The sequence below is a fragment of the Nicotiana tomentosiformis genome, chromosome 3 (assembly GCF_000390325.3).
Source record: "Nicotiana tomentosiformis chromosome 3, ASM39032v3, whole genome shotgun sequence".
Lineage (NCBI taxonomy): Eukaryota > Viridiplantae > Streptophyta > Magnoliopsida > Solanales > Solanaceae > Nicotiana > Nicotiana tomentosiformis.
This window is the reverse complement of record NC_090814.1, coordinates 103,007,614-103,079,702: the sequence shown is the minus strand read 5'-3', so window position 1 is coordinate 103,079,702 and position 72,089 is coordinate 103,007,614. Positions and strand designations below refer to the sequence as shown.

The following is a 72,089-nucleotide window of genomic DNA, read 5'->3' as shown; positions in this document are numbered from 1 at the left end:
TGGCACGTTCGAGGACAAATGTTTGTTTAAGAGGGGGAGGATGTAATGACCCGGCCAATCGTTTCGAGAGTTATAGCCTTGATTCCCCATTCCAGCTTCTTTATGTGTTGTTCAATGGTGTTGATTTGTATCGAGTTGGTAGGTTTGGGTCCCGAGTAGTTTTGGAGTGAAATGAACACTTAGTCTCTTAGTTAGAAAGTTAAGTTAGAAAAGTCAACCGAAAGTTGACTTATGAGTAAACGAATTCAGATGTGGATTTTTATGATTCTATTAGCTTCGTTGGGTAATTTTAGATATAGGAGTGTGTCCGAAATATAATTTGGAGGTCCGTGGTAGATTTAGGCTTGAATTGGCGAAAGTTGAAAGTTTAAAAGTTCTTAGGCTTGAATCCGAGGTTGATTTGGTGTTTTGGTATTGTTTTGGGTGCTCTGAAGGTTCGACTAAGTTCGGGTAGTGATATATGACTTGTTGGAATTATTGGTTGAGGTCACGAGGGCCTCGGGTGAGTTTCGGATAGGTTTGGGTTGTGTTGCGCTCGTTTTTCTTATGTTTCGACGCCGTTTCTTCAAGCATAAATGATATCATATTGAACAAATGAGCTCCGATTTCTTTTTTGATTGAAGCATTAGATCCGTATCGTAATTACGGACCCGTAAAAAAAAGTCAAATTTGGACATCGTATGAGGATTGTATGGTCATTTTACCAAGAATTACGTTGCCAGTTTTTCAGATTAATTACAAAGTTGCCACTGACGGCGTATTTAAAAATCTGCACTATTTGCAAATATTAAAACCTACATATCTCCTTCAGTATAAGGTCAAATTGAGTGATTCAAAAGCCTAACTTGACTATAATTTCACAAGGAATCCATTGGAGGAATAAAAAGAAAGTTTCGAGATCGTTTGCATGAGAAACGAGGTAGAATATCTGGCAGAAAATATATAAAATGAGGGTTTGTTCATTCGGTCATATTTTGAGTTGAGGATCTCGGATTTGGGCTATTTTGGGGGAGATTTTTACCATAAGGATTGGGGTAAGTGTTCTCTACTCAGTTTTGATTATATTTCATGAATCCATCTTCGTTTTTGGGATTTGATTGATGATTTCAAAGTGAAATTGAGGGAGTTAGGGTTTAAGAGTTTTGGAGAGTTTAAGATAGGGATTTGAGGGTCCAAACGGAGTCCGATTTTGATAAATTTTATATGGTTAGACTCGGGAGAGGACGAGGGTTGTGATTCTGCCATTGTTGACTGGTTCCGAGACATGGGCCGGGGGGTCGGGTTTTGGCCGGTTCGGATTTTTAGCATATTCTGTAGTTTGTAATGTGGAATTCGATTTGTTATCCTATATTTATGGTATTAATCTGATTATGGTTAGATTTAGAGCTTTTGGAGACCGATTCCAGAGACGAGGGCATCCCAGAGTAGGATTTTACGCTTTTAAGGTAAGTAACAGTTTTAACTCTGACTTTGAGGGTATAAACCCGGAGAATTTGATATCGTGTGATTGTTTGGAGGTGATACCCGTGCTAGGTGATGGACATGTGGGTGTATACCTCAAGGGATTGAGACTTGGTCCGTCCCGTAAGGCCTCATGGCCATCATCTGTGTTTACGTATTTACTTATTGTTGAACTTATCTTCCTTCATGTTAGAGATCATGCTTAGGCTTTATTCATGCTCACATTATTTATACTCAGTCATAGAAATTATTGTAAATATTTACCTCAGTCTCTATTATTTGCTAATATGCTGTGATACTTGATGTGGGTTGTGTTCCCTTATTTGTTGATGATGGTGAGGCTAGTGAGGTACATGATTGAGTAAGGCCGAGGGCCTGGTTGTGAGGATATTAATACCGTAGCGCATGAGTTATCCACGTAGCAAGTGAGTTGACCGTGCGGGTCCATGTATGGATACCATAGCGCGTGAGTTGTCCGCGTAGCACGTGAGTTGACCGTGCGGATCCAAGTATTGATATGATGGCACGCGAGTTGTCTGTGCTGAGGGTTTGGCCTTTAGGAGCCCCTCCGGAGTCTATACACACCCCCATTAAGCGTAGAGTGTTGAGCATTGAGTGCTGAGTGCGAGTGCTGAGTGATGGAGTGACATTGCTGTGAGGTTGCATTTACTTTTGTTTTTGCTGCATTTACCTGTTAATTTTCCTTGTAGTCTTACTGATTTATGAAATTACCTGTCTACTCCTGTTTGTACTTAATATTGGAAATAATAATTGGATTATTCTGCTTAGCTCGTTACTACTGCTCAGTTCCTTAGTTATTTCTATTACTATTGATTCAGTTGTACTCATACTACACCCTGCACTCTATGTGTAGATCCAGGTGAGTTAGAGCGCAGCGATCGTTGAGTTCAGGCCGGCTATCTGTGGAGATTGCAAGGTAGCTGCTAGCGTGTGCAGGACCTTGTTACTCTTTTTATCATTTCTTCTTTTGGATAGTATTGACTGTTAGACAGTTTTATTTCTTATTTCATAGATTTAGACGCTCATGACTTAGTGATACCCCGATGTTTGGGGCTCGTTTACATATTTTTCTATATTATATTTAGAGTTGATTTAGTTTATGAAAAATTTAAATGTTGAAATATTTTATTAAATTCTTATAATCGATTTAGTAGTAATATTTTGGGAAGTACGCTTGCCTTGTAACACGATAGGCTCCATCACGACCATGGTTAGATTTTCGATCGTGACACATACACATTCACACACACAAACTGAGAAGGACCCACTAGCAACTACGAAATTCTGGAATTCAATTTCAGATCTAAAACATTAAAAAAAAGGTCTCCAAACAGAAAAACGAAATGAAAAAAGGGATTGAAAATTAAATCAAATTCTACTCTTCTACCTTACATCTTGTAGGATTTTCAAGGGCTGATTTTACAATTCTGCCGTGAAGTGCTGAGCTCCATCGTTGAACTCTCAGACTTTTATTTAGTCATTTTCTGTTTTTTTTCTGCAATGTAGGTATGTTCAAAGTTTATATGTCATCTGTTGTTACTTCTATGAATGAATCTTGAGAAATAGGGACTAAGTCTAGGAAAATTAGGCTAACAAGGAATTGGGATGAACTCAAGAGATTGATAGCCCCATTTAAAAGGTTAAACATAGAGATAGTAATACTCGACTTGAGCCAATTTTACTTGTATTGTATGATCACCCATTTGGGCTTGAGAAAGCCAAATCGGGTAAAGTCACTCAAACTACCGAGAGGTATAGAGCAAGCACTTATGTGTGATGGTTATATCAGGACCCTAATCATAACAAGCTTGTCCTAGATTTTTGATACTCATTAGATACTCACCTAGGCGAAATTCACTTCCCTAGTGCCTTTCAACATTTGAATACTTTCACCAAAAATATTGTACTTAGCTTACACTGAGCATACAATAGTATAAAATTAGAATAGAATTAATCGCAACAATATTTGGAAGTGCAATTAAGAACAACACACATATCTAGATTAGTTAGACACCTAACTCCAAACCAAATTAACTCCCTGTGAAAATTGATCCCGACCTTGTTGGTGTAGGTTTGGACCCGATCACTTTTTGGCGCAGTTTTCGGGGAGTTAGATGGTGTTGGCTATCTATCTAACTATTTGTGTGTCTTGTTTTTCTTTCCTTCTATTTATCTAACTTTTGTGTATCAATCGATTTAGGTACCAAATGGCTCATAATGATACTCTCGGACATGTTCTTTCGGGGGAGGAGGTAGATGACAATGGTGAGGATGAGGTTAATCTAGAATCTCAAGTCCAAAGAAGAGGCCGCCAGGCTAATGACAACACTCCAAACCATCCCTTACCTCCTCCACGGGCAGCACACCGGGTGCTACCCAATAAAGGTTACGCAAATGCAATTGTCCCGCCCCGGATTCGGGCGGGCAATTTTCAAATTACGAATGTCATGATGACCCTATTGGAGCAAAGGGGCTTCTTTATTGGAGCTCCTCATCAGAATGCATACAAGCATCTAAAGCGTTTTGTAGACACATGCTGGGGGAGCAAGCAGACGAACGTGTCGGAGGACGCTCTGAGATTGAGACTTTTCCCATTTTCACTTAGAGGGAAAGTTTTGGACTGGCTCGAGAGGCTACCCAACCACTCCATACACACGTGGGATGAGTTGGCAGAAAATTTTATAGCCAAGTTTTTCTCACCGGGTCATATGGCAGCATTGAGGGATGAGATCTTAGTCTTTAAACAAGAACCTAATGAACCCCTACATGAAATCTGGGATCGATACCGGACAATGGTCAAGGAATGCCCAAACAATGATATGACTGAAGCAATGATTCAGCAGACATTCTATAGGGGCATCAACACGACCAACCAGTGTGTGGTGAATCAGCTAGCTGGGGGAAATTTTATGAAAATGCCTTATGTTGATGTTTGTGACATACTTGATGAGATGGCTGACACATCCTCAGCTTGGCAAAGTCGAGCAAATGTTCCTCAAGGTGACCCTAATGTCATCCATCTTCACAAGGAACTTCATGATCACGGACAAGCCATAGCCGAGTTGACAACTACTATGAATCAGTTAGCGAAGGCCCAGTTTCAGCAAGTTCAAAGGACAAAGCAAACCCTCATGACTAGATTTACAATTGTTACTTACCTCAAAACGTGAAACTTTTTACTCTGCTATGCGTTTGCCTCGCAAATCGGCCTCCGAATGCCTCGAATCTAGTCACAAATAATTCGTTTCAGTCAATAAAATTTATTGGAATTAATTCCACAAGATAATAATGATTTTTCCATAAAAATCCGAAAATTAGCTCAAAAATCGCCCGTGGGGTCCACGTCTCGGAACCCGACAAAAGTTACAAAATCCGAAAGCCCATTCAACCACGAGTCTACCCATACCAATTTACCAAAATCCGACCTTAACTCGACCCTCAAATCTACAAATTTTATTTTCAAATTTCTAAGTTCCAATATCAAGGCTAACTCAGCCCGGAAAATAGCTAAATACAACTAGAGGAAGATAAGAGGGAGAAGAGCAGGGGCTGCGATCGCCAAACAGCTACCTTGCTATCACCAAAAAAAATCTGCAACCAGAACAGTCAATAACTGTTACCGTGTCCAACTACACCTGGATCTGCACACAAGGTGTAGGGAGTAACGTGAGTACGCCAACTTAGTAAGTAACAACAATAAATAAAGACTGAGCAGTAGTGACGAGCAATAAAGCATATAACGTTCATATCAGAAAATCTCAATAAAATACCACATGCTCTTAAAAAAAATCAGGATTTGAATCAAACATCTCGTTTAAACCCAGTTCCAGTAAAAAAAAATCATTTAAAGACATTTTTCCAACAGTTTTTCAAACAAAGGCTCAATGCAAAGGTGAGCAAAAATGATGAATTTTGCACACAAGTCCTAAATGACATAACAGAGGTATTTCAATTTTCAGAATCGGATTTCGACCCCGATATCAAAAAGTCAACCCCCGGTCAAACTTCTCAAAAATAAAACTATCGGCATTTCAAGCCTAATTCCTCTACGGACTTCCAAATAATATTCCGGACACGCTCCTAAGCCCAAAATCACCATACGGAGCTATTGGAATCATCAAAATTCAAATCCGAGGTCGTTTACACATAGGTCCATATCCGGTCCACTTTTCTAACTTAAAATTTTCAATTATGAGACTAAGTGTCTCATTTCACTCCGAGTTCCTTCCGGACTCGAACCAACTAACCCGATATAACATAATATAGCTGAATAACACAAAAAGAAGTAGGAATGGGGAAAACGAGGTTATAACTCTCGAAAATCCGGCGTGGCCACAGGTTCAATATCATAATTCATCCGGCGTGGTCACATGCTCAATATCATAATCTGCCCGACGTGGTCACATGCTGAATATAATAGATTCGCCCGAAGTGGTCACATGCTATATCATAATCTGCCCGACGTGGTCACAGGCATATCAACACAATCCGCCAGACGTGGTCATATACATAACAATACAATCCGCCCCGACATAGTCACATGCATAATAATACAATCCGCCCGACGTGGTCATATGCATCTAGTCCAAATCACATTACACAGAAGCAAGTATATAAGAACACATCTATAAGATGAATAAATATCATATTTCATGCTCCTGGAATGGTATAATAACATGCTAAAGTGTAGGCGTGAGCAAAGTATGCTAACATAACTCAAATCAGCAATTTCATCACAGCAAAAGCAATTACCAAGTTTATTCAAGGAATTACCCTCTTCGTAATCTCAAACATGGCTCAAATAGTTCACAACAATATTATAAATATGAGAAATATTATAGCGTAAAGATTAACAGTCAACACAAGCCATGAGTGATATGCCAATGCAATGTCGCAAATAGAGGTTTTTCGGGGTGTTGCGTGCGAGGACGCATCCAAGGCACGGCGTCGGATGCAGCCATGGCACGACATCAGACGTGGTATGGCATGGTCATGGCACGGCACAGGACTTGGCAGGGCGTGGCCATGGCACAACGCAGGACATGGCAGGACGTGGCCATGGCCCAGCGTCGGACGTCCATGGAACAATGTCGGACCTAGCAGGACATGACCATAGCACGATACAGGACATGGCACGGCGTGGCCATGGCCCGACGTCAGACCCGGCCATGGTACGTCGCCCCTATACCCAAGTCAGACAAACTATTTGCACGTCAGTATTGCTGCGGGCCTCCACCATAGTTTCCTCTGGCTTCACCATACTCAGGCATAGTTCACCATCTTTCGGGTCCCGACAGGTATGCTCACACTTGAACCCTTCATAGAAGATCAAGGTCGGCCGGCAGTGCACCCCTCAGGGGGATCCTACCAATCAGCTTCGTTACGCCTTACAGGTTTACTCGCCTGTCGACTCATACACATGTCAGACTCGTTGGTTCATTTTTCAAGATGGGTCGAATGGGGAGCCCACTGTCCAACATCCGGAGCGCGCAGATCCCGAAGCACTTCAGATGCGTGCGCTGCCTACCACAATCAAGGAGACATCATTCCACGAGCATATCAAAATCCCGAGCTTTGGCTGCCCCCCCCCCCCAATCCACGCTGGTCCACGTCCCAAGTCGATCGGCCGACCGGCTCAACACTGTTCCACATCCGACTAGGGTGCATCATCGGCCCCCATCCGCTTCCCTCCCGACAATTTCAGGCACACTTTGACTCTCTTTTCAAAGTCATTTTTATCTTTCCCTCGCGGTACTTGTTTGCTATCAGTATCTCGCCCATATTTAGCCTTGGACGAAATTCACCACCCGATTTGCACTGCATTCCCAAACAACCCGACTCGTAGACACTACCTCGTGGTGCGATAGGGTCCAGGTATAACGGGGCTCTTACCCTCTCTGGTGCCCCCTTAAAGGGGACTTGTTCCCGGTGTGCCGCTGACGATGCTTCTCCAGACTACAATTCAGATGACGGAGCCGCCTGATTCTAGGGCTGGGCTATTCCAGGTTCGCTCGCTGTTACTAGGGGAATCCTTGTAAGTTTCTTTTCCTCTGCTTATTGATATGCTTAAACTCAGTGGGTAGTCCTGCCTGACCTGAGTCGTAGTCGGAGCACCTAAGCACTATAAGGGTCGGGGAGCCCAAACATGTGATAGGTTGGAGCCGCAACATTACAAGAGTTGAGTTTAAACCACCACTTGTCATGATGTCCGTCGCCGTGGACTCGCATTTAGGCCAACCGCATGCTCGGGGCACATGGGAGGCTAATATCCGTCCCACGACACCACCACGACCATGATTCTAGTCGCAGTGTGCGGGGGCAACGTGATGTGTGACGCCCAGGCAGACGTTCCCTCGACTTAATGGCTTCGGGCGCAACTTGCATTCAAAGACTCGATTCTTCACGGGATTTTGCAATTCACACCAAATATCGCATTTCGCTACGTTCTTTATCAATGCGAGAGCCGAGATATCCGTTGTCGTTAGTCGTTTGTGTTTCAAAAGAAGCACAAGTTCCCCGTGCGTGCCGCGAACGGGGCGCGAGAGACAGATTTTTAATTTAGTATTCCTTGGCGCTTTCTGCGCTGGGGTTCGTTAATCACCCAGCACGCACGCAGGCGAACGCGCGCGCCGGGGATAGGATGGAGCCGCACGGATGGAGGCCAAACACCCCGTCTGCGCTGCTCCCTAGGGTTTAAACATGTTCATGAGTCATTCTACTTTTCATGTTTCAATAATGATCCTTCTGCAAGTTCGCCTACTGAAACCTTATTACGACTTCTCCTTCCTCTAAATGATAAGGTTCAATGGACTTCTCGCGACGTCACGGGCAGCAAACCTCCCAGCCGCGATCCGAATATTTCACCAAATCATTCAATCAGTAGGAGCAATGGGCGGTGTGTACAAAGGGCAGGGACATAGTCAACGCGATTTGATGACTCGCGCTTACTAGGAATTCCTCGTTGAAGACCAACAATTGCAATGATCTATCCCCATCAAGATGAATTTCAAAGATTACCCGGGCCTGTCGACCAAGGCTATAAACTCGTTAAATACATCAGTGCAGCAGGCGTACAGCCCAGAACATCTTAGGGCATCACAGACCTTTTATTGCCTCAAAAGTCCACAACCTAAAAGGCTGTAATCCCTCTAAGAAGCTGGCCGTAAAGGGATACCTCCGCATAGCTAGTTAGCAAGTTGAGGTTTCGTTCATTAACGGAATTAACCAGACAAATTGCTCCACCAACTAATAATGGCCATGAACCACCACCCATAGAATCAAGAAAGAGCTCTCAATCTGTCAATCCTTACTATGTCTGAACCTGGTAAATTTCCCCGTGTTGAGTCAAATTAAGCCGCAGGCTCCACTCCTGGTGGTGTCCTTCCATAAATTATTTTAAGTTTCCGCCTTGAGACCATAATCCCCCTGAACCCAAAAACTTTGATTTCTCATAAGGTGCCGACGGAGTCCTAAAAGCAACATCCGCCGATCCCTAGTCGGCATCATTTATGGTTGAGACTAGGATGATATCTAATCGTCTTCGAACCCCAACTTTCATTCTTGATTAATGAAACAATCCTTGGAAAATGCTTTCGCAGTTGTTCGTCTTTCATAAATACAAGAATTTCACCTCTGACTATAAAATACGAATGCCCCCGACTATCCCTATTAATCATTACTCTGATCCCGAAGGCCCACGTAATAGGACCGAAATCCTATAATGTTACCCCATGCTAATGTATACAGAGTGCAGGATTGCTTTGAGCACTCTAATTTCCTCAAAGTAATAGCGCCGGAGGCACGACCCATCCAATTAAGGCCAGGAACGCATCGCTGGCAGAAGGGACAAGACGACCGGTGCATACCTAAGGCGGACCGGCCGGCCCATCCCAAAGTCTAACTACTAGCTTTATAATTGCAACAACTTAAATATACGCTTTTGGAGCTGGAATTACCGCGACTGCTGGCACTAGACTTACCCTCCAATGGATCCTCGCTAAGGGATATAGATTGCACTCATTCCAATTACCAGACTCATAGAGATCGGTATTGTTATTTATTGTCACTACCTCCCCGTGTCAGGATTGGGTAATTTGCGCGGCTGCTGCCTTCCTTGGATGTGGTAGCCATTTTTCAGGCTCCCTATCCGGAATCGAATCCTAATTCTCCGTCACCCATCACCATCATGGTAGGCCACCATCCTAACATTGAAAGTTGATAGGGCAAAAATTTGAAGGATGCGTCGCCGGCACGATGGCCGTGCGATCCGTCGAGTTATCATTTATCATCGCAGCAATGGGCAGAGCCCGAATCGACCTTTTATCTAATAAATACATCCCTTCCAGAAGTCTGGGTTTGTTACATGTATTAGCTCTAGAATTGCTATGGTTATCTGAGTAGTAGATACCATCAAACAAACTATAACTAATTTAATGAGCCATTCGCAGTTATACAATATGAATTTGTCCATACTTACACATGCATGACTTAATCTTTGAGACAAGCATATGACTACTAGCAAGATCAGCCAAGTAGCATTCCTCGTTGACATCAGCATCACATGATCATGGCCGACACAAAGGGCACGGCCAAGTCCAAGACGAGCACGATCGTCATTCATAAGGAGCATTCTTTGGGCAGATAGGAGCCAATGAAGACCCCATGCCCATTGAGTTTACCGAATCCGAGAGTTCGAGCATACTAGTCATGGATCAAGACATCGCACGATGAAGCGAGGATGACGTGGGACACGACTGCAGCTTTTTGTTCATCCCGCACGTCGAACGCCAGGGGCATTAGGTATGCAACACTAAAAACCAATGCCGAACAAGCCTAATTTGCACTTGTGCCATGACTGAGATGGCATGCGGGATAGTACGTCACTGCACAAGCAGGTATACAATCTAGCCACACAAGTCGAACACCACTCATGTGCCGCACGTACACTTGCCTCGTCGATGCATGCCGACAACATCACTATCACGCAACGCACAACCATGTGTTGTTGCCAATGCCAACATTGCAAAGCCAAGATAAGCCCCGCTAGCCACGAACAGGGGGTTGGAGTGTAGAAACGAAGAAGGCACCACAAGCTAAAGGCACGGACACAACCCACAACAACTAATGGCCTTCGGCATGTACTGAGCTTAGCCCCATGTATACGGCACCTTGCGGCGCTACTTGCATGAGGCCTCGCCGTTCCGTTGCCAAAAGCCATCAGCTTCCACGAGCGATTACGCCACCCGATGTTACCCACAACAGCCGATGGAATTCGGCATGTATTGAGCTTATCCCCATGCGCATGGCACCTTGCGGCGCTACTTGCATGACGCTTCGCCATTCCGTTGCCAAAAGCCATTAGCCTCCACGAGCGATGCCAGACACTACCCACAACAACTGATGGCCTTCGGCATGTACTGAGCTTAGCCCCATGCGCACGGCACATTCTGGCGCTACTTGCACGAGGCCTCGCCATTCCGTTTCCAAAAGACATCAGCTGCCACGAGTGGAGGCCATGCGCATGGAGACTTGATGTGGTTATGAGTACGATCGGGCATGGACGACACTCGGTCCTCCGGATTTTCAAGGGTCGTCGGGGACTCACTGGACACCACGCGACATGCGGTGTTCTTCCAACCGCTGGACCCTACCTCCGACTGAGTCGTTTCCAGGGTGGGCAGGCTATTAAACAAAAAATATAACTCTTCCCGAGGCTCCCACTAACGTCTTTGGACTTCTTAACGTGTCCGTCAACCGCCACGTCTCGGTTTAGGAATTTTAACCTAGTCGGACGTCGCCATGGAATGTCATCAGACGTGGTAGGACATGGCCATGGCACAATGCAGGACATGGCAGGACATGACAGGGCGTGACCATGGCCCGACGTCGGACGTGGTAGGACATGGAATGGCGTTGCCATGGTACAACATCGGACGTGGCCATGGCCCAGTGTCGGACATGGCAGGGCGTAGCCATGGCCCGACTCGGATGCGGCCATGGCAGGACATGGCCATGGAATGACGCAGGACATGGCAGGGCATGGTCATGACCCGACGTCGGACGTGGCCATGGCACGACATGGGACGTGTTAGGGCGTGGCCATGGCACGACGTCGGACGCGGCCATGGAAGGACATGGCCATGGCATGACGCAGGACATGGAAAGACATAGCAGGGCATCGCCATGGCCCGACGTCGGACGTGGCCATGGCACGACATCAAACATGGACATAGTACAACGTTAGACATTGTAGGATATGGCCATGGTACGACACAGGACATGGCAGGACATGGCCCGGCGTCGGATGTGACCATGGCACGACGTCGGATGTGGCAGGGAATGGCCATGGAACAACGTCGGACGAGGCCATGGCACGATGTCGGATGGGGCAGGACATGACCATTGCCATGGCACAGCACATGACATGGCAGGAAATGGTAGGGCATGGCCATGGTAGGAAATGGCAGGTCATGGAGCATGTACTGAGCTTAGCCCCATGCGCATGGCCTCGTGCCGTGGCACCTAATGGCTTTTGCCAATGGAATGGCAAGGCCTCGTGCAAGTAGCGCCGCAAGGTTCCGTGCACATGGGGCTAAGCTCAGTACATGACGAAGGCCATCGATTGTTGTGGGTTGTGTCTGGCATAGCTCATGGAGGCTTATGGCTTTTGGCAACGGAATGACGAAGTGTCGTTCAAGTAGCGCCGAAAGGTACCATGTGCATGTGCTAAGCTCAATACATGCCGAATGCCATCGATTGTTGTGGGCAACATCGGGTGGCGGCATCGCTTGTGGCAGTTGATGGCTTTTGGAAACGTAACGGCGAGACCTCGAGCAAGTAGCACCACAAGGTTTCATGTGTATGGGGCTAAGCTGAGTACATGCCGAAGGCCATCAGTTGTTGTGGGTTCTATCTGTGCCTTTAACTTGTGGCGCCTTCTTCGTTTCTACACACCAACCCCCTGTTCTTTCCTGGCGGGGCTTGTCTTGGCATTGCAATGTTGGCATTGGCAACAACACATGGTTGCGCGTCGCGTGTTGGGGCTGTTGTCCTCATACATCAGCGAGGTAAGTGTACGTGCGGCACATGAGTGGTGTTCAGCTTGTGTGGCTAGGTTGGATCCCTGCTTGTGCAGCGACATCCTAGACCGCATGCCATCTCAGTCATGGAACAAGTGCAAATTAGGCTTGCTCGGCGTCGGTTTCTGTGTTACATACCTAATGCCAGGCATTTTCAATCACAATCAATTGCCTTTCGCCCTCGCGTTCGACGTGCGGGGTGAACCAAAAGTTACAGCCGTGTCCCATGTCTTCCTCACTTCGTCGTGCGATGTATTGGTCCATGACTAGTATGCTCAGACTCTCGGATTCAGTAAATGCAATGGGCATGGGGTCTTCATTGGCTCCTAGGCTCAAACTCCACACATATGCGCACCCATAGCACATAGTTATCACAAATAATTCAGGCAACTAGTGCCTCGACCACATTTAGATACGATCGTTACCTCAAAAAAGCCAAAACAAATACTGAGCAAGCCAAACACCACTCTAGAAATGCCATCCCGCCAGTTTCAATCTCCAGACGGCTCGCACCTAGCCAAAAGCAACTCAAAAACATCAAATAATACCATATGAGACAAACCCAATCGATAAATGTCGAATCATTAATCAATTACACAGAACCCGACAAAACTTACAAATTCATTCAATTATGAGTCAAACCATACTAAATTCACTCAAATTCAATACCGAATCGATGTTCAAATCTCAAAATTTCATTTTGGAAAAGTTTAGACAAAACCCCCTAATTGCTCTTTAAAAATCATAATCCAAATGCTAAAATCAAAGATAGATTCATGAAATATTATCAAAATCGAGTTAAAAACACTTACCTCAATCCATATGGTGAAAATACCCTTTACAATCGCCCAAAATCGAGCTCCAAATCCCAAAATGTGATCAAATGAACCAACCCTTGAATAAAAATACAATCTGCCCAGCATTTTCGCATTTGCAAAATATTGGCCGCCTATGCGACTAAACTCCACTTTTGCGAAAAAATCTCTGAAATTCGACCCCTCACACCTACGAAAATATACTCGCTTCTGCGACATCACAGGTGCGAGCCACCAACCGCTTCTGCGAAGATTCTTGCTTATGCACCCCAACTCACCACTTTTGTGCTTCCGTAAATGTGACCCAGCTCCCTGCACCTATGACTTCTCGACAACGGGCCACCTTCGCTTCTACGACCATAGTTTTGCGTCTGCGCCTTCGCTTATGCGATGGAATCTCTGCATTTGCGGACTCCAACTTCTTCGCTACAAGTGTCCCTTCTGCGGCTCCGCACCTGCGCCCAAGGCTTCGCAGGTGCGGTTACACAAGGTCCCTACACAAACAAACATCAACCAACATGATCCAAAATGATCTGAACTATGTCTGAAACTCACCTGAGCCCCTCGGGACCCCATCCGAATATGCCAACAAGTCCCAAAACATAACACGGACCTACTCGAGGCCTCAAATCACACATAACAACATCAAAATGATGAATCGCACCTCGAATCGAACCTAATAAACTTTTGAATTTTTAACTTCCAAAATACGTGTCGAACCATATCAAATCAACCCGGAATGACCTCAAAGTTTGCACAAAAGTTCCAAATGACTTAACAAACTTATTCCAACTCCCAAAACTATAATTCGAATCTGGTATCATCAAAGTCAACTCTCGGTCAAACTTATGAACATTCCAAACCTTCAAAATTCCAACTTTAGCAAAAATTGTGCCGAAACCTTCTAGAAATATCCCAATGCAAATACGGGAAAACTCCCAAGTCCAAAATCACTATCCGACCATAACAAAACAATCAAAACTCCGATCCGAGGCCAAATATATAAAAGTCAAACTTGGTTAACACTTCCAACTTAAAGCTTCCTAGTTGAGAATCCTTCTTCCAAATAAATTGTGAATCACATGAAAACCAAAACTGACAATTCACACAAGTCATAATACATCATATGAAGCTACTCAAGACTTCAAACAGCTGAACGGAATACAAATTCTCAAAATGACCTGTTGGATCATTACATTCTCCCCCACTTAAACATACTTTCGTCCTCAAACGTGCTAAGAGTCGTTTCAAAGCCATCACATCACTGTGTTACCTCATCATGCATATACCCGTGGGTGATCCCAAGTCACCCCAATCACATAAGCTTGCCAACACAACCTAACTGAAGATCCTTTCTCTAACCTTAGCCCATACACCTTGGAATCAAATCTCCAACATCCGAAATCCATTACAAGACCTGATTCTCGCATTCACACACTGTATAAGTCTGAACAAGCTGTACCAAGCCATAACCATAACCCAAGATGTAATCACATGATATACCACATAACTCAGATACTCACAACAATATTTTCCGACCACAATAGCTTCCCAAAAACAAACCCGATACTAGTAACAAGCCTCATATAAACTAAAACCATGTCCCAAACCTTCGTATACTTTCAAATGGTGAATGAAACACGTAGAAACTCACAATCACTCATCAAATCAACATTCATGGAGCCCTCTAGCCCGACAAGAACCATAGTCACATTCTAAGCTGATTAGTAATATTATTCTTTCAAACATACCGTAATCAAATCCGGCAGTATTTATTCCAGGTCTGATGACCTTATCCTATCAAATACAGTTACTCTACTAACATGCCACACCAATTCCACCTCAAGGCATATACCTTGCAATCCGTTCACTAAACGAGCAACAACTTAAATGCTCCTAGTAATGGAAAGAGAATCAAATAAGAGAGCCGTCCCATAAGCTCAGCGGATACCACCACAAGCACAATGTTATGAACCCATAACACATAGTAGCAATAAAACACACAAGCCTCACACAAAAGATCATATCCCAACATGACTCTGCCACAATGCGTGACCCAATCCAAACACCGGTCCACATGAAATAGCTCGAACCAAAATACTCAAAATCCACAACCCTATGCAAATCAACAACAAACACATGAAGGGCATGAACATAACCATGGAGGAACGACTAGCACAATATACCACTAACAAGAAAGACCATAACCAAGGTGCAATTAACCATTCGACATCCCAAGTACCATCTCGCTCGAATTCTGCCACAAGACCCAAACAGAACCACATCATGTGTTCAAATAACCAACAAATCACAACTCAGCATAGTAGAGAAGAGTAACACATAGATCATCTCATAACATGAACAAGCTTAACTTTAACCGAATGACACACCCATCCAACAATAGTCATGCTGAGTTAACAAATACGACCCGATGTATAATACACATCCTCATTAGGCCTACTAGTAGCCTCTAAATCGATTCCAAAAATACTCAAATATATAAATAACCCTCTAAAAGTCCACAATAATCTAACCATAACACATACTTCCAGCTGGCCAACTTGGCCATATCTTTGCAGTCCGCAACCATGAAACAATCAACCTTTGAGACTCCCAGTCTCCAAACCACGACAATACGAAAGAATCACCAGATCTGATCTTATCTCCACCACTCAAATGACTGACACATCCTTCATATAAAATCATTCCATGAGAAATACTTCCATAATTCTTCCGTGCTACATAGATAAATCCGAACATCAATAGTCGATCAACCATGAGAGTACCGCAATACCATGGAGCATCCGTAAGTCAAAACACAAGGTGCCTTTTGAAATGCAAATAGTCTTCTTACGTGATACCAGATAGTTCCAGCATTCCTCTAAATATTTGAAACTGTCAATGTCATCTAGAACTCGTAACCTTCCTTTTGAAACTGAATCGTATACTTGCACATGCAAATCTCAATCTCACACAACGTACTGCGTCTGTCATGCCATCATTTGAAAATACGAGAACACCATTATTAACTCAGAGTCATAAGTAGAATACATAATCGATCAGTCGGAAACCTTCCATTTGATTCCATCCAGGAGAAAATCACAATACGCAACATACTCATCATGCCGGTAGAAAATATCCATCTCAAACCGTGGTAGAAATCATCGAGAACTCTACGAAACCCATATGCACATAACCAAGCCATCAGAACTAAATCCCTCTAACTCAACCAAGTCACTCAAGTCACCAAACCCAAGAGTATTACCACAAAACACTTGTAAAGCCTCATCACATTGTAGGAACCAAAAGAACCGAGCATACCATTACCATACTGATCCAACTTACTACCAAGCTGTTCTATTTCCTTCTAGTTTCTTCTGAATTTCCTTCAAGTTAACACTTTTCTTTACCAACACTATGACCCTTAACTCAACGCTCACCACGAGAGATCCTAGCATAAAACCACATCACCCTAAGGCCCATAAGGCGTTGTATTCCCATTTTAATACTCAAAATACCGTATCCGAGATACCCACTATGAAGAGACCTTATGTGAATCTAAAACTGTTTTCTTTATTTACAAATTATATACATTTCACCTTAAAAGGCTCCCTATCCATTATTAGTGTCTTCAATCAAGGGATTTAGTTATACCTTTTTCCTTTTTTCTCTCCTCTCCAAATCAAAATTATATTTAGGGATTTTGATTTGATAATTTTTTCGTGATACTGTCACTACCTAAAAATCACACCTGTCGTGATGACGTCTATCCCGATACTAGGCAAACCGACAACATCAATAGCCCACATTCTTTTAAATATTGGAAACATAAGAATTAATTTAAGGGGGAAACTCCCACCAATACTGAATATAAATTTACTCCTAAAATCCAGTGTTAGTGAGTACATGAGCATCTATACGTTACAAGTTTGGAAAACACGGTCTATAATAGTCTGAGACCAAATACAATAAACAAGGAGTTAGAGAAGGAGAGACAAGGTATGCAAAACATGACAGCTACCTCAGAATTTTCAGAAAATCAACTGTGCGAAAGAATCAACACCTGCGGTGTCCGGGATCATCTGGATCTGCACACGAAGTTTAGGGTGTAGTATGAGTCCAGCCAACTCAGTAAGTAACAATAATAAATAAAGAACTTAAAGCCGTGACGATCTTCTCAGCTAAGTCCAAATACAGTACTTTCCAACATAAAAGGGTAGGCATGCTCTCAAGTTCAACATTTAAAATTTCACACAAATTTCATATCAAATTTAACTGAAACATAAAATAATTTTTTTTTGAAATTTCCAAAATAGTGATATATGATAGCTGAAATGCATCAAATAATGAAATCAATGCATCCTCTCAGAGTAACGGTCACTTAGTCCTCTCATTCACTCCAACTTCACAGTCACTCTTTCCTCACAGTCACTCTATCCTCACAGTCACTCATTCCTCATAGTCACTTATCACTCGGCACTCGGCACTCGGCACTCGGCACTCGACACTCGCGCTCGGTACTCGCATTCAGTAGGTACATGTGCTCATCGGGGGTCCGGAGGGGCTCCTTCAGCCCAAGCGCTATAACAAGCCAATCATGGCATAAATCAATGAAACATGTTGTGGCATGCAGCGCGATCTCATAAATATCCTCACAATTAGGCCCTCGGCCAAACTCAGTCATCAACTTCTCCTGTCTCTCGGGCTCAAGATGTCATGAAAATCAGCCCAAAAATGATAATATGATGTTTTAATAAATAGCAACAGAGACTGATATATGATATGAAATGAATAAGCATGACTGAGTGTGAAATTACAATTTGAAAATATAATTCAACCACAGAAATGAACCCAGTGGGTACCAATAATAACAGCATATGTCTAAGCATGATTTTGTTTATATGAGTCTCGACTCAATTTTCTCTAACACATAGAGAATGTATTGGTATCAACACATTATTCAACTACACAGTTTCATGGAATTTGACCAAGTCACAATTTCTACGGTGCACGCCCACACGCCCGTCACCTAGCATGTGCGTCACCTCAAAAGCAATCACATAACACATAATCTGGTGCTTCATACCCTCAAGACCAAATTTAGAACTGTTACTTACCTAACCCCATGTAATTCTTTATTCCGCTATGCCCTTGCCACAAAAATTGGTCTCTGAAAGCCTCGTATCTAGACACAATTAATTCGATTAAGTCAATACCAATTATTGTAATTAATTCCATAAGAAAATACTAATTTTCCAATAAAAATCTGAAATTAACTCAAAAATTACCCGTGGGGCCCACGTCTCGGAACCCGACAAAAGTTATAAAATATGAACGCCCATCCAACCACGAGTCCAACCATATAAATTTCACCAAATTCCGACATCAACTTGACCATCAAATCTTCAATTAAAATCTGTGAAGATTTCTACCATTTTCAACCCAATCTTTGCATTTGAACTCAACAATCTTTCCATAAACCTTATTGATACGTATAAATAATACTCTTACATCCAATAATCGTACTCTTAATCACTCATCTTTTCCCAAACTCGAAATTGAATAAGATCTTGATGAACAAAACACTTGAGCATCTTTATCTCTCTAGAACACTCTCCCTTCTCTCTAAAAATGTCAGATTTTTGCTCCAAAATGAGCTTCAAGGGCTATAAATCGAAGTTGAGTCGGGTAAAAAATTAGAAAGAATTGAAGTCCCAACGCAGATTTGTGATCGCATAACACGTATGTGGTCTGCAAACTGACCACATAATTGAAGCTCCAAAATGAGGGTCACCTGGATAGGTCTACGGTGATTATGCGGCCCGTATACCTGTTCTGCAGTCGTATAATGCACCGTAGAATAGGTCTGCGGTCGCATAATACACCACAGATGTCACGACCCAATTCTATTTTAGGCCGTGATGGCGCCTGACATCCGTTGCTAGGCAAGACAACCTTAACCAATCTAGTGATTTACTATTTTAATAAAATTTTCAAGTAATTATCTTTCCTTAATTTAAAAGATTTGATGAACAACCGATTTAGAATAATTTACAACGAAAGCAGCTAAATGCAATCATAACCGTAGAAATAAAACCAAAACCATAAGTCTAGTAGTGTGTGCCAAGACCTGGTGTCACAAGTTTATGGGCTACTAGTAGAATATACAAAAAAGTACTACACAGCTGTCTGAAACAAAATAGACAGAAAAATAAGGCAAAAGGAAGACTTCGGCTGCTGCATAACTGGCTCAGAAGACAGCTCACCACAAGTCTCGTAGCAGTAATCAAGTGTGCGCGCAAGGCTGATATCCAGAAGCACCTGCCTTAGATCCTACACATCAAGCACAGAAGTGTAGCATGAGTACATAAACAACATGTACCCAGTAAGTATCTACTCTAACATCGAAGTAGTGACGAGGGGTCGACTTCGACACTTACTAGGGGCCAAAATATAATAGTATGAAGTTCTAATAAAACATGATATATAAAATGGTAATAGAACTCATGGCAGGAAAATAAATAAACAATCCTTTCATTTCAAGTAAGAGCCTAGTCATTTCTCTTGTCTAATTCTTTCATCTTTCAAGTCCATGGAACAATATCAAATATAAAAGGGATTCAACTATCTTTACACACGAATTATGCCGAGGATGTATGGCCTGATCCAAATATACATATAAATATACTGTGCACAGCCGAGGGTGGAACGACCCGAACCATAGATGCATCTATTAACCTGCCGAGGCGAACGGCCCGCTCCCATGAGAATAGTGGAAAAGTCACCCTGCTCGCGAAATATACTTGCGACGCGGTTAAATATAATTTATCAAGTTTATCATAACATCCCTCAATTCTTTTCAAAATAAAGAAATTCAACTTGAAGCCTTTGGAATCTTAAAGATACAATTAATAGTCTAAAATCAGATGACGGTGTCCACCAAGCATGGTGTAAACCTAAACTACTCGGACATAAGAAGGAATAGGAGCTACGTACGGACTCTCGTCACCCCGTATGTATGTAGCCCCCACAGATAATAACACATATTATTTAAATTCACCTACGGGGTAAATTCTCTCTTACAATATTAGAAAAGAGACTTACCTCGTCTCAAGGCCTACTTTCCGATCCAAGATTGTGCCCAAACCCTCAATTTGGCGCCAAATTACTCGCAACTAGTCAAATGTTTTTAAAAATAATTAACACGTGCTTAAAAGTTCATAACCCAACTATCAAAGTGATTTCCCAAGACTATTTGCAAAATTCCTTAAATTAACCCCCGGGCCCACGTGCCCGAATTTTGGAAATATTTGAATAAAGTTGTTACCCATAACCTCATGAACGAAAATATATGGTTTTTACTAAATTACATAATAAATTTCGTGGTTAAATCTCATTTTTAACAAAAACCTAAGTTTTTACCTAAACCCCAAGATTTTCACTAATTTACATGTTATAATCCACCTATAAACTATGTATGTAACTCACACTTGATAGGAATTACTTACCTCAATTAGTTGATGAAAATCCCCTCTCTAACTAGCTCCAAAATCGCCCCCAAGAAGTGTAAGAAATGAGCAAAAATGCTCAAACCCCGATTTAAAACACCAATGCCATCAGCGATTTCCGCACCTGCGATTTCACTTCTGCGGACAAGCTCAAGCAGGTGCAGACCAAGGCCAGGCTGCACCATATCACTTCTGCGCCCAGGTGATCGCACCTGCGGCCGTGCATCAGCGACAAACCAAGCACACCTGCGACACTGCCCTCTCCTATGATGCATGCCTTCGCACCTGCGCTTTCGCAGGTGCGGTCCTTCTTCCACTTCTGCGATGGCTGGGCGGCCAATACTGGGATGTTTCTACGATCATGGGGCTTGCACCTGCAGCTGGCAAAGCACAGGTTCGATTATGACAGTAGCTGGAAGCTTCAGCTTTGCCTCCCAATTTCCAACTTGGTCTGAGTCTCGTCCGATTGACACTAGGGCCCCCCGGGTCCCCGCCCGAGCATACCAACAAGTTTGGAATCATAAAACGTACTTGCTCAAACTCTTGGAATGCCAAAAATAACATTAAAACTAAAAATCACACCCCAAAACCAATTGAATCAAACTTATAAACTTCAAGTTCTTCAATTTTCTACCAATGCGCCGATACGTACTTAAACTACTCGGAATGACACCAAATTTTGCGTGCAAGTCTTAAATGATATTACGGAACTATTCCCGGTCTCGCAATTCCATGAGGACCTTGATATCATCAAAACCTACTCTAAACCAAATTTAAAGAACTTCTAAAACTTTCAAAGAACCAACTTTCACTATTAGGCGCCAAGACGCTCCTGGGTCATCCAAAACCTGATCCGAACATACGCCCAAGTCCAGAATCATCATACAAACCAGTTGGAACCATCAAATCCTGTTTCCGGGGTCGTTTACTCAAAATGTTGACCGAAGTCAAACTTAGCCATTTAAGGCCAACTTAAGAAACCAAGTGTTTCGATTTCAACCCGAACCCTTCTAAATCTCAAACCAACCATTCCCACAAGTCAGAAAACAGTAAAAGAACGTATGGGAAATCTTATTTAGGGGAACGAGGTTTTAGAAAACAAAACGACCGGTCAGGTCATTACATTCTCCACCTCTTAATCAAACATTCGTCCTCGAACGGGTCTAGAATCATACTTGGAGTGATAAATAAGTGTGGGTATCTTCTCTGCATGTCCTCCTCGGACTCCCAAGTCACCTCCTCGACTCCTTGGCCCCTCCACTGAACCTTTGCTGCTGAAATCCTCTTGGATCTCAACTGGCGATCCTGCCTATCAACAATGGCAATTGGCTCCTCTTCACAACCCAGACTCTCGTCTAACGGAATCGTGCTGAAGTCTAATACATGTGATATGATGGCATGATACCTCCGGAGCATAGACACGTGGAAGACCGGATGGACTCCTGATCGGCTGGGAGGTAAAGCAACCTCTCTAACTCGTTTCAACACCTCAAATGGGCCTATAATCCTTGGACTCAACATGCCCTTCTTCCCAAATCTCATGATCCCCTTCATCGGCGAGACTTTCAAGAGAACCTTCTCGCCTACCATAAATGATACATCACGCGCCTTTTGGTCCGCATAATTCTTCTGTCTAGATTGTGCTGTGCGAAGTCATTCCTGATTCAACTTTACCCTTTCCAAGGCATCCTTCACTAGATTAATACCATAAAACTTAGCCTCGCCGGTCTCAAACCACCCTATGGGAGAACGACATTGCCGACCATATAAGGCCTCAAATAGAGCCATCTCGATGCTGGACTGGTAACTGTTATTGTAAGAAAACTCGACCAAAGGTAAGAACCGATCCCACTGTCCCCCAAAGTCAGTCACATATGCTCTGAGCATGTCCTCCAGGATCTGAACTGTCCGCTCCGACTGCCTATCGGTCTGTGGATGAAATGTAGTGCTGAGATCTACACGGGTCCCCAACTCACTTTGTACCACTCTCCAGAAATATGAAGTAAACTAAGGGCCTCTATCTGATATGATGGAAACCGGCACACCATGCAACCGGACTATCTCCTAAATATAAATCTGGGCCAACCTCTCTGAAGTATACGTAGTTATAACCGGAATGAAGTGCGCCGACTTGGTCAACCTGTCGACAATGACCCAAACTGCATCAAACTTTTGCAAGGTCCTCGGCAACCAAACTACGAAGTCCATAGTAATACACTCCCACTTCCACTCACGTATAGTCAACTGGTGGAGTAGGCCTCCTAGACTCTGGTGCTCATACTTAACCTACTGGCAATTTAGGTATCTGGCTACATACTCAACTATGTCTTTATTCATCCGCCGTCACCAATAATGTTTCCTCAGGCCGCGGTACATCTTAGTAGCACCTGGATGAATGGAATATCGAGAACTATGCGCCTTCTCTTGAATCCTCTCCCTCAAGCCATCAACATTTGGAACACATAGACGACCCTGCATTCGCAGAACACCGTCCTCACCGATAGAAACCTCCTTGGCACTACCCTGCAGTACCGTCTCTCTGAGAACCGTCAAGTGCAGATCATCAAACTGTCGAGCCTCGATCTGCTCTAATAGTGAAGATTGGGCAATTACGCATGCAAGAACTCGGTTGGGCTCTGGAATATCCAACCTCATAAGTCTGTTAGCCAAAGACTGAATGTCCAAGGCTAGTGGTCTCTCCTCTGTTGAAATGAATGCAAAGATACCCATACTCTCTGCCTTCCTGTTCAAGGCATCCGCGACCACGTTCGCCTTGCCCGGATGATAAAGAATGGTGATGTAATAATCCTTTAGTAACTCAAGCCGTCTGCGCTACCTCAAATTGAGATCCCTTTGCTTGAACAAATGCTGTAAGCTACGATGATCAGTGTAAACCTCACAAGACACCCTATAAAGGTAATTCCTCCAGATCTTAAGAGCATGGACAATCATCGCGGCCAACTCCAAATCCTGCACAGGATAATTCTTCTCATGGGTCTTCAGCTGACGTGAAGCATATGTAACAACTTGCCCCTCCTGCATCAATACACAATCCAAACCAACGCGTCAAACATCACAATACACCGTATACATCCTCGATCTGGAAGGCAACACTAGAACTGGTGCTATAGTCAAGGCTGTCTTGAGCTTCTGGAAGCTCGCCTCACAATCATCGAACCAACGGAACGGAGCACCCTTCTGGGTCAATCTAGTCAAAGGTGCGACAATATATGAAAAACCCTCTATAAACCAGCGATAATAGCTTGCTAACTCCAAGAAGCTCCTAATCTCAGTAGCCGTAGTAGGACGAGGCCAACTCTGAACTGCCTTAATCTTCTTGGGATCCACCTTAATACCCTCGCCTGAAATAGATGCCCCAAGAATGCTACAGAATATAGCCAGAACTCACACTTGGAGAACTTAGCATATAGCCTATGTTCCCGCAAAATCTGAAGCGCCACTCTCAAATACTGCTTGTGCTCTTTCATGCTATGTGAGTAAATCAAAATGTCATCAAAGAAGACAATGACAAACGAATCAATGTAAGGCCTAAAACACCATGTTCACCAAATCCATAAACGCCACCGGGGTGTTAGTCAAACCGAAGGACATCACTAGAAACTCATAATGGCCATATCTAGTACGTAAAGAAGTCTTTGGAACATCCGAATCCTGAATCTTCAACTGATGATATCTCAATCTCAAGTCGATCTTAGACAACACCCTAGCACCCTGAAACTGGTCAAACAAATCATCGATACGCGGTAACAGGTGCTTGTTTTTAATGGTGACTTTGTTCAACTGGCGGTAATCAATGCACATCCACATAGTCCCATTCTTCTTCTTCAAAAACAACACTGGTGCACCCCAAGGCGATATACTGGGCCTGACGAACCCCTTTGCTAGCAACTCCTCAAGTTGTTATTTCAACTCCTTCAACTCTTTCGGAGTCATACGGTACGGTGGGATAGATATAGGCTGGGTACCTGGAGTCAAATCAATACAGAAATCAATATCACAATCCGGTGGCATGCCTGGAAGATAAGAAGGAAACACATCAGAGAACTCCCAGACTACTGGTACTAAATCAATCATCAGGGTCTCTGCGGTAGTATCCTGAACATAGGCTAGATAAGCCAAACAACCCTTCTCGACCATATGTCGATCCTTCAGAAAAGAGATAACCCGACTAGATGTACTGATAGACAAACCCTTCCACTCCAATCTAGGCAATTCTGGCATCGTTAAGGTAAGAGTCTTGGCATGGCAATCAAGGATGGAGTGATAGGGGGATAACCAATCTATGCCCAGGATAACCTCGAAGTCGGTCATATCGAGTAACTGGAGATCTGCTTCAGTCGCATAACCACAGAACGTGACCATACAGGACTGATAGATCCGATCCACAACAAAAATATCACCCACAGGAATGGACATATAAACAGGAGTGCCCAAAGGCTAATGAGGAATATCCAGAAAATGAGCAAACAAGGATGACACATATGAATAGGTGGACCCTTGATCACATAATACTGAAGCATCCCTACCGTAGACAGAAATAGTACCTGTGATCACGGCATATGAGGCCACTGCATCGGGTCTGACCGTAAAAGTATAGAATCTGGCTAGGGCGCCACCTGGCTGGCCTCCACCTCTAGGATGACCCCTACACACATGGCCTCCGCCTCTGGGCGGCCGGACGGTTGGTGCGGTTGGTGGTGCTGTAATCATAGGCTGATGTTCCTGCTGCACTTCCTTGCCCCAAAGTCTGGGACAAAATCTCTTCATCTGGCCAGGATCTTCGCACTCGTAACAACATCTCGGTACAATAGACTGCTGCCCTTAAGTTTGACCCTAGTGGCTTGAATAGCCACTGGAAGAACCCTGAACAGCTGGTGGGCGGTAGGAGCTCTCTGGCATGGCACTAAAATAGGGTCACACTGGAGCACCCCGAGGAGGCGGTGGTGCTGGATGTGTAGGACTGCTTAGCTGGCCTCTGCCAAACTGACCTCTGCCCATGGATGGAACACCACTGAATTCTCCCAAATGACGGAACCAGTTGTCCCGCGGCACCTATTCTCGATCCCGCTGACGATTACCCTCGACCCTCCGAGCTATGTCCAAAACCAGCTAGTAAGAGTTCCCCATCTCGAACTCTCAGGCCATAGTAGACAAAATACTGGGGTGCAACCCGGCAACGAACTTCCGTACCCTCTCTATCTCAGTAGGTAGTATCATCAATACATGCCGAGACAACTCAGAGAATCTCGCCTCACAATCAGTCATCGACATCTGGTCCTACCGGAGCTGCTCAAACTAAGATCGTAACTCTTTCCTATGGGAGGGTGGAATATACCTATCCAAGAAAAGGTGTGTAAACTGATCCCAAGTCATGGGAGGAGAACCTGTTGTTCTGCCGAGAAGATGTGACTGCTACCATATACGGGCCCTGCCCTCCAACTAGAAAGTAGTGAAATCTACCCCATAGGACTCTAATATACTCATGTTGTGCAGTCTGCCCCTACAACTATCAATGAAGTCTTGTGGGTCCTTATGTCATTCACCTCCGAAGACAGGATGGTGAAGCCTGGTCCATCTATCCAGTAGCTTCTGTGGCTCGCCGACCGCAACTGGTCTAGGCTCAGGTATAGCTGCTGCAACTGGCTGGGCTCCGCCCACGGGTAGTGCACTTGGGGTCTGATATATGGCCGTTGCATGTCCCGGAACTTGGGCAGTAGGGGTCTATGCTCCCCCTCCTGCCTGTGATATGGCTGGGTTTGCTGGAAATAAACCAGTATGGGTCATAGTATCCATGAACCACAGCATACGGCCCATAACCTCCTGAAAGCCCGATGCTGACATGTAATCGACCGAGGCTGGCTCCGCTGCAGGCACCTCGCCCTACTCCTCAATAAGGGGATCCTCTACTGGATCCGCTGGTGGTATAGCTGGGGTAACTCTGGGATGTCCTCGCCCCTACCTCGGGCGGGTTCCCTCCCCCAGCCTCTGCCTCTGCCCCTAGCAACAGGGGGAGCAGCCCCTCTCGGGTCAGGAACATCTTCCATTAGCGTTCTCACTATCTGTGAGAGAATAAGAGGAAGAAATTTAGTACACCATCAACTGCACGATAGGAGATGAATAAATAGTAGCTTCCTAAAACCCTTTACGCTCTCGAAGATAAGTACGAACGTCTCCGCACTAATCCAAAAGACTCTATTAGGTCTGCCCATAACTTGTCAGACCTACGTGAACCTAGTGCTCTGATACCATGTTGTCACGACCCAATTCTATTTTAAGCCGTGATGGCGCCTGGCATCCGTTGCTAGGCAAGCCAAACTTAACCAATCTAGTGATTTCCCGTTTTAATTAAATTTTCAAGTAATTATCTTTCCTTAATTTAAAAGATTTGATAAACAACCGATTTAGAATAATTTACAACGAAAGCAGCTAAATGCAATCATAACCGTAGAAATAAAACCCAAACCATAAGTCTGGTAGTGTGTCCCAAGACCTGGTATCACAAGTGTATGGGCTACTAGTAGAATATACAAAAAAAGTGCTACACAACTGTCTGAAACAAAATAAACAGAAAAATAAGGCAAAAGGAAGACTTCAACTGCTGCAGAACGGGCTCAGAAGAGAGCTCACCGCAAGTCTCGCAGTAGTAATCAAATGTGTGCGCTGGACTGATATCCAGAAGCACCTGCCTCATATCCTGTACATCAAGTACAGAAGTGTAGCGTGAGTACATAAACAACATGTACCCAGTAAGTATCTAGTCTAACCTCGAAGAAGTAGTGATGAGGGGTCGACTTCGACAATTACTAAGGGCCTAAAAATAATAGTATGAAGTTCTAATTAAACATTATATATAAAATGGTAACAGAACTCAGAGCAAGAAAATAAATAAAGAATCCTTTCATTTCAAGTAATAGTCGAGTCATTTCTCTTGTCTAATCCTTTTATCTTTCAAGTCCATGGAACAATATCAAATATAAAAGGGATTCGACTATCTTTATGCACGAATTATGCCGAGGGCGTATGGCCCGATCCAAATATACATATAAATATATTGTGCACTGCCGAGGGTGGAACAGCCCGAACCACAGATGCATCTATTAATCTGCCGAGGCGAACGACCCGTTCCCATGAGAATAGTGGAAAAATCACCCTGCTCGCGAAATATACTTGCGACGCGGTTAAATATAATTTATCAAGTTAATCATAACATCCTTCAATTCTTTTCAAAATAAAGAAATTCAACTTGAAGCCTTTGGAATCTTAACGATACAATTAATAGTCTAAAATCAGATGACGATGTCCACCAAGCATGGTGTAAACCTAAACTACCTGTATATAAGAAGGGATAGTAGCTGCGTACGGACTCGCATCACCCTGTACGTACGTAGCCCCCACAGATAACAACACATATTAATTAAGTTCACCTACGGGGTAAATTCCCTCTTACAAGGTTAGAAAAGAGACTTACCTCATCTCAAGGCCTACTTTCCGATCCAAGATTGTGCCCAAACCCTCAATTTGGCGACAAATGACTCGCAACTAGTCAAATGTTATTAAAAATAATTAACACGTGCTTAAAACTTCATAACCCAACTATCAAAGTGATTTCCCAAGCCTATTTGCAAAATTTCTAAAATTCACCCCCGGGCCCAGGTGCCCGGCTTCCGGAAATTTTTGAATAAAGTTGTTACCCATAACCTCATGAAGTCAAATATATAATTTTTACTAAATTCCATAATAAATTTCATGGTTAAATCTCATTTTTATCAAAAACCTAGGTTTTTACCTAAACCCCAAGATTTTCACTAATTTACATGTTATAATCCACCCATAAACTATGTATATAACTCACATTTGATAGGAATTACTTACCTCAATTAGTTGATGAAAATCCCCTCTCTAACCAGCTCCAAAATCTCCCCCAAGAAGTGTAAGAAATAAGCAAAACTGCTCAAACCTTGATTTAAAACATAACTGCCTTAAGTGATTATCAATTGGCCCACATGTGATTCCGCTTATGCGGACAAACTCGTGCAGGTGCGGACCAAGGCCAGGCTGCCTCATCTCGCTTTTACGCCCAGGTGATTGCGCCTGCGGCCACGCATCAGCGACAAACCAAGCGCACCTGCGACACTGCCCGCTCCTGCGATGCCTGCCTTCGTACCTGCAATTTCGCAGGTGCGGTCCTTCTTCCGCTTCTGCGATGGCTGGGCAGCCTATGCTGGGACGCTTCTGCGATCATGGGACTCGCACCTGCGGTTGGCTAAGCGTAGGTGCAATTATGACAGCAGCTGGGAGCTTCAGCTTTGGCTCCCAATTTCCAACTTGGTCTGAGCCTCGTCTGATTGACACTCGGAGCCCACGGGGCCCCGCCCGAACATACCAACAAGTTTGGAATCATAAAACGGACTTGCTCGAAATCTCGGAACGCCCGAAATAACATTAAAACTAAGAATCACACCCCAAAACCAATTGAATCAAACTACTCGGAATGACATCAAATTTTGGGTGCAAGTCTTAAATGACATTATGGAACTATTCCCCGTATCGGAATTCCATTTGGACCTCGATATCACCAAAACCTACTCTAAACCAAAGTTAAAAAACTTCTAAAAACTTTCAAAAAACCAACTTTCACTATTAGGCGCCAAGACGCTCCTGGGTCATCCAAAATTCGATCCGAACATACGCCCAAATTTGAAATCATAATACGAACCTATTGGAACCGTCAAATCTCGATTCTGGGGTCATTTACTCAAAATGTTGACCGAAGTCAAACTTAGCCTTTTAAGGCCAACTTAAAGAACCAAGTGTTCCGATTTCAACCCGAACCTTCCAAATCCCGAACCAACCATCCCCGCAAGTTATAAAATAGTAAAAGCACATACGGGAAGTCTTATTTCCGGGAATGGGGTTCTAGAAAGCAAAACGACCGGTCGGGTCTTTACAGCAGATTTCCCCAAATCTTGCCTCGCAACTGCTTCATTCTGTGGCCGTTATGCGGCCCGTAGAGTAATTCTGTGACCGCATAGTGGGCCGCAAAAATGTCCTCTTCTGTCGAAATTTTTTCTTTACTCCCCAGTGCATTACACCACAAAACCTTAATTTCCTTAGCAAAAATTCTCCGGGGTCGTTACACATAAGTCAACATCCGATCAACCTTTTCAACTTAAGTTCTAAACCTTGGAAATAAGTGATCCAAATCATTCCAAAACCTCACCGGACCCGACCCAATTACCCCGGCAAGCCAAATAATAACCGTAAATCATAATTTAAGCAGTAAATGGGGAAAGGGGGTTGTAATAGTCAAAACGACCGGGCGAGTCATTACAGATACATTCGTCAGAGCCATGAGATAATGCTGAAGTTGTCATCTTTTTTTTTGTTTTTGGTCAAAGAGCAGAAATTTAAATTGAAAATAATACAAGCAATAAGTCTCAGTTTTGAATATCAACACATGTGTACTAATGATCTCGACACCCAAGTTGTCATCTGACCCTTGGACAACCACATGAGGCTTTCCAACTTGAACGCGAACAACAGATACATGAGAATACGTGGTGAGGATTGTCGATGCAATGAGCTGAGCCACAAATTCTAGCAGATTTGTATAGGGACCTTCCATCACCTCTTTCAGTACTATTTCGTATATATCAGAGTAACTTAGAGTACCTGATAAGCAGACAGATTTACCGACAGCTCGAAGATCCATCCAAGCATCGACATCCACCAAGAACTTCTGACCTAACTCCCTTCCTTCTTGCTTCACTCCACCCAAATCATTCAGTTCCCATCAATATTCAAGTTTTTCAGTTCAAACAAATATGAATTGGTGTACATGTATCGATTTGAAATTAATTCTCTACTTTTCTTTCCTTAATAAATCAACTGAGAGAAGAACAATATATTGTATATCAACATTCAAATTAAAAACAAATTACGTACAAATTAATGCAAATTTGAATATCTACAACAACATACATAGTATAAACAAATTTCATACAACTAATTATATATTATACAACTTATTTATAACTTATCTATAACTTTCATACATTATATCTACCTAGTTAAATACAACCACAATATCATACAACTTAAATATAATTTTTTATACAATATGTCTTTTGTATATTCTGTATATGATTTATACATAGTAAAAATAAATTTCATACAACTAATTATATATTATACAACTTATTTACAACTTATCTACAACTTTCAATAATTATTTCTACCCAATTAAATACAAATACAATATCATACAACTTAAATATAATTTTTGTACAAATTTTATTAAATATGTCTTTTATATATTTTGTACCTGATTTGCATATATTTTTTATGTGGTGTATGCTTCTTCCTCTCTAAAAATTCCAATCAAAACGTACTCTCTTAATACAATTTTGATATATATCAACAACTTTATATAAAAAGATAGTATTGATATACCCGCAAAATTGACATATAAATTCCAAACAATATTCCCAATTGTTTGCATCAACACCCAATCCAAACAAATAATGATTTTCGAAAATCCAAATTCGATTTCAAAGTTTCAAAGCTTTTTAATGGAAGTCAATGGTGGAGAGTCAAACATTTTTAAAATTTATTGATTCACAATTTCGATTTGAACACCAATTGTACAACATGAAAGCAAATTGCAAAGTTAAAACGATTGAAATCCATTGATGAATTCCATTAAAACTCTATACAATAAAAAAGCATAAAAAGGAGAGAACATCAAATGAATAAAAATTGGGGAAAAATAGAGAAGGAGAGTAGAGAGACGAAGAGAGAGAGAGAGAGAGAGAGAGAGAGAGAGAGAGAGAGAGAGAGAAAGTATAAGTGGATAAGGAAATAACTAATATTTCTTATTCATTTCCTAATATATTGATACTCATTTAAAACGTATTTATATATAATTGATAAATTGTATATGACCATATAATTAAATTAAAACTTGAGTATGAAGGGTAATAAGCTTTCAAATAATGTATAGGAAGGTAAAAATCCCTTTAAGTTAGCCTGTAATGATATTTTTCGATCACTAATTAACCTTGGTCAAACAATTCCAAAGCAAGGACGCTATAGAGACCTCCCTGAAATGTTTAAGCAAATCAATTGAATTTTTTTCCAACTCGCAAGTCCTCATCAAAGACTTCCAAATCTGTACAAACTAACGATCATCATAGTTTAATAATATTTGTATAGTTTAAATTCTAGATTCACTATAATTCATATATACAATTTACCTACAAATAAATTCCATAATTCGTTGACTTTTACATGCCATCTCAAACTTAGGAAAATAAATAGCTCAAGAACATTTGCAGCTTGCTTATAGGCGCGATTAATATTATAAATTATCGTGACTATAGATACAGTTCTCGTGACATAGTTATGATACGTAATTTCAAATTCGAGTGCATGTTCGCGTGCCTTTGCCGTTAACTTCAAATAAATAAAATAAATATGTTTAGAATCACTAGTATGTGTACAAAAATAACAAGTGCGCGACATTGTGACTTATTTAGATAAATTCTATAAATGCTTAAAAATATATAATTAAAAACATAAATGCACATAGGTTTTAAAATATGTAATAATCAGATAACTAAGCCGAGTGTAATTTTGAAGCGACCATGCTAAAATCACGAAATCCGAGAGTGCCTCACACCTTTTCCCGGGTTAACAAAATTCCTTACCAGATCTTATGTGTTTAGCAGACTTAAACAGAGTCAAATTTCCTTGAATTGAGATTCAAATAAATGGTAACTTGGGAACACCGTAAATAAATAATTCCAAATAACGACTCTAAAAATTAAAATAAATAATTCTATTTTAATAATATCACTTAACGTGGATAAACTGCTTTTCCAAAAAAAAAAGAGGTGTGACATTGTATTTTCTTTATGAAAAAGAAATTTTATTAATCACCAGTACCCCCAATAAAAAAACTTTATGGAAAGTCATATCCAGGCCCATACCTGACCCCTGATTGCTTATCCTACAACTACAAATCAGATCCCCTACTATCCTCCAATTTTCCTTTCCCATTGTTTCTACTCAACTCCTGTCAACTCTTTCAATACATTTGGTTGATGTTAGGCTAAAAATTCATATTTTGCATGTAATTTATCTTGCATTATACTTCAATCTTGTTAACTTTGATGTAAATATTTGTGACTCGAGCTTAATAATAATGTTTACATGTGTAGGAGTCAATTTGAAGTGATTTGACAAGCTTGCATGTAAAGTGAAATAAAAAAATAGAAGAATTTGGAGGGAGTATGATTTTGGTGCCTAGGTTGGCGCCAGGCACTAACCAAAATACCAACGTCATAAAAGTGGAAACATTTCAGTGTCCAGTTTAGCATCAAGCGCCAAGCGAGACGGCTAAGGGCGGATTTCGTCCTAATTCGGCTAGGACTTCGTAGTTTTGACCCTACACGCCCCAACATGTATTAAAGGGATTCGAAACTTATTTCTTAAGGGAGGGACATTATTGGAGAGGCAAAAGGCTATGGGAACACTTGGAAGCAACGAATCACAAGTGTAACGACCCAACCAGTCATTTTGATTGTTAGAACCTGTAACGACCCGACCGGTCATTTTGAGTATTACAACCCCATTTTTTCATTTACTGTTCAATTTATTCTTTACAGTTGTTTTATGACTTACCGAGTTAATTGGTTCGGGTCCGGTGAGGTTTTGGAATGAATTGGAACACTTAGTTCCAAGGTTTAAAGCTTAAGTTAAAATAGTGATCGGATGTCGACTTATGTATAAATGACCCCGGAATATAGTTTTGATGATTCCAATAGCTCCGTATGGTGATTTTGGACTTAGGAGCGTGTCCGGAAAATTATTTGGAAGTCCGTAGTGAAAATTGGCTTGAAATAGCAAAAATTAAATTTTCAGGAAGTTTAACCGGGGAGTTGACTATTTTATATCGGGGTCGGAATCCAGTTCTAAAAATTTTCATAGCTCTATTATGTCATTTATGACTTGTGTGCAAAATTTGAAGTCATTCCGGATTGATTTAATGTGTTTCGGCATAGGATATAGGATTTGAAAGTTCAAAAATCATAGATTTTGTTTTGAGGTGCGATTCATCGTTTTGATGTTGTTTGATTTGATTTGAGGTATTGAGTAGGTCCGTGTTATGTTATGGAACTTGTTGGTATATTTGAACGGGATCCCGAGTGGCTCAGTGAGTTTTGGGGTGAGTTTTGAGCGATGTCCGGATATTTCGGCACTCTAATGTTGTTCTGGAACTTTCGGAAAAGTGCGGACCGCACAATTTTGTGTGCGCCTGCACTTCAGAAGAAAAGTGAGGACCGCACAATTTTGTGTGCGTCCACACTCCATAGGAAAAGTGCGGACCGCACAATTTTGTTTGCCGCCGCACTTCAGGGGTTCTACAGGTTCGATGTCCCGACTTCGGAAGATTATATCTTTTGATCCACAAGGAATTTGGAGATGATTCAACCATGAAAGTTATAGTCCTTCGTGTTTAGTTTCGAGCAAGGTAAAGAAATCATCATTTGGACATCTGTAGAGAAAGTTATGGCCAATTTACTAAATCCTGGTAGTGGAGAGGCTTTGAAGTGCGGCTGCACAATTTTTGTGCGACCGCAGAACTTGGAAATGTGCGACCGCACTTGGAAATGTACGAACATCACATTGGGAGGTAGGGTGTACTATATAACTGTGTCCTAGGGCATTATTTTATTTTTGGAACTAAAGAGCTCGGTTTGTGACGATGTTTCATGGATTTTTCAAGAAATTCATCGGGGTAAGTGATTCTAACTCACATTTGGTTAACATACATGGATATATCATTGCTTTCATCATGTAATCAGTATTTTGAACACCGATTCGGAGTTGCATTTGAATGGGTTCCGAGACTTGGGCCCCGGAATAGAGTTTTGATGATTCCAATAACTCATAATTGAATGGTTTGTCGGATTATGTAACTTTTGTCTGGTTCCGAGTGCGATTTTTGAGTTAAATTTCGGATTTTGTTGCAATTAATTCCTGTAATTTGTATTGACTGAAACATATTATTTGTTACTAGATTCGAGGCATTCGGAGGCCGATTTACGAGGCAAAGGTATAGCAGAGTAAAGAATTACACAGTTTGAGGTAAGTAACACTTCTAAACTTGGTTCTGAGGGTATGAATCCCTGAATTACATATTGTACGAATTGTTTGGAGATGACGTACATGCTAGGTGACGTGGGCGTGCACTGTAGAAATTATGACGTAATTGGTTCTGTGGTATTGTGTAGTCAAATAATCTTGGCATTATCCATGTAGTTTTATGTGTTAAAGAAATTAAGCTGAGAATCATGTTAAAAATCATGTTGAGGCTATATGCCAGTATTATTGTGACCCACAGAGGTCATATTGATGTTGAATTATTTGTTTAAATTGAAATTTAATACTTAGTAATATTCTTTCATTTCATATTATATCACAGTCTATTTTATTATTTATTGATACACCATATCATCATTAGGGCTAGTTTCATGACATTGTGAACTGGAGAGACTGATGACTCAGTGAGGACGAGGGCCTGATTTTGAGGTTATTATTATGGGATCAGGCTGCACGCCGCAATAAATTTTATTTACTTATTCCTGGATCTGGCTTATTATAGCGCTTGGGCTGAATGAGCCCCTCCGGAGTCTGCACCCCCCACAGTGAGCGCAGTTGATATATATATATATATATATATATATATATATATATATATATATATATATATATATATATATATATATATGGGATGGATCTTCCCTGGGCATGGATCTTGCCATATATATATATATATATATATATATATATATATATATATATTGAGGGATGGACTTTCCCTGGTCATGGATCTTGCCTAAAGCATTTATATTGAGGGATGAATTTTCCATGGGCTTGGATCTTGCCCGAAGCATTTTTATTGAGGGATGAATTTTTCTTGGGCATGGATCATGCCCGAGGCATTTATATTGAGGGATGAATTTTTTCTAGACATGGATCTTGTCCGAATCATTGATATTTGGGGATGGATCTTCCCCTGGGCTGGATTGGCCTTATACAGTACTGAGTGACTAATTGTCAGTTGATGGATATACATATATACTTGGGATGGATCTTCCCTGTGATAGATTGGCCATATACAGTACTGAGTGATTGAGTATTCTGAGAGTGTGAGTATACGGGGTTTCCATTGTGGTACATCACATACAACATATACTTTTGCATGTAGATATAGTGACTCATATTCCTCATATCATGCAGATTTTATCTATTTTTCCTGTACCGAGTTTAACTGTTGAACTAGAACGCATGCCTACATTTCTGTACTGTTATTTATGTACCATATTGTACGTGTTGAGCTCATCACTACATTCATCCCTGAGGTTAGTCTTGTTACTTATTGAGTTGGTTGTACTCATACTCCACTATGCACCTCGTGTGCAGATCTAGGTACCTCCGGATACAGTGGTTGCCAGATTTGAGGATTTATCTGTGGGAGACTATCAAGGTAGCTGCTTGGCGTCCGCAGACCTTGACTCTCTTTCCTTTCAGTTATTGTACATTATATATTTTCAGACAATGTTCCTATCCGTTAGACTTTATTATTATTTAGATGCACATGTACTCAGTGACACCGGGTTTTGGGAGTGTTTATATCTATATTGTGAGATTTCTTTCGCTGAATTTAAATATTATGTTTTCAAACTTAAAAGAAACTGTGGTTCACTAAGGTTTTCGGCTTGCCTAGAATTGAGATAGGAGCCATCACGACAAGTTAGGATTTTGGGTCGTGACAAGTTGGTATCAAAGCCTAGGTTACATAGGTCTCACGAGTCATGAGAAGGTTTAGTAGAGTCTTGCGGATCGGTACGGAGACGCCTGTACTTATCTTCGAGAGGCTGCCGAACCCTTAGGAAATTTCACTTTCTTGTATTCTATCCTGCGGAATTCATTCAGCTTAAAACATAACTCTTTGAATTCCTTCCATGCATTCGTGTGCGCATGTGAGCGCTCATTATCAGTTGTGCATCACCGGCTTATGATTCCATGAACGAGGTTCGTGATATGTATTCTGTGTTTTTTGGTGATGGGCCAGTTTGGAGGACTTGAGGACAGGGTTAGACCGCAGCTTAATCTCAATAGCTTCAGTTTTGTGAACTTGTACATTTGGACTCATATGTCCGGTAGTGTCTCTATGAGTGGAATTTATGGATCGATGAGTGGTTGAATTGCTATATGGTAAGTATGACGTGATAGCGCGATGTGTTCAAATGGGTTGAATGTGATGAATGAAGTTTACTTGTGACTCAAGAGTTTGCTATTGTGTACTTGATTTCTATCTTGATTTGACGTATAGTCTCGAGTTGTAAGTATATTGAAGGTTCTTTCACGTTGTTAAATTATGGGACGAATTAAATTCTTATGTCTTGTTAATGAGTTTGGATTCAAAAAGATTAGGTGATTGCGTAGTAATTGTGGATGCGAAAGGGTATAATAAGATGCCAATTTGAGGCTAAGCAGGTGGGTTATCTCCTGCGGATTAATCTACGTATGTGTGTTCCTTATAATGTTGAGTGGAGAGTTTCTTTTCTGCCAGCAGGACGTATGTGTCGATGTTTGAATTTGAATCCGATCAAGAAAATTGACTTGGCTGTCACGAGAATAAAGGCGAAATTAACGAATGATTGAGGTATTTTATGGTGGGTGTTGCATAAGCTTAAGAAGAATTTTTGTTGAACTGACTGTAGTATTATGGCAGTAATAAAGTATGGGTATTGTGAGTTATCGAGTATTTTGTTATATTACTTTGAGCCAAGTGGGGGAGTCTTTTACCTACGATTTGATTGCAGGATTATGTGCGGTATTGGTTTTGGTCAGAGGCATGCTTGTTGATTAGTTATGACTTGCAGAGGATGAGATTGGGGATGACTCGAGTAAGAAAATTTCTTGAATGCGAGTTATATTGCACTTTATGAAAATATGAAAAATCATGAAATGATTAAATTGTTATTTTGAAGGATGTAGTGCGCACGAAGTATGAATTTGATTGGTGGTGTTAAGGCAGGGTTACCTCTTTGAGTGCTATGAAGCTAAGGGAGCACGTGTATTTCGGCCCGTTTGGGCGGTGCAATTTAGATTTGAGCATAGTGGGTGACTTTCTAAAGGGTTCTAATGGATTCAAAATGTATATGTGTCGATTCAAAATTTTTCTGAATTTGTATATCGCCAGAATCAGTTACTTACACTGGATAGTGTCAGGACTTGCAGTAATTTTGTATGACTGTGGATTCTATATTTCAGTGCAAGAAAGGTAAAAATGAACAATTTTAAGTCCACATAAGGTATTTTTCAGAGTGAGTGTTACAGTTGTGGTTTTTATGGAGGTGCTTAAGAAGAATACAGTGGCTTATGGGACTTAGGGTGGTGTGGTTTTATGTTTTGATGTCTTGTAATGAGTTTTGGGTAAGGATCGTAGTGTTCTGACAAGAAGAAGTGTCAACTTGAGGGTAATTTAGAAGATACTCGAAGAAAATAGGACAACTGGGTAGTAGGCTAGACCAGTATGGTAATGGTATGTTCAGTTCTTTTGGGATAATTATGATGTTGTGAGACTTTACAAATGTTTCAGTGGCAATATTCTTGGGTTTGGTGACCGGCGTTGCTTGGTTGAGTTAGAGGAATTCAGTGTTGATAGCTTGGTTATGTGCAAATGGATTTGAAAGCGTTCTTGATGGTTTCTACCATGGTTTGAACTAGATATTTTCTACCGGTGTGGGAGACATGTTGTGCATTGTGAATTCCTCATGGATGAGAGAAAATGGAAGGTTTCTAATTAACCAGCTATGTAATATCCTGGTGACTCAGAGTTAATAATGAGATTCTCGTGCTTGTCACATGATGGCATAATAGATGTGGTGTGTTTTGCGGGATTAAGACTTACATGTACAAGGTGGCAATTCATTCTGGAAAGCAAGACCACGAATTATGGACAGAATGGTCAATTTTATAAGTTTAGATGGATATTATAACTACTCGGTAATCCCTATGAAGGGTGCGCATTTCAAAAAGATATTGTGTTTTGATTTACGGATGTTTATTGGTATTGCAGTACTCACTTATTTGATAGACTGCTGATATTCAAATTATTGATATGTGGCACGGAAGAACTATGAAAATATTCCTCGTAGGATGATCGTGCATGAAGGATGTGTTAGCCATTCGAATACTAAAATTGGGATCAGCTATGATGATTCATGTGCCCTATGAATTTGGAAACTGGGAGTTCTCAGAGGCATATTGCTTTAGGGTTGCAACCTGTTTGAGATGAGTATTTTATTTAAACTCAGTGGAGGCACTAGTTGCATTAATTATTTGTGATGACTACGCGTTACGAGTGTGTATATATATGTGGGGTTTGAGCCCATGTGCGGGCATCGGGGCAAGTATTCAGATTCGGAAAAATGTTTAGGCTATGATATGCCTAGAGTTGACGGTTAAGCATAAAGTTATGACATTTCTCTTATTCCTACCTTTGTTGAGAACTATCTGGACTATACTTGAGGTTACAAAGAGGCTAATTCCCTGAATAAACTGGGTAGTTACTATTTATGTGTTAACTTGCCGATTAAGCTGTGATAGCATACTTTGCACATGCTATACTAGTCCAGGAGCATGTGAATCCTATTTCATTATCATATACATGTGAACTTATTTGATTGCTCCTGTATGATATGCTTGGACTGGAGGCCTGTGATCATGCCAGGCAGATTATGTTATTGGCATGTGAGTTGTCCGTGCGGATCCATATACTGATATTATTGGCACGTGAGTTATCTGTGCGTGTCCAGATATTGATATTATTGACACATGAGTCATCTGTGCGGGTTCAGATATTTATATTATTGGCACATGAGTTGTCCGTGCGGGTCCAGATAATGATATTATAGCACGTGAGTTATACGTGTGAGTGATGTTAATGTGAGCTCTAGAAGAGCTGGTTTCTGTTATTAAATTTGACTGTCTTGGTTCTACTATATATAATGAGCTTATAGCATTACAGTTGTGGTGGTACTTGTTGAACTTACAATATGGTTCTCTACTTTGAGACATCTTCCATTTTGGGTACAAGGTTGCGCAGCTGTGGCTTGAGTGGCATTGGTGTGGCATGTTAGTGGGTTAGTTGTGTTTACTAATATAACGTTATTGGACCTAGAATGGGTAATATGAGGTTTGATTATGGTATATTTGGAAGGATAATATTGAAATTCGCCTTAGAAAGTGATTATGGTTATAGTTGGGGCGAGAGAGCTCCATGACTTGTTGATTTGACAAGGGGTCATGAGATTTCCACGTGTTTCTTTCATTATATGCAGTGTACGAAGGTTTTTGAATGAGGTTTTGTTTGAAATGGGGTTTAATATCAGTACCGGGTTGATTTTTGGAGTAGTTACTATGACCGAGAATGGTTCTACGAGCATGCAGGTGGTGTAGTATGTTATGTGATTGTATCCGCAGTTATGGTTATGGCTTGATACAGCTTGTTCAAACTTATACAGTGTGTAGATATGAGACTGGGTCTTGTAAGAAATTCTGGATGTTGGAAATTGGGCTCTAAGTTTTGCAGACTAAGGTTAAAGTAATGATCTTCAATGTTGTCAGGCCTATATGGAATATGGTGGCATGGGATCACCCCGGGTATATGTGTGGTAAGATGAAATAGTGATGTGATGGCTTAGAAACAACTCTTGGCACGTTCGAGGATGAATGTATGTTTAAGTGGGGAGAATGTAATGACCCGGCTGGTCGTTTTGAGTATTACAACCTCGTTTCCCCATTTACTGCTCACTTTATGCTTTACGGTTGTTTTTTGATTTATCGGGTTAATTGGTTCGGGTCCGGAGAGGGTAAAGCTTAAGTTAAAATAGTGACTGGATGTCGATTTATGTGTAAACCACCCCGGAATGTAGTTTTGATGATTCCAATAGCTCCGTATGGTGATTTTGGACTTAGAAGCGTGTCCGGAAATTTATTTGGAAGTTCGTAGTGAAAATTGGCTTGAAATGGCAAAAATTGAATTTTCGGGAAGTTTAACTGGGGAGTTGACTTTTTGATATCGGGGTCAGAATACAGTTCTGAAAATTTTCATAGCTCCGTTATGTGATTTATGACTTGTGTGCAAAATTTTAAGCCATTCCGGATTGATTTAATGTGTTTCGGCACAAGATATAGAATTTGAAAGTCCAAAGTTCATAGATTTTGATTTGAGGTATGATTCATCATTTTGATGTTGTTTGAAGTGATTTAAGGCCTCGAGTAGGTCTGTGTTATGTTATAGAACTTGTTGGTATATTTGAACAGGATCCCGAGTGGCTCGGTGATTTTCAGGGTGAGTTTTGAACGATGTCCGGACATTTCGGCACTCTAATGCTGTTCTTGAACTTTCGGAAAAGTGCAGACCGTAGAGGAAAGGTGCGGACCGCACAATTTAGTATGCAGCCGAACTTCAGAGGAAAAGTGCGGACCATAGAGGACAAGTGCAGACCGCACTCCAGAGGTAAAGTGCAGATTGCACAATTTTGTGTGTGGCCGTACTTTAGGGGTTCTGCAGGTTCGATGTTCTGACTTCGGAAGCTTATATCTTTTGATCCACAAGGGATTTGGAGATGATTCATACATTAAAATGGTAGCCCTTCGAGTCTAGTTTCGAGAAAGATAAAGAAATCATCATTTGGACATCTGTAGAGAAAGTTATGGCCAATGTACTGAAGCCAGGTAGTAAAGAGGCCTTCAAGTGCGGCGACACAATTTTTGTGCGATCGCAGAACTTGGAAATGTGCGACCGCACTTGGAAATGTGCGGACCACACATTGGGAGGTTAGAGGGTGTACTATATAACCGTGTTCTAGGGTATTATTTCATTTTTGGACCTAAAGAGCTCGATTTGTGACGAAATTTAGTGGGTTTTTCAAGAAATTCATCGGGGTAAGTGATTCTAACTCACATTTGGTTAATATACATGGATATATCATTGCTTTCATCATGTAATCAGTATTTTGAGATGGAAATTTGGGGAAAATTGTAAAAATTTCATAAAACAAAATTTTGGTATTTGAATACCGATTCGGAGTCGGATTTGAGTGAAATTAGTATGGTTGAACTCGTAATTGAATGGGTTGTCAAAATTTTTAACTTTTGTTGGGTTCCGAGATGTGGGCCCCACGGGCGATTTTTGAGTTAAATTTCAGATTTTATTGGAAAATTGGTATTCTCATATGGAATTAATTCTTGTAATTTGTATTGACTTAAACGAATTATTTGTGACTAGATTCGAGGCATTCAGAGGCCGATTTGTGAGGCAAAGGCATAGCAGAGTAAAGAATTACACGGTTTGAGGTAAGTAACACTTCTAAACTTGGTTCTGAGGGTATGAATCCCTGAATTATATGTTGTACGAATTGTTTGGGGATGACGCACATACTGGGTGATGGACGTGTGGGCGTGCACCGTAGAAATTGTGACGTAATTGGTTCTGTGGAATTGTGTAGTCAAATAATCTTGGCATTATCCATGTAGTTTTATGTGTTAAAGAAAATGAGCTGAGAATCATGTTAAAAATCATGTTGAGGCTATATGCCAGTATTATTGAGACCCACAAAGGTCATATTGATGTTGAATTATTTGTTTAAATTGAAATTTAATACTTAGTCATATTCCGTCATTTCATATAATATCCCAGTCTCTGTTATTATTTATTGATACACCATATCATCATTTGGTCTAGTTTCATGACATTGAGAGCCTGAGAGACTGGAGAGAGTGACTAAGTGAGGACGAGGGCCTGATTGTGAGGTTATTGTTATGGGATCGGGCTGCATGCCGCAGCAAGTTTTATTTACTCATGCCCGGATCTCGCTTATTATCGCGCTTGGGCTGAAGGAGCCCCGCTGGAGTCTACACCCCCACAGTGAGCGCAGTTGATATATAACCCTCGGCATGGATCTTGCCATATATATATATATATATATATATATATATATATATATATATATATATATATATATATATATATATATATATATATATATATATTGACGGATGGTTCTTCCCTGGGCATGGATCTTGCCCGAAGCATTTATATTGAGGGATGAATTTTTCCTGGGCATGGATCTTGCCCGAAGCATTTATATTGAGGGATGAATTTTCCCTGGGCATGGATCTTGCCCGAAGCATTTTTATTGAGGGATGGATTTTCTCTAGACATGGATCATGTTCAAATCATTGATATTTGGGGATGGATCTTCCCCTAGGCTGGATTGGCCATATACAATACTGAGTGACTGATTGTCAATTGATGGATATATATATATACATGGGATAGATCTTCCCTGGGCTGGGTTGGCCATATACAGTGGCGAGTGATTGAGTATTCTGAGAGTGTGAGTACATGAGGTTTCCATTGTGGTATATCACATACAATATATACTTTGGCATGTAGATATAGTGATGTAATCTATCCTCATATCATGCAGATTTTATCTATTTTTCCTGTACTGAGTTTAATTGTTGAACAAGAAAGCATGCCTACATTTTTGGGTATTTATGTACCAGTCTGTACCTGTTTAGCTCGTTACTACTTTCAGCTCAGAGGTTAGTCTTGTTACTTATTGAGTTGGTTGTACTCATACTACATTCTGTACCTCGTGTGCAGATCCAGGTACCTCCGGATACGGCGGTTGCCAGATTTTAGGATTTATCTATGGGAGACGATCAAGGTAGATGGTTGGACTCCGTATACCTTGACTCTCTTTCCTTTCAGTTATTGTACTGTTATATATTTTTAAACAGTGTTCTTATCTGCTAGACTTTATTATTATTTACATGCACATGTACTCAGTGACACCGGGTTCTAAGAGTGTTTATATCTATATTGTGAGATTTCTTCCGCTGAATTTAAATATTATGTTTTCAAACTTAAAAGAAACTGTGGTTCACTAAGGTTTTCGGTTTGCCTAGAATTGAGATAGGAGCCATCACGACGTGTTAGGATTTTGGGTCGTGACAAGTTGGTATCAAAGCCTAGGTTACATAGGGTTCACGAGTCATGAGCAGGTTTAGTAGAGTCTTGTGGATCGGTACGGAGACGCCTGTACTTATCTTCGAGAGGCTGCCTAACCCTTAGGAAATTTCACTTTCTTGTATTCTATCCTGCGAAATTCATTCAGCTTGAAACATAACTCTTTGAATTCCTTCCACGCATTCGTGTGCGCATGTGAGCGCTCGGTATCAGTTGTGCATCACCGGTTTGTGATTCCATGAACGAGGTTCGTGATATGTATTATGTGTTTTTGGTGATGGGCCAGTCTAGAGGGCTTGAGGACAGGGTTAGACCGCAGCTTAATCTCGGTAGCTTCAGTTTTGTGAACTTGTACATATGGACTCATATGTCCGGTAGTGTCCCTATGAGTGGAATTTATGGCTCGATGAGTGGTTGAATTGCTATATGGTAAGTATGATGTGACAGCGGGATGTGTTTAAATGGGTTGAATGTGACGAATAGAGTTTACTTGTGACTCAAGAGTTTGTTATAACGTACTTGATTTCTGTCTTAATTTGACGTATAGTCTCGAGTTGTGAGTGTATTGAAGGATCTTTCACGTTGTTAAATTTTGGGACGCATAAAATTCTCATGTCTTGGTAATGAGTTTTGATTCAGAAAGATTAAGTGATTGCGTAGTAATTGTGGCTGCGAAAGGGTATAACAAGATGCCAATTTGAGGCTAAGCGGGTGGGTTATCTCGCGCGGAGTAATCTACGTATGTGTGTTCCTTATAATGTTAAGTGTAGAGTTTCTTTTATGCCATCGGGGCGTATATGTCGACATTTGAATTTGAATCCGGCCAAGAAAGTTGACTTGACTGTCAGATGATTGAGGTATTTTATGGTGGGTGTTGCATAAGCTTGAGAAGGATTTTTGTTGAACTGACTGTAGTATTATGGCAGTAATAAAGTATGGGTATTGTGAGTTATCGAGTGTTTTGTTATATGGCTTTGATCCAAGTGGAGGAGTCTACTATCTACGATTTGATTGCACGATTATGTGCAGTATTGGTTTTAGTCTGAGGCATGCTTGTTGATTAGTTATGACTTGTAGAGTTTGAGATCGGGGATGACTCGAGTATGAAAATTACTTGAATGTGGGTTATGTTGCACTTTATGAAAATATGAAAAATCATGAAATGATTAAATTGTTATTTTAAAGGATGTACTGCGCACGAAGTATGAATTTGATTGGTGGTGTTAAGGCAGGGTTACTTCTTTGAGTTTCGTTAAGCTAAGGGAGCACGTGTCTTTCGGCCTGTTTGGGCGGTGCAATTTTGATTTGAGCATAGTGGGTGACTTTAGAAAGGGTTCTAATAGATTCAAAATGTATATGTGTCGATTCAAAATTTTTCTGAATTTGTATATCGCCAGAATCGGTTACTTACACTGGATAGTATCGGGACTTGCGGTAATTTTGTATGACTATGGATTCTATATTTCAGTGCAAGAAAGGTAAAAAGGAACAATTTTAAGTCCACATAAGGTATTTTCATAGTGAGTGTTACAGTTGTGGTATTTATGGAGCTGCTTCAGAAGAATACAGTGGCTTATGGGACTTAGGGTGGTCTGGTTTTATGTTGAATTGTCTTGTAGTGAGCTTAGGGTAAGGATCGTAGTGTTCTGACAAGGAGAAGTTTCAACTTGAGGGTAATTTAGAAGAAACTCGAAGAAAATAGGAAAACTGGGTAGTAGGCTAGACCAGTATGGTAATGGTATGTTCGGTTCTTTTGGGATAATTATGATGTTGTGAGACTTTACAGATGTTTCAGTGGCAATATTCTTGGGTTTGGTGACCGGCGTTGCTTGGTTGAGTTAGAGGAATTCAGTGTTGATAGCTTGGTTATGTGCAAATGGATTTGAAAGCGTTCTTGATGGTTTCTACCATGGTTTGAACTAGATATTTTCTACCGGTGTGGGAGACATGTTGTGCATTGTGAATTCCTCATGGATGAGAGAAAATGGAAGGTTTCTAATTAACCAGCTATGTAATATCCTGGTGACTCAGAGTTAATAATGAGATTCTCGTGCTTGTCACATGATGGCATAATAGATGTGGTGTGTTTTGCGGGATTAAGACTTACATGTACAAGGTGGCAATTCATTCTGGAAAGCAAGACCACGAATTATGGACAGAATGGTCAATTTTATAAGTTTAGATGGATATTATAACTACTCGGTAATCCCTAAGAAGGGTGCGCATTTCAAAAAGATATTGTGTTTTGATTTACAGATGTTTATTGGTATTGCGGTACTCACTTGTTTGACAGACTGCTTATATTCAAATTATTGATATGTGGCACGGAAGAATTATGAAAATATTCCTCATAGGATGATCGTGCATGAATGATGTGTTAGTCATTCGAATGCTAAAATTGGGATCAACTATGATGATTCACATGCCCTATGAATTTGGAAACTAGGAGTTCTCATAAGCATATTGCTTTAGGGTTGCGACCTGTTTGAGATGAGTATTTTATTTAAACTCAGTGGAGGTACTAGTTGCGTTAATTATTTTTGATAACTACGCGCTACGAGTGCGTATATATATATGGGGTTTGAGCCCATATGCTGTCATCGGGGCAAGTATTCAGATTCGGGGAAATGTTTAGGCTATGATATGCCGAGAGTTGACGGTTAAGAATAAAGTTATGACGTTTCTCTTATTCGTACCTTTGTTGAGAACTATCTGGACTATACTTGAGGTTACAAAGAGGCTAATTCCCTGAATAAACTGGGTAGTTACTATTTCTGCGTTAACTTGCCGATTGAGCTGTGATAGCATACTTTGCACATGCCTACACTATGACGTGTTATTTATACCAGTCCAGGAGCATGTGAATCCTATTTCATTATCATATACATGTGAACTTACTTGATTGCTCCTGTATGATATGCTTGGACTGGAGGCCTGCGATCATGCTAGGCAGATCATGTTATTGGCATGTGAGTTGTCCGTGCGGGTCCAGATATTGATATTACAGCACATGAGTTGTCCGTGAGAGTGATGTTAATGTGATCTCTAGAAGAGCTGGTTACTGTTATTAAATTTATGTGTCTTGGTTCTACTATATATAATGAGCTTATAGAATTATAGTTGTGGTGGTGCTTGTTTACCTTACAATACGGTTCTTTACTTTGATACATCTTACATTTTCGGTACAAGGTTACACAGTTGTGGCTTGAGTGGTATTGGTGTAGCATGTCAGTGGGTTAGTTGTGTATAATAATATAAGGTTATTGGACTTAGAATGGGTACTAGCATGTTTGATTACTGTATATTCGAAAGGATAATATTGAAAGTCACCTTAGAAAGTGCTTATGATTATAGTTGGGGAGAGAGAGCTCCATGACTTGTTGATCTGATAATAGGTATCGAGGTCTCCCCACCGCAGGTGTGAAACACTAGAAGACCAAAAAACTTTACCAATTGCCTAAGTACAAATTCAATTTGTTAAGCATCCAAAAAATACCCGAGGCCCTCGGGACTCAACCAAATATACTAACTAGTCCTAAAATACCATACGAACTTAGTCGAGCCCTCGAATCACATCAAACAATACTAAAAACATGAATCACCCTCCGATTCAAACTTAATGAACTTGAAACTTCAGATTTCTACAACTGATGTCGAAACCTATCAAACGACGTCCGATTGACCCTATATTTTGCACACAAGTCATATTCAACATTACGGACCTACTCCAACTTTCGGAATCAGAATCCGACCCCGATATCAAAAAATTCACTTCCGATCAAAATCTCAAAAAATTCGACTTTTGCCAGTTTAATCCTAAATCAGCTACAGACCTCCAATTCGCAGTCCGAACATACTCCTAATTACAAAATCACCCAACGAAGCTAACGGAGCTGACGAAACTCTATTCTGGAGTCATCTTCACACAGTTCTAATTACGGTCAAAATCCTAAGGCTTAAGCTTCCGTCTAAGGTATAACGTGTCCCAATTCAATCTGAAACCACAACAAAACATCCCGAAAAGTAACATAAGTAGAAAAAGATATGGGGGAAGCATTAAATATGGGATCAGGACTAATACACTCAAAACGACCGGCCGAGTTATTACATAGCGGGAAGAATTGCGACAATTGAGGAAATCATAACTCTAGACCTCCTTAATATTATCTCTAATCCTTAGTATCTTTAGTTGTTAATTTACTATTTTAATTTGTTAATTAATTAGTTAGAAAATAGAATCTTATTACTTAGGAATTGTTCAAGCTTGTCTTCTAAGTGATAGTAAGCAGTTGTTGCTAAACATTAGTTTTATGTGGGATGCGACTCCGGACTCTTAGATCGGATATTATATTTGCAGCGACCGCTTATCCTTTTTAGGACTACAGTTGGGTGTGATCAAATTTTGGCGTTGTTGCCGGGGGATCAAACGGTGTAGTTGTAGCTGTATATAGTTTTAGGTTTTAAGTTTGAACATTTGTTTTTAGTATTTGATTTTTATTTTAGGTTTACTTGTTTATTTGAGAAACATGGAATCTTGGAATTATAGGAGTTTTGATATTGGTAATTCTACTTTTGATCTTCCTTGTGCATATTGTGGAGGAAACCACTCGTGCCAAAATTATCAATATATTCCCGAGAGCGAGTTATGTGCACCAACTCAATCTCATGGTGGAATGTGTGTGATATGTGTGGTGGTCAAGATGATCACTTTTATGGTTGTGGTTATATTCCTTATCCTCCCCTACCCCTTATTACGATGGTTCTACTTTTACCTGTGAAGTTACTAGGCACAAAGAACCCGGGGATGCTGATCTAAAAACGATCAAGGATATGTTAATGTACCTTGTGGAACAAAATAATAAGTCACAATTACAGGTACAAAGGCAAGAGGCAACTATTCACAACTTGAAAGCTCAAGTGAGTCAAGTGGTCGAAGCTTTGAATGCTCAAAAAGTCAATATGGTGGATAGTAGCCACAAACAATGTACATTAGAGTCAGCAGTTGACATTCTGATGGAGGAGGTCAGAGTAGAACTGTCACGACCCAGAATCCAACTAGTCGTGATGGTACCTAACCCAACTCGTTAGGTAAGCCAATTACCAACTATTCAATTACAATGACAATTATTTAAAAGAAAATATCTAAAACCCAATACATTTCCCCAAGAACTGGTAGTACAAATCATGAGCTTCTAAGAATAGAGTATACAAAGCAAAAATGAACTAAATACATAGTCTGTTTGAATAATACATAAACAGAGCTTTTATAAATCTAAGGCTACCCTGAACAAGAGGCAGCTACAACAGGAACGCAGGTACATCTTCAAATCCAGAAACCATCAAACACAGCCACAACGGCAGCCAATATCTGCACGCAATGTGCAGAAGTGCAGTATCAGTACAACCGACCCCATGTACTGAGTAAGTAACAAACCTAGCCTTAGGTTGAAAGCAGTGACGAGCTTCTACCAAGGTCGGGTCCAAAACCTCTAGTCCACAACAGTCCATAACAACATAAAGAAAATAATACCAGAAGAAACATAGAGATAAAATGCTCAGCCAAATCATGATTTCAAAAATAATAGTTCTTCCTTTCAAATACATCAGTGAAAACCCAAATCGTTTGCCGAAGTTGCCAAAAATATGAATAATTTGAGAACATCAATTTTTCCAAAATCCTTTCAATAATAAATAAAATATCTCAATTTCTTTCCCAGATAACCTGTATAAAGAAAATGCATCACTATGCCCATCTGTCAACGTATGTGAGAAATCATGAATAATGTGATATCGTACAACATGAGGAAAACACATCTCTATGCATATATGTCATGTGTGCATGTAAATGCAATGTATCTAAGAGATTGCACTCATGTACTCACACTCTCTCAGAGTACTCAATCTCATTGTCTCGCATTCCCTCTCACTGTGCTCAGCACACTCAATCACTCAGCGCTATACAATACCTGCTGCGGCGTGCAGCCCGATCCCTGTTTATAGTCGACTGTGCTCACTGGGGGTGTGTACAGACTCATGAGGGGCTCCTATAGCCCAAGCGCTGTAATCACGGACAACTCACGTGCTGCACGGATAACTCACGTGCCATAATATAAGCCAATAAGGCCTGCTGCAGGCGGGCAGCCCCGATCCATATAATAGTAATAATATATATAAAGCCAATATGGCCTGCTGCGGCGTGCAACCCGATCCCAAAAATATACTCACAATCAGGCCTCCGGCCTCCCTCAGTAATCAATCTCTCCAGTCTCTCTCTCATGGACTCACAATGTCATGAGAATAGCCCAAAAATGATGATATGATGTATCAATAAATAACAACAGAGACTGAGACATGATATGCAATGAAATCAATATGACTGGGTATGAAATTTCAACATAACTAATAATTCACAGCAATATGACCTCTGTGGGTCCCAATAATATTGGCACATAGCCTCAACATAATTTTTAATGTGCTTTTCAGCTCAATTTCTTTAACTCATAAAACCGCATGGAAAATGCCAAGATTATTTAACTACAAAATTCCACATAAATAATTATGTCACAATTTCTATAGTGCACGCCCATATGCCTGTCACCTAGCATGTGCGTCACCTCCCAACAATTCACGAAATACATATATTCAGGGTTCATACACTCAACTCAAAGATTAGAAGAGTTACTTACCTCGAACAAGCCAAATTCAATGTCGAGCAAGCTAAGAAATGCTCCGAAAATTCCATTATGCGCTTATTAACTTCCAAATGGCTCGAATCTAGTCACAATTAATTTGATTCAGCTCACGAAAATTATAGGAATTAATTCCATATCAAAATACTAATATTTTTCAAAAATCCAAAATTACGCCCCAAAAATTACCCGTGGGGCCCACATCTCGGAATCTAATAAAACTCACAAAATCCGAACCCCCATTCAACCACGAGTCCAACCATACCAAAATTACTCAAATTCGACCATAACTCGGCCTTCAAATCCTCAGTTAAAGTCTTTGAAGATTTCTACCATTTTCAACCCAATCTTTATCCATTTGAACTCAACAATCTTTCTATAAACCTTATTGATATGTATAAATAATACTATTACACCCAAGAATTATACTCTTAATCACCCATCTTTATCCAAACTCAAAATTGAAGACTAGGGGTTAGAACCTTACCTCTTGGGTGAAGATCTTATGATATTTCCTTGTTGGATTTCAAAGCTTGAACAAGATCTTGATGAACAAAGCACTTGAGCTTCTTCCTCTCTCTAGAACACTCTTCCTTCTCTCTAAAAATATCAGATTTTTGCTCCAAAATGAGTCCCCAAGCCTATTTATCAAAATGGGATCGGGTTATCAAAAAAGAAATATTAACCCTCCGAAAGCAGGTCTGCGGTCGCATAATGGACCGCAGAATGGGTATGCGGGTCGCAAAATGCACTGCAAAAATCGATGCCCAGAAATGGGCTTCACTGGACAAGTTTGCGACCATTTTGCGGTCGCATAACTACTTCTGCGATCGCAGAATTGCATTTTTCCACCCTTTGGTAATTTGATCATGACTTCTTATTGGAATGTCCAAATGACGAACGGGTTGAAGCGTTAGAAACTAGCTCAATGATATTTCATTTTATAGGTAATAAACCATATAACACTTCGTATCATGAGAGGTATGCTAATTTTAAGTTGGGTCTTGTGCCAACTCACTTGAACTTTAGTCTATTATGAAATTTTCAAATCCTACATTCGATGCCGAAACCTATCGAATCAAGTCCAATTGACCTCAAATTTTGAAAAAAAGTCATAAATGACATAATAAAGCTATTCCAATTTCCATAATCGGATTCCAACCTTGATATCAAAAAGTCAACCCCCCCCCCCCGGTCAAACTTTTCAAAAATTCAACTTTTGGCATTTCAAGTCTAATTCCACTACGGACCTCCAAATAATTTTTCGGACACGCTCCTAAGTCCAAAATTACCATACGGAGCTATTGGAATCATCAAAATACCATTCCGGGGTCATTTACACATAAGTCGATATCCGGTCACTATTTTAACTCAAGTTTTTAATTATGAGACTAAGTGACTCATTTCACTCTGAAATCCTTCCGGAGCCGAACCAACTAAACCGATAAGTCATAAATCAACTGTAAGGTATAAATTGAGCAGTAAATAGGGGAACGGGGTTATAATACTCAAAATGACCGGACGGGTCGTTACAAGAACACCAACAACATAGACAACAAGAATTTGAGGATGCCGATGTTGAAGGCGTGATACTAGAGTCAACCGAGGACATCGAGGATAAATATTCAGTTAAATCTAGTGTCATTGGCATAGAGGATGTTAAACATCTCGAAGTTCATGTATTTGAGCGTGTTGGACCTCATTCCAAACACTTCTCTACATTGTGTTCGGATGGTGAAATGAGAATGGATCCTTACGAGTGTAGAAAAGAGACAAGGGAGGAGGTAGACGAGCACTATATTTTGAAATTTTTGAGGCCGTCTAGGCAAGGTGATACTCCTCAAGTTAAAGCCAAAATGTGCATAAGGAATTATTTAACTTTTAGCTTTCAAGGCTTTACACCACCCCAATAGCATGATCATAGAGTAGAATCAAAACTTGGGGTCCAATTCATAAGTTCAAAGTGGAGGCAGAAAGTAATTCATGTCGTGCCGCAACGCTAAATTAGGCGCTTGTTGGGAGGCAACCCAACTTTACTGTTTTTTATTCTTATTTTTATTTTTTTACTTTTTTTAGTTGTGTTATTTTTGTAGTGTAGTTTTTATTTTTTATTTTGTAGGAGCATGGAAAGGAAAGCCATTGGAAGGAAGCAAAAGCAAACCAGATGGTTGAAACTAAGTGTGAGGTACCCGTACGAAGGACCAGGCCAGGGAGACGTCTGAGTATCCCATGAGCCACTGATGCTTTGGCTTTTGGCCTACCATGGAGTTTCTTTCACCATCTTGTTATTTATGGTGTGTTTTGGGAAAAATGCATAATTTTATGCGTGGGGTGAGGAGATTATTTGCGTGATTTTCTATGATAGTTTAGTTGTATTAGTTTAGCTATAAAAAAATAAAATTAAAAAGATAAAAAATAATTAGGACTTTTCTTGATGATAGATCTCTTGGACAGCTTTCTTGAGAGATTAAGGTCCAATGAAAAAAAATTCCAAATTTTTTTATTTTTATTTTTAGTTAGTTGTAGGTAGATAATAATCCCCCGTGGTTTTTTTTTTTGGCATCGGTTCTTTTTCAGGGGATGTAATTTGAATCGGGTATTTTTATTTTTTAGGAAATCGAGGGAAGAAAACTTGAGTTTTGTTATGTGCCTTTTGACCTGTTTGATGCTAACATAATTAGGCCTTAGCATGCAAATTACCTTCCTAACATGTTTTAATAAAAATTGATGTCGTGAAAGATTGAATAGCTTTTTTGTGACGCTTTCTCTCAGTTACTTGACTTATTGTTCATGTAGTGCTTTATTACTTAATACTTCTTGACTTTGTGATTACTTCCCTAAACTTGAGAGTTGGAATGGAACCGTCCCGACTGGGGTCATGTGCATTGTGTTCTGTGAGGTTTTGATTACATTTTGTACTATCCTGTGTTTGTTTAGAACTTGCCCCGTGTGTTAGTCGAAGCGAAATAAGTAAGCTTTGTGAGTCGAGGAGATTATGTAGGCATTTCTTTGATTGTCCATTTAGCTATTATGCCACCATAAATAAAATTATCCTTAGATAGCCTATTTGAGCCTATAAGCTTTTTCTTTGGTACCCACATTACAAGTTGATTCCCATTTTATTCTTCATTAAATCTTTTCAATCTGTTACCTTCGAAAGCACTTAAGTCGCTAGAAGAGTAAGGTGAGAGTTGGGTAGCTTTTGAGTGGAACCATAGAAAGGCCAAGAGGTACATATATGTTTTGGAAGATCATTAGCCGGGCAACCTAAAATTGTGGAGACTATTGAAGAAAAAAAAACAAAGAAAATACAAAAAAGAGAGAGAAAAATATATATAGAAAATACACCTCCTATTCATCATGATCCGAGCTAGTGAATGCATAGTTGTGCTTAAAGAAGAAGGCCCAAGTTGTATATGGTTTTGTGGCATTGCTTGAATTGGTCATGAAAAGAGTGTGTATTTAAAAGTTAAGTGTAGTATACCCAAAATATATCCTACCTGTCCCTTAGCCTACATTACAACTAGTAAAGACCTAATTGATCTTAGACTGTGTGAGCTTAGATTAGTGGAGATATACACTACGAGCAAGTCTAAGGTACAACCACGAAGTGCACATGAATTTCTTTGTGAGAGTGAGTGGTTCTTTATTCATATATGTGATGTCCTTAAATTATATTCGAATGCATATTTGAATGTTTGGACGAAATACCCTTTTATTCTTTGGTGAGGCACATGATTCCATAACGGATAGGTGACATTATTAAATATCTCTTGTTGGGTGAGTGCACGAGTTGAGAGTGCTTATCGGTGACGGGTCGGTCTTTGAGGTTGGGTGGTTATGGGCAGGTTGTTTGAGTGTTTTTAATTGGTCACTAATATTCTGGCATGTGAAAGTTTGGAAAGATATTAATGCGTATGCAAGGGCTTTGTAATGACCCAACCAGTCATTTTGACTTTTAGAATCCAGTTAGTCAAAATAAAACTCCCCGTATGTGCTTTCACTAATTTATGACATGCGGGGATGGTTGGTTAGGGATTTGAAAGTGTTCAGATTGAAATCGGAACACTCGGTTTCTTGGTTTGGCTTTAAAAGGTCAAGTTTGACTTCGGTCAACATTTTGCGAAAATGACCCCGGAATCAGGATTTGACGGTTCCAATAGGTTCGTATGATGATTTTGAACTTGGGCGTATGTTCAAATTGGGTTTTGGACAACCCGGGAGCGTTTCGGGGCTTAATAGTGAAAATTAACTATTTAAAGGTTTAAGATTCTTTAAATTTGGTTTAGAGTAGGTTTTGGAATAATGGAGATCCGTTTGGAATTCTGAGCCTGAGAATAGCTCTGTATAGTGATTTAAGACTTGTACACAAAATTTGATGTCATTCCGAGTAGTATAAGTATATTTCGGCGCATTCAGAGTAAGTTTGAAGAATTTGAAATTTCTAAGTTGAATCAAGTTGGTTTGGGGTATGATTATTAGTTTTGATGTTGTTTTACATGTTCCGAGGGTTCGAGCGAGTCCGTTTTATGATTTCAAACTTGTTGGTATGTTCGTGCGGGCCCCGGGGGCCTGGGTGTTAACCGGACGAGGCTCGGATGAATTTTGGACTTTGGAACAGCAGTTGAAGCTTCCAGCTTCTACTGCAACCGCACATGTCCTTGGGCAGCCGCAGGTGCGAGCTCGCAGAAGAGAGCCCAAGCCGCAGATGTGAGAAAAGGGGGAGGCAGGCACGAGCTGCAGAAGCGATATTTTTGGCGCACCTGCGAGCGCGCAGGTGCGATGCATGAGGACGCAGAAGCGGCAAGGATCGCGCAGGTGCGGGGGAATCGGCGCAGAAGCGTACGCGCAGGAGCGGTCCTTAGGCCGAAGATGTGGAGCTTGGCCAGGTGAGGGAAACTGCAGGTGCAGCTACCCCTCCGTATGTGCGAAAATGTTGTTGGACATAATGTTAAAAAGGGGCGAGGCTCGGTCATTTCTAGCCCGTATTTCCTCCTTTTTGGGCGATTTTGGAGCTTTTTGAGAGGGGATTTCAATTAACAACTTGAAGGTAAGTTAATTTTACGCACTTTTAGTTAAATACATAGATTATGTGTAGATTATAACCTGTAAATTGTGGAAATCAAGGATTTAGAGGAAAAACCTAGATTTGTATAAAAATGAGATTTTAACCACGAAAATAGTTATGGAATTGGATGGAAATTGTATATTTGAGTTCTTGAGATTATGGGTAACATTTTCCTCCGAAAACTTTGGAAATCCGGGTACGTGGGCTCGAGGTGAATTTTAGAAATTTTACCATTTTGGGTCGGGTAATTTATTTAATAGTCTAATTTTGAATTATTAAGCACGTTTTAATTATTTTGATATAACTTTTGGATAGTTTCGGATTTTTTGGCATCAAATTTAGATTTTTACGCAACATTTTGATCGGAAAGTGGATTTCGAGATAAGGTAAGTCTCTTGTCTAACCTTGTAAGAGGGAATTTACCTCATAGGTAATTTAAATTAATAATTATTGCTAATTGTGGGGGCTACGTACGCACGAGGTGACGAGAGTCCATGTGTAGCTACTAATTATGCTATCTCTGGTTAGTTTAGGACTCAAATCATGAATTACTTGTGATAATTGTATTCTTTATTTAATTAAAATATTAGAATTATATTGTGAATCGTTAGAGGAAATAACAAAAAGACCGAAATTTCGCATACTTGAACTGTCGTGCAAATTATTTAATTGTTAATAGAAATTGTACATCCTATGTGTTAGCTTTATAATAATTTTGCATTCCGGAGGTTCATAAGAAAAAGTCCCCCTTTCTTGTGGAGCGGGCCGAACGCCTCAGCAGTATAGATGCATCTATGGATCGTGAAGCACGTCCCTCGGCAGTGTACACGACACTCTGGATCGAGCCGAATGACCTCGGTAGGAATCGTGCCTAATAAAAATAATTTCACGATACTTTGATATTTTATTACAGTTTATGAAACAAATTGATAAATTGGAAATCATTGAAATTTGAGAATAATTAATTTTGCTCGTTAAAGAAATTATTGTTGTTCATATAAATCATGTGCAATTAAATATTTCTATTTTTAATATTATTAACCCATAATGAGTGTCAAAGTCGACCTCTCGTCACTACTTTATCGAGATTAGGCTTGAGACTTACTGGGTACATGTTGTTTACGTACTCATGCTACGCTTGCTGCACTTTTTTGTGCAGGACCTGAGACAGGTGCTATAGGTGGACCTACAGGCGGGTATCCACGTTATCCAGAGGCTTAGTGGTGAGCTGTCTTTCTGAGCCGTTCTGCAGCAACTAGTGCCTCTTCTTGTAATTGCATTCGTCTATTTTATTTCAGACAATATTTAAAAATTTTGTATAATCTACTAGATGCTCATACACTTGTGACACCAGGTCCTGGCACACACACTGGTAGAATTATGGATTTAATTATTTTCTTATTTTTTTTTTATCAGATCTTTCATATTTTCTTAATTCTTGCAAGTAAGAAGCGTTTAATTACTCGGATAATTTTTAAAGAAATAAATATGTGTTTAAATCACTAGTTAGCTTGCCTAGCTGTGATGTTGAGTGTCATCATGACCTATAGGTAAAATTGGGTCATGACAGGCTTAATTGTTGATATCAACCATGGTCATAAGTGTAGTGTGTTGAATTGCCAAAGGTTCCTCCATTGTATGATGTCTTGCGTGCATTGTTTGGTTAGCAAGGTTTTAGGTTGCTCGAGGACGAGCAAGTGCTTAAGTGTGGGGTGGTGATGTTAGGCTAAAAATCCATGTTTTTGCATGTTTTGTCTTTGCATTATACCTCAATCTCGTTAACTTTGGTGTAAATATTTGTGACTCGAGCTTAATAATGGTGTTTACATATGTAGGAATCAATTTGAAGTGATTTGGCAAGCTTGTATGCAAAGTGAAGTAAACAAATAGAATAATTTGGAGGGAGTACGATTTTGGTTCCAAGGTTGGCGCCAGGCACTAACCAAAATGCCAATGGAAGAATAGCGCAAAAGTGGAAAACTTTCAGTGCCCAGGTTGGCGTCAGGCGCCAAGAGAGATGACTAAGGGAGGATTCGTCCTAATTCGGCTAGGACTTGGTAGTTTCGACCCTACACGCCCAACATGTATAAAAGGGGTTCTAAACCTATTTCTTAAGGGGGAGACATTATTGGAAAGGCAAAAGGCTACAGGAACACTTGGAAGTAACGAATCACAAGAGTTTTCTCTTTCGTTCTTCCTTAATCTGTATTTTAATGCTCTCAATTATTATCATGATTGTTAGTATGGTTATGAGTAGCTAAATTTTTTCGTCTAGGGTTTAATAGAACCTTTTGGATGATGAATTCTTGTTATGCTTTTATTGTTGTTGATTGAATGACCATCAATTGATTGTCCCTATTTAGTATGTATTGCTTGAGAAAGGGTACATATTTAGATAGGTGTTGAAAAATATCACTCCTAAGGTATGTGAGAGATCAATACAGAGGGTTTAAAGGCGGGATTAGAGATAACGAAACCTTGGTGCGATCGTAGTGAGCGGTAAATTAGTGCCAACTAGCGTAGTTCGAGAGAATATGTCTAGTAAATTGTGGTAGTTGCTTGAAAGAGAACTACGACACCCAAAGTACTCACAATCGGTAGACAAAACTTAGGCGAAATTATAGAATACATAGCGGGAAGGATTCCGACAATTGGGGAAATCATAACTCTAGACCTCCTTAATATTATCTCCAATCCTTAGTATCTTTAGTTGTTAATTTACTATGTTAATTTGTTAATTAATTAGTTAGAAAACATAATCTTATTACTTAGGAATTGTTCGAGCTTGTCTTCTCAGTGATAGTAAACAGTTGTAGCTAAACCTTAGTTTTATGTGGTATTCGACTTCGGATGCTTAGACCGAATATTATATTTATAACGACCGCTTATCCTTTTTAGGACTAGAGTTGGGTATGATCATTGGTCTATCAATTCCCGCTCATTCCTCCTACTCTTTTTATTCAGAATTGCTTATCCGAATTAGTATATTTAAAAACCGATAACCGATAGGCCGAATCATTAAGAATATATATCCGTCTGATCCGTCTAATAAGCAGTCCTAGCCAAGACTAGACTAGCAAGAAGCGGCTCCAAGGCAATGTGAAAAATCCCAATTTTGATTGTCTTATATCTCACTTTTAGTACCCTACATTTATAGTTGTGGAAAAGTTTTTAAACAAATTGACTTTGGTCACGACAATATTGTTATGCATATATAAAAAGAGCTCAGGCATACATTATTTTTTGTGAGAGTTAATTGTAATTAGTGCTGATTTGTTTTGCAAATCATGCTTTGAAGAATATAAAATTAACAAGAATAATTATAAACTATTTCTTAAATGTTGTGCTTCTCTAAAAAAAATGGTTTTTCTGTATCTATCAACATAGGTTTCTCAAATAATTTTCGTTTTCTATTGATGATAAAACTTATTATTTTGAAATAGCAAATTTCTTGCTTCAATACTGTTTCCAAATTCCCAACTAAATGACCAATTAAAAACGCAATAACCCAATATTTCTTGTCAATAAAGACTCATGCAATATTAAGTGCCAACATGCTACGATTGCCTTAGTTGCCAAACCAAATTTGGAAATTTTTATGATGACTGTTTACCCTCAAAATCGAATAGAAATTAAATTTGTAAGTGGTTTTAAGGATATATGAATTAACTTGATACAAAGCGATAACTTAAGTTGCTATTGAATAAATAAAGATAAAATAAATTCAAACCACGCGAATTGGATAGTTTCTGCTTTGATGGAATAATCGCTCTCGAGTGGGGCTCACCACGATAGGTGTCGATCAAAAGAGAACAAGAACTTAAAGACAGAGAAAATAAGAATGTATAGCTTTTTAGTGAGTGTTATAATGTGTCAAATAAATTATTAGACCCCCTATATATAGTAGGGGAGTCCTATTTTATGTACAACTCTATAAAAGTTAAACAATCTTCTGATTCACTGATTGCAGGTCCCTTTCGGTCGGTCACAGATATTTCGGCCTTTTGTTGGCTATGCTGGGTTGTCTGACAATGTTATTCAAAGTCGTTCGAGGGTAGGACCGATTCTGGGATCATGGCCTCGATATTCTCGAAGGCAGGCGTCATGCCTACAGGTTTTAGCCTGGTGGGACTTTAGATTGATTTCGGTTCCTTATTGCTATGTTTTGAGCCTGACTTATCATGTCAGAGGCTAGGATGCACTATGAGCTCGATTTCACCCGTATACAGATAGTCCCCGCTTTTTTCGGAGAGTAAACGGCGAGAAACGACATGAGTTTTCGATTCTTACTTCGATACACCGTGAAAGAAATGACAAAAAAATTGAAACGTTTCGTCAGTCAAGTCTTAATGGAATTAAATGCATGTCAGCCGCCGGTCGGCCGTCACTGGATGCAAAACGCCGCTGGAATACTATAAATACCCTCTCCTTTGTTAATTTTAACTTTACATCCAAAACCTCTACCTTTTATCGTACCTTTAAGATTTCAATACTTTCTAGCACTTTTACTCCGGTTATTCGAGATCCTTTGCAAGAATTTTTACCCATCTTTATCTCAAACCAACAAGTCCAGTCCTTCAACTTCCTTTCTTTCTCCACCTTTCTCAGATTTTTCTCCATTTTTTAAATAAATAGCAAAGACTTCCAAAATCTTTCCCTAGAAAGAAACCCCTTCTACTTCGTGGCAGGCTAATGAGGCCGAGGAGACCGTTTCATGTACTGCCTTCGACAAACCAGTACCTGAACCCCCTTTGAAAATGCTCATCCCTGGGGGATGCTCGGTCAACGTCGATTTCAAGGTTGAAAATCCTTCCTCTGTACAAGGCCGGTGTGAGGAGGTCTCGAGATACATCTGCTCGATCACTAAAGAAGTCCTCCTTATGGTCCGAAAGGACTGTAACTGGGCCGATATGTACATAGTGACCCCCGACCCCGATGAAGCCATTACCATCCATGTCGAGGGATACCTAAGTGTTTATACTTATCCCTTTACACTGGGACTGGTGGACCCAGTCATTATAGATTTCTGCAAGCGGTACAAAGTATGACTCTGTCAGATTCATCCTTCGCTCTGGAGGATCGGGATCCTTCTCCAGTTCTTTATGAATAAAATCGATGGGTGCTCGTTCTCCATCGACCATCTTCTATGCTTGTATAGTCCCCGAATCTTCTGGGGGGGGGGTGATAAAGCTTGTGTGCCAGTAAAGCCCCATTCTCAAGTATTGATGAGGATCGGGATCGGGGCTGGCAAGGCCGTTTTGTCCCGGTGAGGATTCAGACTTAATCCCAGCCGAGTGCAGGCCATTCCCCGAGAAGTGGAATATCTCACGTAAGTATGATTTACATTCGAATGTCTATTTTACACTTTCTTGACTTTTCCTTACCGATGCTTTGTAGTGGTGCAGCCGCCGCCCGGGTCCCGAATGATGTCCCTCAACTCAAGGAGTGGGTCAAGGGTATCATATAACAGATGCCGTATTCCGAACGCTCGTGGAGCAAGCTCTCGAAGGGCCGTTGGGAGGCCCGTTCCCATGGTGAGACTTCTTTCCCGAGTAGGTAGTATTAGGATTCCTTTTTTAATATTAAGCCCTTACTCCATTTACTTCTTTTTGCAGGTTTATCTAAGGATGTCGAGCTGAGGCCTCCAACCGGTGGTCAGGACTTATCTACCGAGTCCCATGTTCCGAGACTGGCAGAAGAGAAGAAAAAAAGTGCTCCAAGTTACTCGAGCTCGGAGAAAAAAAACAAGAAGAAGGCTGGTGCGCAAGTCAAAAGAAAGTACTAGTGCCCAGGCACTATCTTCGAGTTTGTTCTATCAGCTGAGAGACAAATTCGAAGAAGAAGAAGAAGAACCCTTTTTTCTGGAGGCCCACATGTCGTCGCAGCTCAAAGGGTAGGGGGCCTCCGAACCAGAGAACCGCGAGGCTGATCTGCCTCAAGCTAAAGAGGTCAATGATGAGGCTAGGGCCGAGGCTTCCCGAGATGCGGGCAGTGCCCCAAAAGAGGCACTCAGTATGATAGATATCACCGAGTTACCTTGATTATTGAGTATATGTATAATGAGACCCAAACGGTGAAAGAACGCCCCAACGAGGGGTCCATGGGGCGGACGACCCTTTCCGCTATTTTTTTGATGGTGTGGATTCCACTACCACGGAGGACGTCACCAGATTGGGTGACTTAGAGGTACCAAGAAGAGTCCCTCCTCGGGAGCAAGTGGGCCTACCTCGAGCCCAAAAAGAATCAACTGGTTCCCTGCCCTGAGCGTAGATCATAACTGGAAGCGATCCATCACCATCTCCGTTCCAGAGGATGCCCAGGTTCTTTTCGCCCTTGTAGGGGTGGCCAGTTACCTCCGGTGCCTGGTGACCGAAGAAGATCAAGCCAAAATATTTTCCTAGATGATTTCAATTTCTCCTCTTATACTTGAACTAATTCATTGATAATCCTAAAATTATTCTTTTGTCATGACCCAAAAACCAACTGTCGTGATGGCGCCTATCGTGGAACGAGGCAAGCTGCTACTCAAATATCTCAACACAGTAAAAGCTTTAAAATATAGGTGGAAGCTATTTAATAATTAAGAAAACCCTTTTTGAAACTAAAATAAACCCGCAACACAATACAATCTATCCCAAAACTGGGGTGTCACCGAGTACATGAGCATCTATGTCAGAATATAGTCTACTACAATGTCTAAGGAGTAAAAAAAACTGAAGTACAAATAAAGATAATGAAGGAGAGTCAAGGCCTGCGAACGCCATGCAGCTACCTCGATAGTCTCCGAGATCCTGTCTCCTCAATCAGTAGCCGCCGTAATCGGAAGTACCTGGATCTGCACATGAGGTGCAGGGTGTAGTGTGAGTACAACCAACTCGGTAAGTAACAAACCCAAAGTGTGGGCTGAAAGTAGTAACGAACTCAACCGGCACAATTCAGTACAGAAATAACAGTGCAGAAATGTAGACATACTTTCAAGTTCGATAGATATCTTAAAACAGTAAAATGGATCAAATCTGACTGATATGAAGAATGTAATTCCTTTACTTCTACCATGCCAATGCACATGTTGTATGTGATGCACCATGCTGATGGCCTCATGTGCTCACCCTCTCAAATGCTCGATCACTCGGTACTGTATATGGCCCAAATGGCCCAGGGAAGATCCATCACGGAATATATACATCACTGACCATCAGTCACCCAATACCGAGTAGGGCAAATTCAGCTCGTGGAGAAGATCCATCTCCCTGTATAAAAATGCTTCAGACAAGATCCATGTCCAGGGAAGATCCATCCCTCAATAATATCAACCGCGCTCACTAGGGGTGTGTGCAGACTCCGGAGGGGCTCCTTCAGCCCAAGCACTATCATAAATCAGTATAACCACTACGGCATGCAGCCCGATCACATAAATGTCACTCATAATTAGGCACTCGGCCTCACTCAGTCATTAATCTCTCCAGTCTCTCTCTCACAGGCTCACAATGCCATGATAGTAGCCCGAAAACAATGATATGATGCATCAATAAATAACATCAGAGACTGCGATGAGATATGAAATGAATGAATATGGCTGAGTATGAAGTATCAATGAAATTAATAAGACAATAACAAGAAACGACCACTATGGGTCCCAATAGAACCGGCATAAAGCCTAAACATGATATCTAGCATGAGTGACAGTTCAATTACTTTATCACATGATGAAAACACGGATATCAACAAGATAGAACCACTATACGGTGCCATGGAGTCAACCAGGTCTTAATTCTCATAGTTTACGCCCACACGTCCGTCACTTAGCATGTGCATCACCTCAATACCAATCACATAACACATAATTCGGGGTTTCAATCCATCAAAACCAAGTTTGAAAGTGGTACTTACCTCAATTCGGGCTAAATTCTACTCCAATATGCCCTTGCCTCTCAAATTTGTCTTTAAACGGCTCGAATCTAGCCACAAGTAGTACAACACAATCAATATAGGCTAAAGGAATTAATTCCACAAGAAAAATATGAAATTATAGCCAAAATCCGAAATCGGCCCAAACCCGCCCCCCGGGCCCATGTCTCGAAATCCAACAAAAGTCACAAAATCCGAAAGCTCATTCACTCACGAGTCTAACCCTATCAAATTCATCAAAATCCGACACCAATTAGTCATTCAAATCCTCAAAACCAACTCTCCAAATCCCTAGCCTCAAATCCCTAATTTACACCTCAAAAATACACCAACTAGATGGAAAATCAGTGGGGAAACATTATTATTGAAGAAAACTGAACACAAGAAGCTTACCTCAATAATCTCTTCAAAATTCCTCTCAAGAACCTACAAAATCCGAGCTTAAAACATTAGAAATGGCCAAAAATCTCGGAACCTCGCGTATATAGGTTCTGCCCAGGCCTTCCTCACCTGCGGCCATGCGAGCGCTTCTGCGAAGGCTGCATTTGCGCACACCTCTGCGCTTCTGCGCATGTCGCACTTGCGCCCATATGTGCGCTTCTGCGCAGCCGCATATGCGTACACCTCTGTGCTTCTGCGAAAGCAGTATCTGCGGACCTCTCCACGCACTTGTGAGCTCGCATCTGCGGTTTCCTCTCCGCATGTGCGGTCAGACCAGCAATACACAGACTTCAGTAACTTCTCAAATCAAATTCCAAGTCCGTTAACCACCCGAAATCAACCCGAGGCCCCCGGGACCTCAACCAACATGCCAACAAGTCTTATAACATCATACAAACTTAATTGAATCTTCAAATCACCTCCAACAACATTGAAACCACGAATTACCCACGGATTCAAGCCTAAGAAACTTCAAAATTTCCAAATTATACAAACGACGCCGAAACCTATCAAATCATGTCTGATTGACCTCAAATTTTGCACACAAGTCATAAATGACTCCACGAATCTACTGCAACTTCCAGAATCGGAATCCGACCCCGATATCAAAAAGTCAACCCCCCAATCAAACTTTCCAAAATTTGACTTTCGTCATTTCAAGCCTAATCCCACTATGGACCTCCAAATAATTTTTCGGACACGCTCCTAAGTCCAAAATCACCATACGGAGCTACTGGAATCATTAGAATTCAAATATGGGGTCATTTGCACATAGATTAACATCTGGTCGACTTTTCCAACTTAAGCTTGCCATTTAAGAGACTAAGTATCTCAATTCACTCTGAATTCCCTCCGGACCCGAACCAACTAACCCGATAAGTCATATAACAGCTATAAAGTACAAACAGAGTAGTAAATGGGGGAACAACACTACATATCTTGAAACGACCTGCCGGGTCGTTACATTTTCTTTCCATTTGTAGGCCTCGGTGCTTCATCATGAAACTTTCCTCCGGTATCGGGATGAGTTGAACCAGCTCGAAGCTGAAGTCAAATTGCTTATTGAGAAGAGAGACAAGTACAAACTTCTGAGTGACCAACGTGAAGGAGAAGCTAAGGGCCTTCGAGCTGAGCTGGAAGCAGCTCGGAAAGAACAAGCCGACCTGGTTGAACAGGTAAAACTCTTTGAAGTTAGTGATGATGAGCTAGACACGATGACTAATGGTTGGAACCTGGAGGTCCAACAGAAGATTGATCGAATCGACCAACTCCTAGCCAAGATGGATGCAATCAAGGTCAAGGCCGAAGAGTGGAGAGGTAGGATGGATTGCCTAGCCTCAAAAAAGGAGACTGCCTGGGCGCAGTTGGCCTCGGCGGAGGCCCAAATTTGGGCGGCAGAGGAGAAGCCTGAGGCTCGGTCCCAAAATGTTGAGGAGCTTCAGTCTCAGCTAAGCTCGGCCGTTTCCGATCGAGAGACTCTTTCCAAGGAGTTTAAAGTGGCCAAGTCGGTTGTTGAAGTGACCAAAGTTGATACCGACGAGATGGTGGCCCAGTATAAGGACAATGCCGAGGCATCCCAGGATCGGCTTAAAGATACCATCGAATACGTGAAGTTGCAGTTCCGAAGGGAGGCCCTCAAAGAAGTTCATACTCAGGGTTTTGATTTATCGACCGAGGTCGAAAGTGCTAAGGGGTTCGAAGTCAAGGCTAAAAAACTGGCATCTCCTGAGGATAAAGAAAACTCCGAGGGTTCGAACGGATCCAGGGGCGGAGAAGACTCTAATGGTGCCGGTGACGAGGCGGGCTCCGGTGGAGACCAAGCCGTTTAAGTGCCTTGTATATTTTTCTTTGTTTTTGTACTTTTATATTTTTTTACTTTTTTATCAAGGTCGTTTGGCGTTTGTACTTAAGGCTCTTTTTTCCCTTCCACATTATTTTAAGCCCGTTTCCTTTCACTTTGTTCTTTATGATTGCAAAGATATCAAATGCCTTAGCATGTAATATTAGTTCTTCTTCGGAGGTTCGAACATGCCTCACTTTCGATATTATTTTGTTTAAGACTCATGGGGGCTCGGTATGACTGGAAGCTTTTCCCAAATTACTTAGAATTTACTAGATTATAATTTGCCGAGGGTAACCTTTTGAACCGGTTTAGAAATTTTGGAGGCCTAATTTTTTGTTATGGGTCTCGGACGTCTCTAAGCCGTTTTAGTACAGCCGTAGCCTTTTTAGTTTGGGTGTTGCCCAGTGGGTTGTTACCCAAGTCATCCGGGCTTAACCGAGATAACCGTTCCCGAATAGGGGTAGCCGTAGCCTTTAAAATTTAAGTACTAATAAATAAGCTTTGTGCCCCCGGACTTTATTATCCCCGGATGTCTGAACTTGACTTGGGCAGCAGTCCTCGAGTGAGGTGGTCCTTGGGCTCGATGTCATCAGGGGATCAAATATAAAAATAAAATTCAAAGGGCAAAATATTTATCCGGTCAATTTTGTGCGTAATATACAAAGTTACACATATTTTCAAGCTTTGTGTCCGGGCTCGGGTGGTCTATGTGGGCATGGTTCATTCGACCGTTTGGCCCTTACAGTAAATCTTATCGATCGAGCATAGACTATTCGAGCACAAAGTTTCTTTCCTTGCCAAAATTATTTTCCAAGAGTGATGCCCCCCAGTGTACGAGGTCGATCATAGAGAAGCCTCGAATACTGTTTACAATCGGTCTTCAATTCTAAGTTAGCACGATCAACTGTTGCCTCGTTAAAAACCTTGCCGGAAAACCCATTTGGGACAAAACCAGTTCAAGGGAAAAAGAGTGCAACGTGTGCTTTCATGCCTAAAATATTGTGTCGTTCTTTTGACGGCTACCTGCAAGTGTTCGGCAAAAATATAGATAATAAAAGAAGTGAACGGGGTCGTACCTTAGCAGTAATATCATTTCAAGTGAGTTACATTCCAGTTGTTTGGTAGTTATTCACCGTTCATTGCTCCGAGTTTGTACGACCATTTTCGGTGATCTCGATAATTTGATATGGACCTTCCCAGTTTGGTCCCAGCTTTCCTTCGTTCGGGGTTCTGGGTGTTTAATGTGAACTTCCTCAACACTAATTCCCCGACATTGAAGTGTCGAAGGTTGGCTCTTTGATTGTAATACCTCTCGATCCGTTGTTTTTTGGCGGCCTTTTGGACGAGGGCGGTTTCACACCTTTCGTCTAACAGTTCCAGGCTCGTGTTCATGGACTCGTTGTTCGATTATTCAGTTGCATATAAAAACTTGAGACTTGGTTATGCGACTTCGAACAATATTAGAGCTTCGGTGCCGTAAACAAACGAGAATAGGGTGGCCTCGATACTGGACTTTGAGGTCATACGGTATGCCCATAGGACGACAAGATTTCTTTCCATTTCCTTTGGCGTTGGTCAATCTGTTTCTGAGGTTCTGTAGTACGGTTTTGTTTGTGGATTCCACTTGCCCGTTCCCACTAGGGTGATAGGGAGTCGACGGGATGCTTTAGATCTTAAGATCTTCGAGAAACTTGCTTACTTTGTTGTCGACGAATTGCTTCCCATTGTCACACACGATCTCGGCCGACATTTCAAACCGACATATTATGTGGTCCCAGATGAAATTAGTAACTTCCTTTTCCCGAAATTTTTCAAATGCTTTGGCTTCCACCCATTTAGTAAAATAGTCAGTCATAAACAATATAAATTGAGCCTTACCGGGTGCCCATGGAAGGGGGCCGACGATGTCCATCCCCCATTTCATAAATGGCTAGGGTGACAAGACTGAATGTAGAAGATCTCCAGGCTGATGAATCATTGGAGAATGCCTTTGACATCTATCGCATTTTTGTATGAACACCTTTGCATCTTTTTCCATGTCGATCCAATAGTAGCTAGCTATGATTATTTTCTGAACTAGTGATTCGGAGCCTGAATGAATTCCGCAGGTGCCTTCGTGGATTTCCCTCAGAACATACTCGGTGTCTCCGGGTCCTAGACATATTGCGAGTGGGTCATCGAATGTTCTCCGGAATAATGTACCATATTCAGATAGGCTGAACCGAACTGCCTTCGTAGCAGAGTTCTTGATTCCTTAGGATCGGAGGCCAATTTTTCGGTCTTAAGATATTCTATATATTTGTTTCTCCAGTCCCAAGTTAGACTTGTTGAGTTTATCTCGACATGACCTTATGCCACTAAGGATCTCATGAGTTGCACGACCACCCCAGAGTTGAACTCATTGCCATCGACCGGCAATCCAAAGTTAGCAAGGGCATCGACCTCGCTATATTGATCCTGAGGCACATGTTGTAGAGTCCATTCTTTGAACAGATTTAATGTTTCATGCAGCTTATCCAGGTACCTTTGCATTCATTCCACTCTAACTTCGAAGGTCCCATTAACTTGGTTCACCATAAGGAGGTAATCGTACTTAGCTTCGATCACCTCTGCCCCCAAGATTTTAGCCAGCTTGAGACCTGCAATCATGGCCTCATACTCGGCTTCATTGTTAGTTAATTTTACAGTCCTAATAGATTGTCTAACTATATTACCTGCGGGCGGTTTCAATACAATTCCAATTCAATTACAAACCCCTTCACGTTCGAGGCACTGTTCGTAAAGACGGTCTAAATTCCCGAAGAGGTCCCCGAGTTCAACAACAACTCTCTTTCGACCTCGGGCATTAAGGCTGGGGTAAAGTCACCCACAAAATTTGCCAAAATTTGAGACTTACTGGATGTCCGAGGCCGATACTCGATGTCGTACCCACTGATCTCTACGGCCCATTTGGCCAACCATCCCAAGAACTTGGGTTTATACATTACGTTCCTCAATGGGTAAGTGGTTACGACACATATGGGGTAATATTTAAAGTACGGTTTTAGCTTCCTAAAAGTTCTTAGCAAAGCGAGCGCCAACTTTTCTAGGAGAGAGTATCTAGTTTCGGCCTCGCCAAGAGTCCTACTAACATAGTAAATTGGAAATTGCATACCTTTCTCTTCGCGGACCAGGAGTCCACTTACCGTTATCACCAATACTGCCAAGTACAGGTATAGTTGTTCGTCTATCTTCGGTATGTGAAGCAGTGGTGGGCTCGACAAATATCACTTGTGCTCCTTCAAGTCCCGTTGGCACTCTGAGGTCCATGAGAAGTCATTATTTTTCTTCAACAGTAAGAAGAAATGGTGGCTCTTGTCGGATGACCTCAAAATAAATTGTCCCAAGGCAGCTATGCGTCCAGTCAACCTTTGTACGGCCTTCACGTTGTCCACAACAGTTATATCTTCGATGGACTTGATCTTATTGGGGTTGATCTCAATTCCCCGGTTGGATACCATGAATCCGAGGAATTTATCGGACCCGACTCTGAATGCACATTTCTCCGGGTTCAGCTTCATTTTGTATTTCTTAAATATGCTGAAGGTTTCCTGCAAATATTTCAAATGGCCCTCTGTTCGCAGGGCCTTAACCAACATATCATCAATGTAGACCTCCATCGATTTTCCTATTTGTTCTTCGAACATCCGATTTACTAGGCACTGGTAAGTGGCGCCAACATATTTTAGTCCGAACGACATCACGTTATAGCAATAGGTGTCGTACTTGGTGATGAAAGAAGTTTTTTCCTGATCACCCGGGTCCATCCGAATTTGGTTGTACCCGGAGTAAGCATCGAAAAAACTGAGGATCTCGTGGTCGGCCGTTGCATTGATCATGCGATCGATATTAGGCAAAGGGAAAGAGTCCTTGGGACATGCTTTATTCAAGTCTTTATAGTCCACACACATTCTTAATTTGTTCCCCTTTTTGGGGACTACTACTATATTTGCTAACCAGTCCAGGTATTTAACCTCCCGGATGGACCCTATTTTAAGGAGTATAGATGCCTCGTCCTTGATGAAAGAATGTTTGACCTCGGACTGGGGTCTTCTCTTCTGCTTGACTGGGTGAAACTTTGGGTCCAGGCTTAGCCTCTGAGTGGTTATTTCAGGCTGGATCCCTGTAATATCAAGGCGAGACTAAGCGAAACATTCTTCGTTAGCTATAACAAAATTGAAAGAGTTTTTTCTTGATCTCGGGATTCAACCCCATGCCCAGGTATACCTTTAGATCGGGCAAGTGTTCGATTAGTATGACTTGCTCTAGTTCCTTGACAATTGATTTGGTAGTGTTGGAATCGTCTGGAGCTATGAAATACCTGGGAACCCCGTAGTCGTGGATCTCATCCATCTCCTGCACCTCTGGTTAGAATGAAGTCGGTGTTAGTAGTTGTTATTTGGTTTCTCCCTTGGTGACCAAACCCAGATCCTTCGGTGTCGAAAGTGTGGATATCGGGACCACCTCGTCGACCGCGAACATCTCTTATGCGGTTGGTTGTTCTCCATAAACTATGTTTATTCATTACGGCGTCGAAAACTTCAACACCTGGTGCAGAGTCAAGGGTACCGCCCTTATGTTATGAATCCATGGTCTCCCGAACAAAGCATTGTACCTCATGTCCCATTCGATCACTTAGAACTTTGTTTCTTGAACGGTCTCGGCGGTGTTCACCGGTAATGTTATTTCCCCTTTAGTGGTCTCACATGCCATGTTGAACCCGTTTAGGACTCGGATCGCATGTACAATCTGATTTTGTAGGTCGAGTTGTTCCACGATCCTCGATCTGATGATGTTGGCCAAGCTACCTGGATCAATTAACATATGCTTAACTCGAGATTTATTAATACGTATTGATATTACAAGTGCATCATTGTGGGGATGCACGATGCCCTCAGCGTCCTCGTTGTTGAAGTACAAGGTTCCCTCCGGCACATAATCTCGAGTTTATTTTTCCCTTGTGATAGATACTTTGGTGCGCTTCAGCATCGGCCCCCGGGAATATAGACTCCACCGATGATCATGTTAAAGACGTGCTGAGGTTCCTCCTATTCGATCTGTTTACCAGAATCTCTGTTCCTAAAGTGGTTCTTGGCTCGATCGCCCAGGAACTCTCGGAGATTCTCGTTGTTGAATAGTCGGGCTACCTCATCTCTTAATTGTCGGCAATCTTCTATCCTGTGACCGTGGGTGCCATGATATTTGCAAATTAAGTTAGGATCCCTTTGGGCTAGATCGGACTGTAGGGGTCGAGGCCATTTGGTATCTTTGATATGACCAATGACGGCTGCGTCGATGTTAAAATTGTATTCCGATAGCCTTGGTGCTTCCTTCGGCCCGATGGGCCTGTCGAAACTATTTTTTCTCATATATCCACGTTTATTCTGACCTCTATCGCTTCTTATTTCACTTTTCATGGGGTTTCGCCCAGATCTTCTACCCCTCCAGTCGCCATTGTATGATTGATATCGATCCCTGTTCGTTCTTGGTTAACGATCAACGTCTCTCCTGACTCTGCCAAATGTCCTGACGGGATAAACGGACGCGTAAGGGGCCCCGAGTTGATCGTCTTCGACCTTAATTTTTGATTGATACCGATTATGCACGTCGGCCTAAATGACGGCTGGGTACTCCACCAGATTGTGTTTCAACTGTTGTGTAGCCAACTAGCTCCGAGCATTGAGTCCCTGGGTGAAGGCTTGAACGGCCCAATCGTCTGCGACTGGTGACAAGTCCATCCGTTCCATTTGCGATCGGGATACGAATTCCCTAATTATCTCATTATACCTTTACTTTACTTTGAAAAGGTCTGACTTCCTGGTCTTGACCTTGATAGCCTCGGCATGTGCTTTTACGAAGGGATCTGCAAGCATAGCAAATGAGTCAATAGAATTAGGAGGTAGATTATGATACCATATCATAGCTCCCTTGGACAGAGTTTACCCGATATTTTTCAGTAGGATAGACTCGATCTCGACATCTTACAAGTCGTTACCTTTGATGGCGCATGTGTAGGAAGTCACATGCTCATTTGGGTCTGTCATTTCGTTGTACTTAGGAATCTTGAGCAGGCGGAAA

General features: G+C 41.2%; 2 protein-coding genes and 1 non-coding gene across 3 annotated transcripts; 1 reads left to right on the top strand and 2 right to left on the bottom strand.

Annotated features, from left to right (window-relative positions):
• Positions 1-7,813: 7,813 nt before the first annotated feature.
• LOC117278125 (5.8S ribosomal RNA) lies at positions 7,814-7,969 on the bottom strand. The gene has a single exon (XR_004508442.2). It is a non-coding gene; the product is annotated as a 5.8S ribosomal RNA (ribosomal RNA).
• A 15,257-nt stretch (positions 7,970-23,226) lies between these two features.
• LOC138908272 (uncharacterized) lies at positions 23,227-23,613 on the bottom strand. The gene has a single exon (XM_070198928.1). It carries the CDS (start codon positions 23,611-23,613, stop codon positions 23,227-23,229), a length of 387 nt encoding a protein of 128 aa, XP_070055029.1.
• A 37,637-nt stretch (positions 23,614-61,250) lies between these two features.
• Positions 61,251-65,958, top strand: LOC138908271 (uncharacterized). The gene is made up of 3 exons (XM_070198927.1): positions 61,251-61,314; positions 61,396-61,547; positions 65,113-65,958. Exons 1-3 carry the CDS (start codon positions 61,251-61,253, stop codon positions 65,956-65,958), a joined length of 1,062 nt encoding a protein of 353 aa, XP_070055028.1.
• The last annotated feature ends 6,131 nt before the right edge of the window (positions 65,959-72,089 follow it).

What these genes read in the sequence shown, in the direction of transcription:
- LOC138908272 (XM_070198928.1), bottom strand. Translation starts at nt 23,613, where the DNA reads ATGGGTATCTTTGCATTCATTTCAACAGAGGAGAGACCACTAGCCTTG.
- LOC138908271 (XM_070198927.1), top strand. Translation starts at nt 61,251, where the DNA reads ATGCCGTATTCCGAACGCTCGTGGAGCAAGCTCTCGAAGGGCCGTTGG. An exon ending in TTGGGAGGCCCGTTCCCATG is followed by an intron (nt 61,315 to 61,395) that starts GTGAGACTTCTT and finishes TTCTTTTTGCAG; the next exon opens with GTTTATCTAAGGATGTCGAG. An exon ending in AGAAGAAGGCTGGTGCGCAA is followed by an intron (nt 61,548 to 65,112) that starts GTCAAAAGAAAG and finishes TTCCATTTGTAG; the next exon opens with GCCTCGGTGCTTCATCATGA.